The sequence below is a fragment of the Silurus aristotelis genome (genome assembly GCF_946808225.1).
Source record: "Silurus aristotelis genome assembly, chromosome: 13".
Classification (NCBI taxonomy): Eukaryota; Metazoa; Chordata; class Actinopteri; order Siluriformes; family Siluridae; genus Silurus; species Silurus aristotelis.
In genome coordinates, this window is record NC_139586.1 from 10,318,127 (window position 1) to 10,379,074 (window position 60,948).

Here is a 60,948-nt window from a genome sequence, read left to right on the forward strand (position 1 = left end):
GACATGTTTTGGGGTGGTGAGATGAAAACTAAAAAAGTCAGAGGTAACTCCATGAAACCAGAGATTAGTATCAAATATGAATATTTGAGTCAGCAGTATGCCGGCTACATTTCCATGTCGTTTTATATATAAGGTGACTGTTGTATGTGTGTAAGTATAGAGTGGATGTAGAAGTGTAGGATGTAACACGTGAAAATAAAATACTGTACCCTTCTGTACCATGTACGTAAATGCATGCAAAATAATCCCTGTAAAATTGCATTTTTAATTTTTGGTTTTAAGCTCTGATTGTGTACAGTAGATGTTCTCTACATTTAATGTAAGTATTCTGAGGAGTTGGGCAACACTGTGTGAGGGCCAGAAATCTCCAGACAGCACTGGCTTTCAATGTTTACTCACTTTAATGATATTCAATTTTGATTCAATGACAAAAAAAAAAAAAACATCTTAAGGGCTTTAATATATCCTGACATTTCTCCTATGGCTCCTGAGACTGTTTGAGCCTTGACTCTTAGAGGAAAAGGGTGTAATTACTGCGGGCACGCAGTTTGATATGCTCTCAGGAAGTCTGGCGATCAAGTGTTCCCGTCTTATTGTTCTAAAGCCTGAGGAAGCTTGCCCCTCCCAGGCTTTCATTTTTGCTCCCAGAAACCACGCAGGAATAAGCCATAGGGTTAAGAAGCTTCACAACACTGTATGTCATATTTATTTGTCTACCATGCATTTACCCAACACAACAGCTCTATTACACTTTCAATATATTTCTCCCCCATGAGTCAATTTTCCTTTCTTTTAATCTCATATATTTAAAAAATATATATATTCCCAGACTATACCATCTTGTCAAACTCCCCTTCAGACTTAATATAATAAAATCATTGTACAGTGTTGAGATTTGCCGCATATATAAACTAAAATTGAACAGGCCTTTTGGGATGCACCTTTACACACTTTGTTACATCTATAATATCTCTGTTTTATATTTCTTTTGCTTGAACTTTGAGATTTTCATCTTTTTTGCTTTATTTGAACTGAGAGTGATTCTGCTATCGAGTGCAAACACCACACACTGTAAAAGATGTTATGATTGTAGAACGTATAATGTGACATCCAAAAATGTTTACAGTTATTCTTACCTTTCATAAAATCATGTAGATATATGTCAAGAGCTTCAGATAATATTAACATCAAATTTCAGAGAAGGAGGAAAAATCTGATCTTAATCATTTTGACAGTTATTAGTTCTAGATGGTTATTATTAGTTATTAAACTAGTTGTTTTGTTATTTCAGAAACTGCTGATCTCTTTGGATTTTCCACCAGGGTTGGGATCAGTCTATATAATTTAGTCAGGATTCCAAAAAAAATTATCCAGTGATCAACAGTTCCACAAGCATAAAAATCTGTTGAATGTAAACAGAGAATAGCCAGAAGCTGGTAGGAAGGCTACAGTAACAGTAACTTGCAGCCATGGTGAGCAGAAAATCATCTCAGATTTCAGAGCACATGAACCTTGGTGACAACAGCCCATGACAGGCATCAGGACAGGAATCATAAACAACAGAAAGCACAGGTTGAACCACACTAGAAAGCAAGATGAAAATAGTGCAAATGTATACATATTTAACTTAACTGATTTTTATGAATTTAAAATGCATTTCACATTTGTGTAACTGATAAATAAATACTGTATTTATAAATATAATAATATATTAATGTAACTTTAAAATAAATAGGCTGCATTCAATAAACTATTCACACCATGCACTTTCTATGCAAAGTTAATGACGTAAAATGGCATCATGGCGTGTCTTTATCAAGCTTCACATGAGTGGTTGGCCTTCTCCTGCTCCTTGTCCTTTATATCTCCAAACACACATTTCTTCCAGAATTATGGATCAAACATGTCCCTGCATTTAGAAATACTATCACTTATTGCTCTAACATTTACACAATGTTGATTGACACATCCAGCAATTGAAATCTTTTGCTTGGCACCAGCCTGGGCCATTTTCACGAACAATCAAACATCAGCACCATGTAGATATGGTGTACCAGATTTAAGAGTTAATCAAAATAAATATATCCACAGCATTCTGAATTAACATGGTAACCCATATCACAACAGTTCACTTGTAAAACATTTAGCTTTCTAAAATATTAAGTAGTTTACATAAGTAGTGTGGTAGTAGTAGTAGTAGTAGTAGTAGTAGTAGTAGTAGTAATAATAATAATAGTGATGGTGGTATTTGAGTAGTAGTAATATTTGTAGTGGTGGTGTTTTTTTTGTAGTAGTAATAGTAGTAGTAGTGGTAATGGAGGTGGTGTTATATGAAGTAGTAGCAGTAGTAGTAGTAGCAGTAGTAGTAGTAGTAGTAGCTGTGCAAGTAGTAGTAGTAGTAGCTGTGCTAGTAGTAATAGTAATAGTAGTAGCTGTGCTATAGTAGTAGTAGTAGTAGTAGTAGTAGTAGCTGTGCTAGTAGTGGTAGTAGTAGCTGTGCTAGAAGTAGTAGTAGCTTTGCTAGTAGTAGTAGTATTAGTAGAGGTAGTAGTGATGGTGGTATAAGTAGTAGTTGTAGTAGTAGTAATAGTAGTTGTTGTTGTAATAGTGGAAGTAGTAGTAGTAATATTAGTAGTAGTAGTAGTAGTAGTAATAGTAGAAGTAGTAATAGTTGTAGCACTAGTAGTGGTAGTAGTGGTAGTGGCTGTCTTTGTAGCAGTAGTAGTAGTAATAATAGTAGTAGTAGTATTAGTAAGAGTAGTAGTAGTGTGTGTGTGGGGGGGGGGGGGCGCCACAGACACAACATTTGCTTTGAGAATGTTGATGGAGAAGTATAGAGAAGGTCAGAAGGAGTTGCATTCTGTGAAGAAGAGTTGTGGTATTGTATGAGAAAGTCATATTTCTGTAAAAGCTGTATGAATTTATAAATTTTTTTTTCCCTAATGCAATGATAGTCACAAAAGTGTTAAGAGGTGTTTTTGTATTTTATTTTACTTCTGTGATTTGCTACTTGATACCTACTTCATGATTTCTACATTTTATTTTTCTCCAGCCCAAATGTCATGTCATGTCTCCATTCCTCACCTTTGTTCCTCCAGTGTTCTTTGACCTAAATCGTAGTTTACAATTGTTCCATGACCTGTCCCACTCATACCCTCACTTCCTGCAAATGTCCTAGATGTAGTCTCTCTCCCTTCACTTGTCTTTGTCCTATACGCTCTTTTTTCATCTATTTCAGTCATAGTACAGTCTTTCTAAAGTTATCTTTGTCTTAGACTATTCTTCTGAACTTGCAGTCCATGTTCCTTCACAAGTCTCAGTCATAGCCTCCATTACATAACCTGTTCCAGCTTCTGTCTCTCTCTTAATTTACCTGCCCTTGCTCTACCCCCATCCCCCTGTGTCCATGCTCTAGACTTTCTTTACAAGTTGTAGATTGTCTTTACTTCACTTGCCCCAATCACAGTCTTGTTTCCATCACCCGCCAACACCTGTTTAATTTATAACCACACTTTCTACACCTGTCCCATCTTAGCCCCTCATCATTTACATGCATTTGATCTAGCCTATTTTAATGTAATAGTTTAACGTTCTCCTTTCTCCCTTTAACTGTCCAAGTTTTAGCCTGTCTACATTCACCTGTTCAATTTGTATCTGTTCTCTTTACCTGTTTCAGTCCTAGCCACTCTTTCCTTAGCTGTCCAAATCATATCCTCTCTTCTTTCACCTGCCCACATCATAGTCACAGTCACTGTGATGCTAGCCCATCCTTATTGTCAGTTTCAGCTGTCTATCACATGTGAGACACCCGCCCTGTTTTTTTCCTGCTCTGGCCCAAGTTTAGCTCCTGCCCATGAATCTGGCCCTGACCTTGGTTTTGTACTACGCTGCATTCTAGATGCTTGAATCAGACCTCAATCTCAGCAGTGCTAGTTTACATAATAACTTGTGAGTATTAAACATGAGTTTGGACCCACTTCTTGTTTAACTTGGACCCACCTCTAAATTGTCTTCTGTTTGTGCACATTGTTTGTGTTCTGTTTTACTTTTGGTCTGTCTTTGACTTCCTGTCTTCCTGCTGCACCAGCTCCACCCTGACCATTACTAGCAAATGTCTTTTTTGTTATTTATCTCGATAGTCTTGTTTCTGTGTAAATCGTCTTTTGGTTTTAAATATCTTGAAAGTCTTGCGAAAGTAACAAACTTAGGATTTTAAGTTGCTTTATTGTAGTTTTCCTGGTTCATGGTTTTTCTTGTCTCCTCATTCTATTTCCAGGTTGTATATTTGTTTTTTGGTTGTAAACAATACCTGAATGCCCACAGATGCATGACGGACTGACAATTAAATTCCCAGTTAAATGTTAGGGCATTAGAGGAGTAATGCTGGATCTGACTGAGGTTTAGGACAGGAAGGGTCAGGTTTGGAGAAACAGGAAACTGATGAAAGGAAACGATGCACGTCACACAAGTACACAGCGTCGTTGGTAAAAAGTGAAGCAGTCTTAACACGCAAATGGAGTTCTTCCTCAACTTACGGATAAAACTCTTACTTTTACCAGGTAGGATGTCCTCTACTAAAAACTGCTGTATATGAGTTTATGTTGAACTCTCATTGAATATTTCCACAAATATTTTTCAATCCAATTTTGTCTGTTTGGGTTTTTATTTTCCTTTTCTTAAAAAAGCCTGGCTTTCAATTTTGCTGGGTCCATGCGCTTTTTCAAAAACTTGCCAGCAGTGTCATTGGAACGCAGCTTGCAATAATGTGACTGGCCATTGTTTGTGCAACCGAGGTTTTTATGGAGATGGAATCAAACAGTGCATTGGTGAGTGATTACGTTTGTGTATTGTGTGATTGTATTATTTTTTACCTTTTCCTTGGGGTAAATGAAAATTTCAATATAATTGTAATAAATTTTCTTTGCAAATAATCTCACCTATGATAACCTTATATGAATTCTTAATTGAAATAAATTATATTTGAAAGAAAGTATAATTTAGGGAAATTGTACTAAGGGAAAATGCTGCTCTAAGCTGGTTTGAGCTGGTAGAATAATGGAGTTGGCAGTCTTACAATGAAGTCTTTTTGTTCCTGGAAACTACGTTTCTGAATTCACAATGACAAATGATTTGTCACTGTGAATAATAAATTAATTGTCAGGCTTGTCAGTGTCAGGATTTTTGCATGTAGCAATTCTATGTTGCTTGTACTGTATTTGCTTTTGATATTTTTACATGGTTTATTATTAATGTCTAATTGGTTGTTTGCTTCATTTGTATTTTATATTCTATAACACATTCTTTAACAAAAGGTGAAAAAAACTATTAAATAATTCAACCTCAAAGGTTTACCAAATCCAAATTTTTAATATAAAATGCGTTATATTAATACAAGCTTTTTTGACTTGATGGTAAAATAAACTACGCAGCAGATTTTTCCCTACATATTACAACCAGCATAATAAATGTAGAGTTTTAAAGACATATTTCCAAAGTCACTCATAACCCTGATATGAGTTATGCAGCACAGCTAAGAGTAACCTTCTAGCTCAAAGAGCAGTGAAAAATAGAGAGAGTGACAGCAATGTATCAGGTGTCCCAATACTTTTTTGTACAGTATATATACATTTTATACTTTTGTATCCTCCATGTAGATGATGATGAGTGTAAAAATGTCACTCATCACTCGATCTGTGGCGATAATGCCAACTGCACGAACACAAACGGAAGCTATGAATGTACCTGCTTTCATGGATATGTGTCAACAGGAAGTAAAAAATTTCAAACTAATGATGGACTGACACACTGTAAAGGTAAGACATCTCATTAATGCAGTTGAAAATTGTATTATATATTCTAGATAAAAACGGATAATGAGTGCAGTATGTATTTTGAATTACAAGTTTGTTTGTACACTTATAATGCTAGTTCTACAGCAAACTGTTCAAACTGGGCTCTATTCAGAGTTGGAGACAAATGAATCTGTCTTGAAGCTATGTTGTTGCAAGAAAAGTTCCTTATATTCAGAGTTCATTTCCTGAGCAATTCTTTAGGATTAGTAAAATAGCCTTCCTCAGGCTGGTAGACCATCCGAGACAGGGTTCCTCAAATTGTGTCAACAAGCATGTGCATTCTAATAATTAGGGATATTAAAATGTAAAATGCAAATTACATTTTTAACTGTTATCAAGTGTAAAATGACAACAATATATATCATAATATAAAGAAACAATAAAAAAAAAGATATAGAAGAAGAATAACATAATGATACTGATGATGATGGCATGTACCTATTAAAAAATGTACTTTGAGTCTATTATATTGGCAATTTATTGTACAAAATACTGTCCCTTATGTCCCTTTTTTAATAAATTGTAAATTGTATTTACCGCCCTAAGCATATATTTTAGCATGGCATATATTGCTTCCATCAAACTGTCAGCGAATGCTGTTGAATTTAATACACTCATGTTCCTTACACTGGCTAATATTGGGCTAAAAAAATGGGCTCAGCTCCAAGATCCAAATTGTGCATAACTTGAGACACACCTCTGTTTTACTCAAACACTACCCTGGCATGTGCAATCCCTGTGCAACTCTCTGAGTAGTGCTTAAGTCTCCGCATCTGCCCGAGGTCTGAATAGCAATGTGTGAAATCTGGTAATGTAACCTATCAGTATTCAGTCTTCACTACAACTCAACTCTGAATACGGCCCATGAGGCGAAGCGCACGTGTTCGATCACATATTTGCTCCTGTGTGTTGTAGATGATGATGAGTGCGAGAACGCTACGATTTGTGGACCATTCTCCAAATGTTACAACACAATTGGCTCTTTTTACTGCTCATGCCAAAGAGATTATATAAGTTCTTCAGAAAGAATCTGGTCTCAGCCAGAGAGTGGGATTGTGTGCAAAGGTGACTTCAGCAAGTATGATACCTATTTAATGAATGTCACTTGCCATTCCAAAAACTTACAAAAGTGTGTTTGATTTTTCAGAGGACCCAAATAAGGACTGCCATCAGGATGCAGGATGTATAACGATGGCTGTTAAGACCGTCATACAAAGTGTAAGTAAAACCATGATACGTAAGTGATTTGTTTAACATCCCACCATAATGTACCATGAAAACAAACAGTAGAACAAGCTGTAGAGTGAACTCAAACAATATTCAAAAATATAAAAATGAGTCTGAGATGCATATCCTGAGTATATAACAATATGAATAAGTATACAGAATTTGCAGAACAAAAAAATGACAAATAAACGTTTGGAAAAAAAAAAATGTGCAGGAAATGCAAAAAACAAAGAAATAAAAATACAAAATTGAAGAATTATATATATATTTTTTTTTAATAAAGAAAATATATTTCTGAATAAATACTGAGAATATAAAAGAGAAAAGAAGCATGAATAAAAATGTCAATATTTTCAAAGTGAAGGGTGCAGAACCTTTTTAAATGCAAAACAAATACTGTTTATTAGTGATATTAAAAGATTTATTAAACTAAAAATGTTTAAATGTTGTCAATAAAACATTTTAAAATGCAAAATATATGTATGTATATATTTATAAAAAAAAAAAATCAACTCATCATTGTTTCTATTTGTTTGGTTATTTGTTTGTTTGCTTGTTTGTTTAAGACAAAACTTACTCTCTTCAAAACAGTAAAAACATTTAGTTCTTTATCATGTGTTATTGTTTGTTAGTGTATTAGTGTTTGGTCACTGCCCTTGTAATTAATACTAAGCATACAAATGTTTAACGAATAACGAATGGACATAATATAGACATAGAGCGCGTTCTATAAAGAGCATTATTTTTCTAAAATGTAGACAATAATTAGATTTAGTTTGTCATGGGATTAGAAGAATGCAGGTGATCCGAAGCAACAGATTGCTGACTGTGGCCTTTCTTTGTCGCATTTTCCTCAGACCTTGGTGGTCACGTTGATTTCAGGAAACAGCTGTTTATGAAAGAGTTAAGCTGCTACTGGAAACAGAGCTTGTTTTTCTGGGCAGGAGTGAAGCTGTGAGGGTTTACTTATAAGCAGCTGTATGATCGTGAAACCAGTGCAACACTCTCGGGATGGCTTAATGTCTGTGTATAAGGGAGAATAGTGCCCTCTTGTGGCACAACTCAGACAATACCAGCAGAGTAGCACAGTAAAATCTGGGTTAAATCGAATTAAATTAGCTTTTTTTTTCCTCCCACTATTTCCCCTGCACTCAATCGTTCCAGTTTTACAGTGACAATACAAAAAGTTCTTCATCACAGCCTACATTTGTCCTTGTGGTAAGGAACCGAGGAGGAGAGGGGGGGGGGGGGGACGACATTATTTTATATGCTGATCCGAAGATATTTTATCTGAAAATAATATCCATACAATTACTGCAGTCTGCATCCTACAGAGTTTAGGTAATTCTATTTATTTTTGCTTAAACGTTTCATTGAGTTAGAGTGTCAATGAAAAATTGACAGCGATATAATGGTGCATTTTAATATCAGCGTTTTTTACTTTGATCATAGTTCCTACTTACAATTTCATATCCTCAAGTGGGAAGACAATGAAATGATGTATAACTCTGCAGTGGCAGTAAATGTAGGAAAGTATTTGGTTGGGGCAGAGTAACTTTTGTTAGATGAATTCTTCCAACCTGAATTACGTAGCTTGGGACTATATTATTTTTGGTGTTTTTATGATTAGAATTTGTTTATTATTATTAGAAATCTATTAACATACATCAATATACATAAGGGGTTAAAATGGTAGCACAAAGGTAGCAATGCCCTAAATCTTATTTCCAATGCCTGAATATTTGTTGTTAAATTGTTCAATTGAATGAGTGGGTGAATGTGGGGATTTATTATGGCCTTGTAGATAGATAGATAGATAGATAGATAGATAGATAGATAGATAGATAGATAGATAGATAGATAGATAGACAGACAGACAGACAGACAGGCAGACAGGCAGACAGACAGACAGACAGACAGACAGACAGACAGACAAGATATTTTACAATCTACTGATGTCCATGTCAACTTAAACGCATTATAGCAAAAGTAGACTTATCAAATACTAAGCAATTCTGTAATTCCGGTAAACATTTCTCAGATTATTGGTGATAATATAAAATTAAAAAATAATAATGTGTTAAAAAAAAATCATAATTTGTAAAAAAACAATGAGGCATAGACTCAGTTTAAAAGTGGAGATTTATTTTCTTTATCTTTAACTGTCAAGTTTGCCCATGACAGTCTTAAACCCTTGTTTGTGACTGACAAGAGTTAAACTTGGTGTGATCTGATTTTGGAGCTTGTGCAACTTAAGGTTGGATGTTTGTTCATGCTGACAAGCTTTTCTGCTCACTCTGGTTGAAAAATGTGGTTATGTAAATTACTATGTTCTTTTTGGCAGCTTAATCTGACCTTTTCTTAACATTAATGCATTTCCATTTAAGAAATGTTACTTTTTTTGTTGTTTTTTTTAGCAACGTTTTGTGTGAACATCACAGGAGATCAGCTTTTTCTGAAATACTCAAAACAGCCTTTTGGGTACCAACAACCATGACGTTGTAGAAGTCACTGAGATCACACGATTTGATGTGACCTATTTGTGACATTTAATATATTCTCATAGAACAAATTTATTGGTATTACCATCAAGGGTTATTCCCCTTATATTGATATACTGTTATCCCAACTAGTTACTAGAGTGTCTGGACCCACAGACATGTTCTGGGAATAAAAAAATTAAAAAATAAATATTAAGAAATTTTCAGCACACTGCTGCTAAATTACACAATGAAAGCATGCTTTTGTAAACATACATACACAGAAATCAGAATTCACGTCATCCCCTCCTGCACTACCCCAGTTTTTTTGGGCTTTCAGAAGTAAATAAAAAAAAAATCAGCAATTTCAGGTGGTCCTGCTACAATGTAATAATGAAATCCAACATTTGCCCTTGCTCTTACTGCATATTACTTTAAGCGTGATTAGACATTGGAGGCAGTCATTGAAGCAAAAATGTGCAGGAGTTAATCACACTATGAAATGGTGTTTAAAGCCTCTTAATCTCTCTTTTTTGTAGATCATTAACCTGCCAGATTCACAGCAGCAAATGGAGAAGATAAAAAATCAAACATTAGGTGACCTTGCTCCAGTCACAATAATCTCTTACATCGATGCAATAGAGGCCTCAGTGTTACGATTTGCAAACAAGACTCAGAAAGACAGTGCCATAAATGACACAATAAAGGTAATTTTTTCATATTCTTTCCCTGAACAGTAAAAATATACTTCAGGAAATACGAAATGTTCAATTATGCCCATACTAACACTTATAAACCAGTTGAATTACCAAGCAGTGTGCATGTCTGTATGTATTTATGCTTTTGAGCCTTAAATATGACCATATGTAATCTGTGATAGAATTTGGTTCAAAGTGTGAACAATCTGGTGGAAAAGGAGGAAAAGGTGGCTTGGAATAGAATGAAAGAGGATACTAAGGACCAGTACATAACAAAGTTACTACACACAGCAGAGCAAGGAGCAGTGTTACTTTCTAAATCCTATAAACATTCAGCTGAGGTGGACATCAAAACATCTGACGTAGGTAAGGCAAGCAGCATGAAGTATTTGCCGTTCACATGGCTCAAATTTAGGAAAGTATGCTTTTTATTACCTACAGCCCAAATGCACTTACTCAGAAATATGCCTAAACACCTATATTCACATGTATTATTTTTTATTTTTCTTCCAAATTCCAATGAGTAAAAGTTGAATATCTACTTGCACCTGGGTAAAACTGCTTTGGCTAGGAATGAATGATCAAATTGCAATTGCATGAAGCACACATCTATGTATTTTAATCAACATTTGCAAAGGTCAGCTAGCTACTTAAACACCTACTTGGGATAGTGTTCTTAGCCAAGAAATTTACTTAGCAATTTGGCACAGAGATTGTGGCCCAACCTTAGCTTACTAACTTCATGTTTCAGCTATTTGTGTTATTTACTATCCAAGTTTATAATCTGATTATAGTATATAATGAAAACTAAGCACTAGCAAATTAGACTATTATGCTACAAGGTGTAAAACGCAGTGGTCAAGTTTGCAGCTAACTATTAGTATGCTAACTGACAAAATAGAGAGACCAGGTTACAAGGTGGAAAGTAGCCAAAAAAAACCTAAATAAGGTGTAAAGATGCAGAAAAATTTATATTTATTACTGGATGGCTATTCATTTGACTGTTTGCTTCAAATTTCATTTCATTTCACAGAACTGAAACTCTACAAATTTGACCCTAAGAAAAAACAGAACTCCAATGTCTCAGCATCAATAGGTGGAGATTCAATTTCACTTACGCTTAAGTATATGAAAGAGGAAAATACAAACAGTATTCAAAACAGTAAGTATTAAAATGTGCATCTTTTTGTCTGTTACTCCAATTTTGCTAACACATGCCAGCAAATGGTGTGATTTGTGTTTGTTTGTATGTCTTAGGCAGCGTCTCTGTTATATTCCTGCACTATGACAGCATTGGGCCTTTAATGAAACCCAGTTCTGACCCCGGGGTGAACGACTACAGCCGATACGCCGAAGCAGGAGAGATTACAGTAAATTCCCCTGTGATAGCTGCAGCCATAAGTTCACCAGATGTTTTCCCTTTGGATCATGTGACCTTCAATCTTAAACACCATGAGGTACTGGCCTCATATATTCAGTGTGACACCTACTGTACATGTGATAATATTGCCTCCTGTAGTTTAATCTACTCTATGGTACTTACTACATGGAAATTACTTCTATACAGTATCTATACATCTACTCTATGTGTATTTTTACAATATGAAGTACTAAACTGATATTTAATATGACGCATAGCTCTAGGGCAGAAGGGACTTTATATATTCTCTATAGTCTTAACCTCCAGGATATCATACATAGTACATACTATACTGCCCTTTAATTTAAATGAATCATTTTCATTTTCTCATTAAGCCTATAGACCCTGAAATTGACGAGACAAAATGTGCTTTCTGGGACTATTCGCTGAGCAGCATGAAAGGTCACTGGTCCATCGAGGGTTGTGAGCGAACTCGTGTCAACAAGACCCATACCACCTGCTCCTGTAATCATCTAACACACTTTGCTATCCTCATGTCCTCTGGCCGTGCCAATGTAAGTTTGTCAACAGCTGTAAAACAAATAAAGTAAAGCCGGTGTATGATGTAATCCATTTAATATATGATGCATCTTTGTAAATAAAAAATTTATAAATGTTTAGAGACAGCTTTCATCCAATTGATATTACCAAAGTTTCTTTTGTCACAGTGTATTTTGGGGAAAAGTGACACTATTAGCTAAACATTTTTTAAGTTACATATTTTCAAGAATCGCATTTTGACAGTTCAGCCATAGGTAAAGGTGAAGCAGAACATTAATATACAGTGTACTGCATATCAGCTATCGCTCAACTAAACAAACTCACAATAACAACTCATTTATATCTCTATACCTTTTTCTACACATAAATTCCATTTTATTGCTTTTTGTAAAAGTGTAAAAAAATCACATATATTACATTATATTATAGTATTCTATTGTATTTGTTTTATTTACCTGCATTTATAGATTACTGTTATATTTATGTAGTTTGGTTGCATTATTAATAGTTAAACTAGTGGTCAAAATACTTACAGATCCACTAGGGCAGGAATCACTCTGCCCCAATTTGTTTATTAGAAAGAAAGTAGCTGAAAAGTATCAAACACGACAGAATTACACCACCTGTATTAAACATGATACAAACTTAAATAATTGAGAATAAGTTCATAATTAATTTTTTTTTTAAGTGCATAGTTTTACTTTTACTCCTTTCTCTGATTATAAAAGATATGATTAGCATATTTAATCTGCAGTAATCATGCTAACTACTTCACACCCCCACGGATAGTCCTCGCTTAGACACCTCTGTCCACAACCGTTCTTTGTTTGCATGTATTAATGTTAATGAACAGATAAATAAAAAGGGCTATAAGTATTTATGACAAACTATATATAATTTTAAAGGTCTATGCCTCAAGCATCGATGTTAGATCACTGTTTTTCAATGGAAAGCTATCTATAGGTTGTGGTTTATATATATTTATTTATATGTGTACAACACTAAACTTTGATGTTAAAAAGACTTGACCCTCAAATGCCTTTTAGAGAGTTATTCTAAAAAAAAAAAGTCTCTAGAGAGTAGCCCATAGAGTCAAGTGTATCTGGTTTTCAACTTTAATCTATACCCTAACTAATATAATTCTGCCACACAAAAATCTGTGGTTATTAGCTTGCATGTATAGCTTGCATGTATAGCATGTATTGCATGCTTGCATGTATAGCTTGCAGTGAATAACACTGAGAATTGAAAAAATTTAACTAATTGTCACTGATTGTAGTTTGAGTGTAAAAATATTCTCGACCCACTAACTAATGGCTGACTGCTTTCACAAGCAGAATACAGAACACAGAGTTTCTCTGCCTTCACAATAACTGCTTTGTCTCCTCAGCTAGCTGCACACTTCAACGTGCTGAGTCGCATCACTCAGCTGGGAATGGTGATCTCCTTGATCTGCTTGTTCATGTGCATCTTCACCTTCTGGTTCTTCAGTGAGATTCAGAGCACTAGAACAACTATCCACAAAAACCTATGTTGCAGCCTTTTCATGGCTGAGTTCATCTTTCTGATCGGGATCAATATGTATGCACACAAGGTGAGCTCAATGAGTGTTGTAGCTGCATGTAAGTTTATAACAATTAGGTTTCTTTTAGAAAATAAAAAAAGTTCAGATTTCTTATATTCCCCTTTTTGTAAAATATTCCCTTAGGACCTGGTGTATATGTTTTACTTAAAACGTCAGCAACTATGTGATTCTATATTTTTAAATAGGATTAAATGCTACATTATGCCTCCAAAACACTGCATTTACTTATAAGCAAATGAAAAATACAATATATAAAACGTTTTTGGACACCTGACAATGAGATCTGTATATCCTTTTTTGAACATCAAATGCCTTATTTAGTCCCCATTTGCTGTTATAATAACCTCCACTCTTCTGGAAAAATGCTCCACTAGATTTTAGAGAGCGGTTGTGATCATTCAGCCAGATACTGATAGAGGGTGATGAGGCCTGGGGGTGCAGTCAGCATTCCAGTTAATCCCTAAGGTGTTTAAATGGGTTGAAGCCAGAGCTCTAAAACAGGCCCCTCAATATCTTCTACTCCAACCCATGTAACCCATATAATTAAAAAAAACTGGCTTTATGCACAGGGGCATTGTCATGCTGGAACAGGTTTGAGTCTAATAGTTTAACTGTAGGGGACATTTAATGCTCTCAAATCCAAAGACATCATATACATCTGTGTGTGCATAAATTAAATCAAAATAATTCAAATTCAATATAGACTATTCATTAAATGATCTTTCCTAGTACACTTATGTAACGTACATATTATGCGATAATTCTTTTCATTATGAGATCATTAAAAGTACAAAAATATTGTGTTTGTGGACCTTATAGCAATTACCCATTAATAGTTTTTAATAGCGATTTTGATCGCCTTTTCCATGTTTCAGTTGTTTTGTTCGGTTGTTGCTGGGTTGCTACATTATTTCTTTCTGGCGGCTTTCGCATGGATGTGTATTGAGGGCATACACCTGTACCTGATTGTGGTTGGCGTCATCTACAACAAAGGCTTCCTTCATCGCAATTTTTACATTTTTGGTTATGGCAGTCCAGCAGTAGTTGTCATCATCTCTGTAACTCTTGGCTACAAATACTACGGTACAGATTCTGCGTAAGTACAGTGAAACAAAACATAAGTCTCGAAAGCACACAATGTATTCCATTAATGAGAATGTCATAGAGTGTCACAAAACTGTAGTAATAATTTAGTTAGAAAAGTCATCAAATAAAGTTCTGCTTTTGTTTTTCAAAAGATGCTGGCTAAGTACAGAACGAAATTTCATTTGGAGTTTCATTGGACCTGCATGTTTGATTATTCTGGTGAGTCTTTCTTATCATATTGAAGATCATTTAAAACATTTAATGAGCCAAAATTGGGCTGTACTGTTTGAGTGGGAGGGATGGCATACACTCTGTGCTTTATTAATCACTGTGGCTCTAGCCAACCATAGTCATCTATGAACTCATGTATGTGAAAAAGGGCAGATAGCACTTTCCTGTGTTTGTTATGTTGGAAAAGATGTCGTTGGCCTAAAGTATGCTGTATCAGAAGCTGTGTTAAGATTGGGGACAGCTGGCTGAGAATTAAATGGTGACCAAAATGAAGTAAATAAAAACAGTAATTCCCAGTTTATCCCGGTGGTTACTTTCCAAAACCGAAAACTGCGATACGCCACCCCAAAAATGCTTTTTTAATTGTTAAGCCGTAAATCATCCTCCCACACAATTTGAACACACACAGAAAACATTTGGAAGAATATAGTGCGATGAATTTTGTGTACATTTGTAGAAATACAGTACACTGTATCACATTTATAGAGTACATGCACTGCACGAGATATACAGTTCTGTAGTAGCGTAGCCTATGCATAGTTTCTCTGCTTGTTTATTGGTTGGAGTGTCCTATGACGTCAAAAAACAGTTAAAGATACACGTAACCGCATTCTTTACATTCTGTACTGTACTGTATTAAAATTTTACTTAATTTTATAATTAATAATTATAATTTTATTTATTTTATTTAATTTCCTATACGTTTTTTGGTCTATCGTGCTATCTGCGCCAGACCGGGAAAATCAGCCAAACTAATTAGTTATGTGGCAATTCTACGATAAACCGGGGGCACGAGATTCGAACCACGGTAAAGCGGGGGATTACTGTATATCAATTATCAATCCATCAAGTTATCAATCAATTAATCTGTGGTTGTTTGAATGTGTGGCACTTTGATCTAAATTTTAAGATAAATAAGTCTAAATATTTATTTTCTCAATCCATTGATTTTATTCTAAATCATATCCAGGTGAATTTGTTGGCGTTCATTGTAATCATCTGTAAAGTCTATCGTCATACAGCTGTAAAGAAACCTGAGATCAGTCACTATGAAAATATCAGGTGAATATATACTTATGCCAACATTTGTGAGCAATTGTAACTTAAACATTGTTGCAAACATGATATGCATTTCCATTATATTAATTTCTTCAAACCAGGTCTTGTGCACGAGGGGCACTTGCTCTCTTATTTGTACTTGGAGCTACCTGGACATTTGGTGTGGTGCACATCCTTAATGAGACCACTCTCACAGCTTATCTCTTCACGTTCGCAAATGCATTCCAGGGGATGTTTATCTTTATCTTCCTCTGCGTTTTGTCTCGGAAGGTAACGTTTATATATTTTTGCTCCTCATAATTTGCTATTTTTGTTTGTTCGTTTTAATGCTTGAAATCTTCTCTTTTTAATAGGTCCAAGAAGAGTACTACCGAATGTTCAAGAACGTGCCGTGTTGTTTTGAATGCCTGAGATAAGGAAATCAAATAGTTTGGACAAGCACCATTGTGGAAGCTGAAATAAAATATTTTAGTACTCATAAGTATTTGAGGTTGCAAAAAAAAAAATGTTTAGTCTTTTTTTTTTTCGACTACAAAATTTCTATCGTTTTATGTAGCAAATGTGATAATCAGGACCATCTCTTACAGTAAAATTGAATGTAAAGCATAGATATAATGTTATAGTAAATAGTAGTTTAATTGTTGCTTGTGTGGCAGCCCAGGAAAACTTTTCTCTCTCTCTCTCTCTCTCTCTCTCTCTCTCTCTCTCTCTCTCTCTCTCTCTATCTATCTATCTATCTATCTATCTATCTATCTATCTATCTATCTATCTATCTATCTATCTATCTATCTATCTATCTATCTTCTTATTGGCTGCATAGTTCTAATCAGTTTAAACACCAATCTATGTAAATGCACTGCCATATGAACAAATGTAACCATAATAACATACCATCACAGAAACATACAAAGTGAGGCAGCTATTGTGAACACTTCCTAATGACCTTACTGCACTAACTAGGTGTTTTGCATGCCATTACCTTTTATTTGAATATAGTGATTTTTATCAGTGGCCAATGAAACAAGATAAATTTGATAAACTGGAGAATAAAGAAATCATGAAATCGGGAAAAATGGCACAAGGAACCAACAGCTTCATTATTAGTAGAGATGCAACACAGACACATGTAATTCACCCAAACACAACCCCTCCCCTTCCTTCTCTCTCTCTCTCTCTCTCTCTCTCTCTCTCTCTCTCTCTCTCTCTCTCTCTCTCTAATAACTATTTATTGGAAGCCATTCAAATACATGTAACCTTATTGCACTACTTTTTCTCTGTATATGATTTGGAGTGGGCAGAATTCGAGACCTGTATTTAAAATAACTAATAGATGCACTGCAAACAAATCTCTAAGAGTTTTAGTTTTTCAGTGGTGGAAATTGATAAGTGGCATAATCCATGACTAGGAGTAATCCCTGACTTGTCTGACTCTCTTGGAAGCAACATCCTTCCCACTTTGTGCACGTGTTAACATCAAACACCACACACCTAGCCATGCATTATTTCTGACACATAGTTGAAAATTTGATCATATGAAAGGTTTCCCAAGCTGCCACATAGTATGTGTGATTCACTGTGTGCAGTTCCAACAGATGTATTTGAAAAAAAGCCTAAAAATATTTTCTATTCTCCAATAACAGTAAAAGTACTACACTTATACAAAAAACATATTATATACAGTAACTAGCTCATCTGATCAGTTATTTACTACAGAGACTTGTTTACAATGTATTTAAAGTTGCTTAACTTAATGTTGTGTTTCTGCCTGTAAAACAGTTGTATTCTGTATGTCTTGTATAAATCATTCATGAGTTAATAAGTTCTTTTGTGAAGCTTGGATATATTTTTTGTTTTGTCACTAACCATGTTTTATTGGGAATCTGATGACTTGCCTGATGACTTTTTTTTAAAGCAAATCTAATCATAATGTACAGAATGATGTCAAGGTGAATTTACACTACAAGCCAAACGTTTTTGTCACAATGTGAAAGTACCCTTACATGCAAAGCAGGTCCGTAAACTTTAAATCTTTAATAACTCAAGGCAAAAAAAAATGCATGACCTGCCTTATTAAATAAACTATAAAACATTTAGGATGCTATAGCAATAATGAAAAGCTCCTGTTTTTTTTTAACACTTGTTTACCCAGAACACTTTCTGGGATTTTCATGAAGTTTTTTCTTAATGATGGCTGACAACTACATGACTGAAAAACCACTGTGGTCATTAAACAGTCCAACAGGTTCTGTGCCTATGACTGAAAGATTGAGTTTAAATCTCAGGATGGACAGAAAGTCAGTGATGGGTTCTTGAGCAATGTTTGTGTAATAGTGTAAAAGCTTTATGCTTTGTAATTGGTTTGACCTGTAAATTACTACAATTATTAAAAGCATTAAAGCCTCTGCTAACCAGACATTTGATCTCAACTGGTCTCTTTATTCATCCAATGCATATATATATATATATATATATATATATATATATATATATATATATATATATATATATATATATATATATATATATATATATACAGTGAGGAAAATAAGTATTTGAACACCCTGCTATTTTGCAAGTTCTCCCACTTAGAAATCATGGAGGGGTCTGAAATTGTCATCGTAGGTGCATGTCCACTGTAAGAGACATATTCTACAAAAAAAAATCCAGAAATCCCAATATATTATTTTTAAACTATTTATTTGTATGATACAGCTGCAAATAAGTATTTGAACACATTAGCTAGAATTCTGACCCTCAAAGACCTGTTAGTCTGCCTTTAAAATGTCCACCTCCACTATATTTATTATCCTAAATTAGATGCACCTGTTTAAGGTGGTTAGCTGCATAAAGACACCTGTCCACCCCATACAATCAGTAAGAATACAACTACTAACATGGCCAAGACCAAAGAGCTGTCCAAAGACACTAGAGACAAAATTGTACACCTCCACAAGGCTGGAAAGGGCTACGGGGAAATTGCCAAGCAGCTTGGTGAAAAAAGGTCCACTGTTGGAGCAATCATTAGAAAATGGAAGAAGATAAACATGACTGTCAATCTCCCTCAGACTGGGGCTCCATGCAGGATCTCACCTCGTGGGGTCTCAATGATCCTAAGGAAGGTGAGAAATCAGCCCAGATCTACATGGGAGGAGCTGGTCAATGACCTGAAAAGAGCTGGGACCACCGTTTCCAAGGTTACTGTTGGTAATACACTAAGACGTCATGGTTTGAAATCATGCATGGCACGGAAGGTTCCCCTGCTTAAACCAGCACATGTCCAGGCACGTCTTAAGTTTGCCAATGACCATTTGGATGATCCAGAGGAGTCATGGGAGAAAGTCATGTGGTCAGATGAGACCAAAATAGAACTTTTGGGTCATAATTCCACTAAACGTGTTTGGAGGAAGAAGAATGATGAGTACCATCCCAAGAACACCATCCCTACTGTGAAGCATGGGTGTGGTAGCATCATGCTTTGGGTGTGTTTTTCTGCACATGGGACAGGGCGACTGCACTGTATTAAGGAGAGGATGACCGGGGCCATGTATTACGAGATTTTGGGGAACAACCTCCTTCCCTCAGTTAGAGCATTGAAGATGGGTCGAAGCTGGGTCTTCCAACATAACAATGACCCGAAGCACACAGCCAGGATAACCAAGGAGTGGCTCTGTAAGAAGAATATCACGGTTCTGGCTTGGCCTAGCCAGTCTCCAGACCTAAACCCAATAGAGAATCTTTGGAGGGAGCTCAAACTCCGTGTTTCTCAGCGACAGGCCAGAAACCTGACTGATCTAGAGAAGATCTGTGTGGAGGAGTGGGCCAAAATCCCTCCTGCAGTGTGTGCAAACCTGGTGAAAAACTACAGGAAACATTTGACCTCTGTAATTGCAAACAAAGGCTACGGTACCAAATATTAGCATTGACTTTCTCAGGTGTTCAAATACTTATTTGCAGCTGTATCATACAAATAAATAGTTAAAAAATCATACATTGTTATTTATATATATTAAAGAGATAAATATGAAATGAATTACTACCATATATATTTATTTGCCATTTACTTATATATTAATAGAGATCAATATTCATACTATACAGTATTTGGTTTGCAAAATTTTTGCATCCTACAAACTATTACTGTGTTAGAACACATATAGAGAGATAGTGATAGAGAGACAGAGAGAGTTAGCACTCAGGACTGCAAATCTTAGTTAAAGTCGAAGGTCCACAGCATTATTTTTCCACTGTATTTGCAGGACTTAGTGACATTGTCAGCGGTCAGTTTGGACTCTCACTCTTTGTGGAAATTTGGTGTGTAGCCATTTATTCAACTCCCAATAGCAAGCTACATTATGTTCATCACACTTCTCAAACCATGTCATGGCTTTAAAATTATTTTAAAAACCAGTTCTCAAATTTCAGCCTGCACATTTGAACACCTTAGCTGGGTAAGATCGAGCAGAATTTTAGCAGGTCATTCCTTAAGTCAAGTAGATAAGAAAGGGAGGAGAGGGAGGATTGTCAGCCATATATATAAGGTTATGCCTGATCAGGTGATTTCACTCCTGGCTTTCACAATGCGGTGGCTTCTCTTCTGTCTCTTTGTGGCATTGGCTGGTAAGTTTCTCATAAGCGTATATGGTATATGTAATTTTTTTTAGAAATAGCTGTTTATTGATACATGGTTACATATTTGCACAAGAATATTAAATGAAAAATATAGCTGAGAGCACTATCAAAGCCATGCATGTCCATGGTTCGTGTTTTTGGTAAATATTTAAACATAAATATCCAGTTTTTTTTATATTTTATATATCCAGTATTTTATAAATATCCAGTATTTAAAAAATCTAAAAAATTGCAATTTTATTTTCCAGCATGCGAGAGCCCAAATTATGGTATGTCTCAATATTTAACATTATTTTATAATAATTTTGTGTATATTTTTATAGTGTATATAAGCAAGGGCTTTCAATTACCAATATTTGAAATTAAAGATTAATAATTATTAAAAAATTAATTAATAAAAAATTAATTGGTGGTGGTGGGAATTTTAATACAATGTACAACATGAAGATATACAGACACTCTCTCTCTCTCAGACACATACACAAACAAACACACACACATACACTGCTGTTATTCAATTTTCTTCATGTATGTATGTAATTGGTACAATTAATGATACATGATGAGAGGCAAATTTTGACCCATTTTGTGTCGCCCATTTCTACAGAACTGAACGATTCACAAGACCAGTTTGTCTAGCCACTTTTACAGCACTAGTTTAGCAACACACACACACACACACACACACACACACACACACACACACACACACACACACACACACATAGAGTGTTGTGCTCTGTTTGGCCAGCGATTAAATTAATATCTCCTAATATAAGCATACACTGCACGATGGGAAGTTCATATTATATAGCTTTAGAAGTACATTTTTACTTTTGTTTATTGTTTTAAAAAAAGGACAAAATACTACATTTGCTTGCTACATGTGCATACAATTTCAATCTTTACAGAAGTGTACACACTAGCATACTTCCTTGGTAGGGGAATAAATGTCACCCAAGTTTTCATTCCTACCCACAGAAAAAAGATCTAGATGTCATCAATGAACATGATAACAGAGAACTATAGAACTTTCTTCTAATTTAGTCAAAACAGAGGGAAATTAAGCTAGCCCATATTAGCATGACCTGTTGTAATAAATGTAATCTTTCTTTTATCCCCCTGTCTGATGCAAATAAGATTATATACATTTCCTAAATACAACTAGCTTTTGCTTCAATTACCTGTTCCAAGGCTGAAGGAACAATACAAAGAGGATACCTATACATAGCAGTGACAAAACTCAGACTTCAGTAATTCATGCAAGGATGAAGGCCATACTCATATACTTTTCCAGAAAAAAAGTGCTCAAGTGCCCCATTTAATGTAATCTTCCATGGCTTTGGTTTTCAGTATTGCAGGACTATATTCTTGGTTTACCCCCTTCCCCACTCACACAGTCCCAAGATTATTAAAGTAGGACTTCCACAGTTTAGCTTTTACTAAAGTGCTAGACTACAATAGAGATTCAGGAATTTTTTACTTCTCTTTTCACATCCAACCTCTCAGCTAGAACACAGATACAGTGGGGCAAAAAAATATTTAGTCAGCCACCAATTGTGCAAGTTCTCCCACTTAAAATTATGAGAGAGGCCTGTAATTTTCATCATAGGTACACCAACTATGAGAGACAAAATGAGAAAAAAAATCCAGTCTGATTTTTTAAGAATTTATTTGCAAATTATGGTGGAAAATAAGTATTTGGTCACCTACAAAAAAAAGCAAGATTTCTGGCTCTCACAGACCTGTAACTTCTTCTTTAAGAGGCTCCTCTGTCCTCCACTTGTTACCTGTATTAATGGCACCTGTTTGAACTTGTTATCAGTATAAAAGACAACCTCAAACAGTCAGACTCCAAACTCCACTATGGCCAAGACCAAAGAGCTGTCAAAGGACGCCAGAAACTAAATTGTAGACCTGCACCAGGCTAGGAAGACTGAATCTGCAATAGGTAAGCAGCTTGGTGTGAAAAAAATCAACTGTGGGAGCTATTATTAGAAAATGGAAGACATACAAGACCACTGATAACCTCCCTCGATCTGGGGCTCCATGCAAGATCTCACCCCGTGGGGTCAAAATGATCACAAGAACGGTGAGCAAAAATCCAAGAACAAAGGCTACCATCAGTAACACACTCACATCCTGCAGTGCCAGACGTGTCCCCCTGCTTAAACCAGTACATGTCCAGGCCCGTCTAAAGTTTGCTAGAGAGCATTTGGATGATCCAGAAGAGGATTGGGAGAATGTCATATGGTCAGATGAAACCAAAATTAAACTTTTTGGTAACATCATACCTACTGTGAAGCTTGGGGGTGGAAACATCATGCTTTGGGGCTGTTTTTCTGCAAAGGTACCAGGACATTTACATTTACATTTGGTAAAGGAAAGAATGAATGGGGCCATGTATCATGAGATTTTGAGTGAAAGTCTCCTTCCATCATCAAGGGCATTGAAGATGAAACGTGGCTGGGTCTTTCAGCATGACAATCCCAAACACACTGCCCGGGCAACGAAGGAGTGGCTTTGTAAGAAGCATTTTAAGGCCTAGCCAGTCTCCAGATCTCAACCACATAGTAAATCTTTGAAGGGAGTTGAAAATCTGTGTTGCCCAGCGGCAGCCCCAAATCATCACTGCTCTAGAGAAGATCTGCATGGAGGAATGGGCCAAACTACCAGCAACAGTGTGTAAAAACCTTGTGGAGACTTACAGAAAACGTTTGATCTCTGTCATCGTAAACAAAGGGTATATAACAAAGTATTGAGATGAACTTTTGGTATTGACAAAATACTTATTTTCCACTATAATTTGCAAATAAATTCTTAAAAAATCAGACAATGTGATTTTCTGGATTTTTTTTTTCTCATTTTGTCTCTCATATTTAAAGTGTACCTATGATTAAAAAAAATACAGGCCTCTCTCATCTTTTTAAGTGGGAGAACTTGCACAATTGGTGGCTGACTAAATACTTTTTTTGCCCCACTGTACAATTCTTGAATCAAAAAAGTCTCCAGATGGTGTGCTTTACTTGAAACAGGGTGATTGGAATCTTCAGTATTGTTAAGAGGTTTTGGTTTAGCATGGATTGGTAAAAAATTTTGTTTGCACAGATGAGTACCTTTCCTGTAAGCAAGTTGAGTACTTTTACGTTCTCTGAAAGAGCTGTCATATTTGTTGAACAGTTTAAGACACAGAAATAAGTGATTTACTGCCAGGTTAACTTGAGCTACTCAAGCTAGAGCTTTGATGTAAAGGTAAAGGTGTTCAGGTTCCCCTCTACATGTCTTCGTGAGTTATTAAATTACAGATTTGATTGTGGTGCAGGATTACCCATCGGTTGGCCTTGAGATGTGATTGCTGAAAGGAGGTCTGTTACCTCAGTACACAGATACCTCATTTGCAAGAGATTTATATAATTAATATCCACAATTCTGAAGACATGTAACAGCGGCAATCAAGAGTCATACATAGAATACGCACAATATAACATAATCCAGATTCTCGATCATTAGTAAATGCAAATGTTGATAAACTGAACATCCAGAATAGGATACACAGAAATCAAGAATAAGTAATGGAATCACACACAAAGATTAAGCAATATACTGTAATTGCTCAAATGTACTCAGATGAATGCAATAGGCAATGATACACGCCTTGAACAAATGTCCTAGGGCTTTACATTTATGACAGGGAATAAATATATCCAATGAATAGTGTTTAAAGTTTAGGAATTTAGGGCAGATTTAAAGTTTAGGAATTTAGGGCAGATTGCCCTCTAGTGGTGTGGTGGTGTTGATAGGAGATGTGAGTTTCTTTGAGGCTCCCTTTGAGACCATTTATGGTCTTTGCCCTTAGGTTCCCTGGTGGTCTAGTGGTTAGGATGCGGTGCTCTCACTGCTGCGGCACGGGTTCGATCTCCGGTCAGGGAACCAACCCCAGGCATAAGGGTTGCACAAGCCTTAGTGCCTGTCCCAAACCCGGATAAATGGAGAGGGTTGCGTTAGGAAGGGCATCCAGCGTATATAAAAAATAATAAAAATAAAAACGTGCCAAATCAAACATGCGGATGGTCCGCTGTGGCAACCCCCAATGGGAGAAGCCGAAAGAAAGTTTTATGGTCTTTGACCTTAGAATACACCCAGAGCTAAAAATCTGTGGTACACTGACAAATTAACACTGTCGTAAATCTACTTGAATAATTTCAGAGCCCACCTTGAACGCCCAAAAGACATATGAATATAAATATGAAGGAGTGGTGAATATTGGCCATGATACAGCAAACCTGGCTGAGTCTGGAGTAAAACTACAATGCAATTTTAAAATCACTGGAGTATCAGTGCAAACGTTTCTGTTTCAGGTATGCTTAATGTCATTAATACCATACTCTAATGTATAAATTACAATAATTGTAAATGTTGTATCTACCTGTAATAAGGTATATTTGAATTTAAATATAAACAAATAAGTACAGATCTGTATATATATATATATATATATATATATATATAATTAGCATAATTATAATTGCCTAGTTGCCTAATTAGTAATGGTTTAATTTAATAATTCGATTTGAATTATTCTATTCGATTTGAATAATTACTATAAGTAATCTTTCAGAAAAAGATTTTTTGTTACCCTTGCTTATCAGGTAATTTCAACAATAAGTTATTGTTGATTTATTTTGTATTTTGTGGTCAATGAGTCTTATCGCTTCTGCAACAATATAGATCTCCAATGTCAAATTTGAAGAGTTTAATGGGGTCCCAGGAGAAGACTCCTTCAAAGAGTCACCTAATCTCACGAAACTTTTGGCAGCTGTGCTCACCAAACCTTTCACTTTTGAATACACAAAAGGACAAGTAATCGTCATTAAAACAGCACCTGACGTCTCCAACACTGCCGTGAATATAGTGCGAGGTATTCTAAAGTTCCTGCACGTTACTGTTAAAACCACCCAGCGGATTTACGAGCTTGATGAGGTATAAAACTTTCCGCTGCATAAGTTCTACTATATTTGACATGTTATTCTATAATTGTACAATATTTCATCATGATTTCTTCTCAGCTGGGAATTCACGGTATCTGCCACAGTGCTTATGTTATTGAAGAGAATGAAGCAGATAAAGAATTACATGTGACCCAAAATGTTGACATTAAAAACTGCCATCAAAAAGCAGAAGTATATCAAGGAATGTCTCTGTCTCAAGAAAGCAAATTCAGCAGAGAGGTGCGTACGTTTTGTCACGTTCAAATAGAAGAAATAGATTCCAGGAAGTACGTCTGTAGCATTAAATGCTGTTTTATATATTTAAATAGGGTTAAACATATGTTGCATTTCAGAGAGGTGAAAATGTGATTACTACCGTGAAATATGCATATACAATCAAGTCCACGGGAGATGGTGGTCTGATTACAAAGGCCTCAGCGCATGAAAGGCACTATTTCTCTCCTTTAAATGTAAAGGGTAGCAATTCAAAAGTGAAAGCCATGTAAGTTATATAATGTACACTTTCATTGCTTGGTTAGTAAAACCAACATTGTTGTTGGAGAGTTTGCATGAATGACAATATGCTCATTTGCTTGTATCATAAATTATATTATGACACATTTTGTAACATTATTGATATTACAGTCATACTACTCAGCTTTATAATCTGTTTTAGAAGTGTACAAATAACAATGTTATCTGAATACTCTCTGTTTCACTTTACAGCTGGAACATTGAGTTACTAAGACAGGCCGACATTGTTGGCAAACCCATAACAGGTCAGGTAAAAAGCAGAGGAAATCTGATGTACCAGGCAGAGAAAGATCTTGGGCCAATGCCAATTTTGATGACTAGTCTAAATAGCCCAGCGCTTAAAGTGAGTTCTGCTTAATACTTCATAGTTTAAGTGGAGAAAATCAGCACTTTTGACTAATTATTTCAACAGGTTGCAGACCTTTTAAAACGTTTGGCTCAGGCTCACATCTACCAAGTGAATTCTACAGCAAGCGCTGATGTTCTTGAGCTCATTCAATTGCTTCGTGCAACTAGTTATGAAGATCTGGAGCTCTTATGGAAGCAGCTATCAGGACATGATGAGCATAGGTATGCATCTCCTTCTCCTTATATTTTTTATAACATATAAGTGGATTCAGATGGGATTGTACCCTATTTAGAAAACTCTTTGGGACACCTGAATTTTGCAGAACTATGTGGATTTTCCCCAAACTTTTCCCACAAATTTGGAGGTACACAATTTTTTAGGCTGTCTTTGGATTTGGTATTATTAAATTTAATTCAATTCATTTTTATTTGTATAGCGCATTTAACAATGAACATTGTCTCAAAGCAGCTTTACACAGATAATGTGGTGATTCAAAGTGAATATGTTCTTTATAAGTAAGTTTGTCCCTGATGAGCAAGCCGGTGGCGACTGTGGCAAGGAAAAACTCCCCGAGATGGCATAAGGAAGAAAACTTAAGAGAAACCAGACTCAAGAGAGAACCCATACTCATCTGGGTTGCACCGAATGTCCATTTATAGAAGATATACGATGTTATGGGGTACAGTGAAGATGATCAGAAGCGAAAAAAGTCCTGAGTCAATGTAGCAGACTGTTGACATTAACTACAGTCCAATCCATCCTCAAAGCGCCCGTTCTTACTCCGGAATTTCATGGAACCACTCAAGGCGTTGATGAGAAACCGTCCCAAGCTGCACAGAGAGGCCTCCAATCGAAGAGAACACTATCCAGAGGCAGGCCTGGATGAAGTGGGAAGATCCATGAAGGGGGGAGGGTCAGGAACAGTGGTCACTGGAACCTCAGGAGCATGTTTAACTCGACCGTGTGAGAGAGAGAGAGAGAGAGAGAGAGAGAGAGAGAGAGAGAGAGAGAGAGAGAGAGAGAGAGGAGAGAAAGAGAGAGAGAGAAAGAGAAAGAGAAAGTGAGAAAGAGAAGAGGGGTGACAGGAGGAGAAGGATATGGATTATTATGTGTCTTTATTGTTTTTTGAAAGTGCAGTTTGGACTCCAGCAAGACTCGCTATGGCAGCATAGCTAAAAGGGAGAACCAGAAGGTAACACCGACATGAGGGATCTCTGGGATAAGAGACAACCCACCACACCACCGTCAACAAACCTAAGTGAACGTGTGAAAGTGAGGGGATGACAGCATACAAATATCCCAGTTCACCAAACACTCTATATCCATATTTTCCTCCAGATTGGCGATAGAAAAAAATCTACTGATAAAAGGCGTGACTAAATAAATGTAATAAATATTCCCCTCACGTAAAAAAGAAGGAGACCTGTTTCAGCATGACAATACACCTTTGCACAAGCCAGCACCAGGAAGATATGGTTTACAATGGTTAATTTTGTTTGGAAGCCTCCTCTGTTTTCCTGATATTCTCATTACTGTAATCATTAGGAGGTGGTTCCTAGATATGGTTGTCGAGGTGGCAGATGGGAGGGTACTCAAATTCCTGAAGAACAGATTTAAAGTTGGAGACATTTCTGCGAGTGAAGCTGGACAGGCAATTCTTGTGGCGTTCAACCATCTATCTGCTGAAACTGAATTAGTAGAAATGGCAAAGGTAATGACTAGAAACATTTTGGTCATATAATACATATAATACCAAAACATAATTTTTGACCTCCCTAATGTGCACCATTCACCTATAGGAGTTCTTGACAATCCCATTTTGTAAGTCCCATTTGATGCTGTGGAACATCGTAATCCTTTCATACAGTTCTCTTGTATACAGAGTCTGTGATCGGGTAAATCCCTGCCCAGTCCTCACAGTACAGGTATAAACTACTCTATAAATAGAAATCCATTTCTGATCAGATTTGTCTGCCGTGCACTAATAATGTTTGCCGTCATTCTCGCTTTGCAGCCCCTACTTGATATGGCCACTAATGGATTGACTAAAGGCATTGATGAAGACATGGTGATTGCTCTGAAGGCCTTGGGAAATGCTGGACATCCATTGAGTCTTAAAACCATAATGAAGTTTCTTCCTGGATTCTCTGTCAAAGCTGATAGCCTCCCTACTAGGGTTCAGAGTGTGGCTGTGCAATCCCTCCGACACCTTGCCATCAGAGATCCACATAATGTAAGAATTACCATGCTTTCCAATGCTTTTTTTGATGCCCAATTGCTCTGGAAGTAACAGCACTGAAATTTTACTTGAAAGCACTGATAGAAGTGTCCTGATGGCTTAATCTTACATCCTGCAATATGTAGAGCTTTTCATTAGAAAAGCTGGATGTGTGTTGCTGCGTTACAGCTCCAGGAATTGATTCTGATCTCAGGTTACCTATACAGTATGTGGAGTTTTGCAAATTTACCCCACTTGGGCTTATTCAGCACTCTCTGGTGTTTATCCATTCCCAAAAGCTATCTGGTTTGGCTGCTCTCAATTATGTCCATGAAAAGTATAATAGACTGCTATCCAGGAGAAGCTCTGGACAACAACAATTGACATTCTGGAATGAGATTTTATTAACACACCCTACTGCATATTGTTGTATGTTAAGGATGGTAATATTATCAAAGCATTAAATCAACATTTATCTGTGTCTTTTTACCAATCAATTGTATACAAATCATGTTAATTTCGATCATGATTAACCCTCATGTAGATCATCTCAGAAACATCTCATTGTCATGTCTGTGTGAACATATTCTCATATTCAGGTCCAGGACATTGCTCTGGCAATATTTGCACAAAAGACAGCTCCTACTGAAATCCGAATTCAAGCTTCTTTGATCCTCCTGGAAACAAAGCCATCTTTAGCACTGATCTCCACATTGACCGAGCTTCTGCTTCAGGAAACAGACCTTCATGTCTCAAGCTTCATTTACTCACAACTCAGAGCTATCGCTAGGTCACGAATTCCTGATGATCGTTACTTGTAAGAACTTTGTACTTTAACATTTTATTAATAATAATGTCAATATATTTGGATTCTGAGGAAAAATATAATATTGAAAAATTTTTGTGACCATTACCCACATAGGTCAACCGTTTGTAACATCGCAGTGAAAATACTTTCACAGAAGTTTGGTCGACTAAGTTATCGATTTAGCAAGGCACTACGTTTCGACTGGTTTAGAGGTAACTTGGATTGAAAGCATTTTTTTTCTCAGCATTTACAATGGCTAATCAGCATGATTATGACTATAGATCTTATTATACCACAGCACTGTTAAATTCTCAGATCTGCATTGTAGTTATGGGACTTATTAAGGTTTATAAAGGACATTCGCATGTATTGTATGTTATACTGACAAATAAATCATGAAACAAGATTTTCAGTCATGTCTGACATAACACAATTGGGCCAAATGGAGAGAGCTTACATTTCATGTAAAGCGATGGCAGCTAATAGACAAAACGTCAGTGAAACTAACATTTGGGTTGTTTTTAACTTTATTTTAATATTTTTATTACTACAGTTTTATACATGATAAAGATGCCATTATCCAGAAATCAACGAAATGATCAGCCAGAAGTCTTGCCTTAAATGTAAAACCATTAAAAAGTATGACATGTTGCTCATTAATAAATAATAATAGTAAATAACTGGGAAATGAAAAAACAGCCACACTTTATATTCCATATTCACATCACACCACCCTGGTACTTGATTATTTTCCTATAGCCACATCTCCATCAAGTTTTATCCATATTTAACATCTAGCGATATTTTGAATCTTGCATTAGACAGCAATTCTTAATGTGCTTTCCTTCTTAGATGACCTCTTAACAGGCACATCCAGAACGCTGTATTTGCTGAAAAGTGGTACAAGTGCCTTCCCCACAGAAATCCAATCTAACGGAAAGCTTTACTTCATTGGAAGAGTATTTCAACTTCTTGATGTAATTAAATCACACGTTCCTGTGTTAGTTAACAATACAGTAAGTTATACTACTTCATGTGTTGTGACAGTTTTTATATCCACAATTCCACAGCTTGGGGTTCGTGCAGAGGGTCTCAAAGAGTTATTAGAAGACAGACCTGGCATTTCCAAGGATTTTGGTGTAACTGATTTTCCAGCAGTCATGAAAATTGTAAGTAAATTGTGAAATTGTTTTTTTTTTTTGACCTTCTCAAAGATATTTCAGATTAAACTGAAACATTTCTCTATTACCATGTAAAGCTCTCCGGCTGGCAGTCCCTGCCTAAAAATAAACCTCTCTTATCAGTATTTGTGAGATTCTTTGGTCAAGAGGTCTCGTTTTTCGATTTTAATCACGATGTTGTTCAAAAAATCTTAAAGGTAACAACCAACATTTTTCATCTTACTGTCTTCATAATGATTAATACAAAGCAACATTTATTATTTATGTAAGATTGTTGGTGTTGTTGTAAAGAATTAAACTGAAATTATTTCTTCCCAAGTCGATGAGCCTTATGGCAAATAAAGACAATACACTGTGGGATCTCATTCAACAACTACAAAAAGGAATATCATGGCACTGGACTAAATCATTCCTTATGTTTGAAACCCGATTTGTTCAGCCGACCTGTCTTGGCCTTCCAGTCGAAATCAGCAAATATTATTCGACATTAGCAGCTGTTACTATAAATGGTAAAATAAATGTTCTGATTTAACGTTCTACAATAAAACAATCAACTGATACACATATTAAATTGATTTTATATTTTTATATATTTAATTTTATATATATATTGATTTTCAGCGAAAGCTAACATTGACCCAGCTCCAAAAGAAAACTTATACGAACTGAGAAATGCAGATATTTTTGTGGAAACAGATGGATTTGCTGGGTAATTTTCTCTTATTTTCAAACCTCTGTAATTCTTTAGACAGATATTTTTGATGTTCGTCTTATTTCACAAAAACATAAAAACCCCTCATCACGTTTCAGAGTGGCAATGGATTATTTTCTTTTCCACGGGATCAACACTGATCTCTTTCAAGCTGGTGTCCAGCTGAATGGCAAGACAACTGCGTCTCTGCCTTGGAAAGCTGGCTTAAAAAAGAATGTAAAAGAGAGGAATTACGAGATCACATTTCCTCCGTGCAATAAAACCACAGAGTTCTTCCAACTCAAGTAGGTTCTCTGAGATCGCTTACTCTACTAGAACAGTGGCTCTCTTGCAGTGTTGAAATTGAAATCTTTAACCTTGTAGATCATGTTGCAATTCCCTAAGAGATACAGCTCTTTTTTAAACAGATACAACGTATACGTGGTGTCAAGAAATATCGACAGTCTATCGTTGGCTAAAATGACTCCTCTGTTACCAGAGCACAGAGAGCAACAAAGTTTCATCAAGAAAGATACAGATAGTTCCAGAGAGTATCAGGTACCAAGGTGTTTAATAAAAAAAAAAAATGCAAAAAATTCCGGGAAAAAATAAAGTGAATTTTTTACATTCTGTGAGCCAGGTAGAACCAGTGAAGATACGCCAAACAAAATTGAAGTACTGTGCAGAATTAAGCTCTTATGGAGCCTTACTCTGCACTGAATTGGAAACCAAACGGGTCCAAAACATTAAAGACTATCCTCTTAACTACTTCTTGGGATACACTCATCTTGCATGTCAACTTGAGCCAGGTATGTCACATTACATATTGTTTTTTTTTTTTTTTTACGTGAAGCTATTTGTGTGGTTATAGTTAATGCAGTTTCCTCTCTCATCCAATTCATGTTTTAAAAGTCAGGTCTGCTAGACCAGTAGAAAAGATTAAATTCCAGATCAGTGCTGGGCCTCGTAAACACATTTCACACCAAAGTCAAATGATGAGTGTCAGCTGGGAAAATGTCAAGGTACTGCAACAATTGTTTTGCTTTTATTTTTGAATTACTCATCTATTATGAGACACTGTTTCTTTGATGCGTTTAGGAAACAAAAAACTATAGCTTTATTCATGGAATAAGAAAACCTAAGGTAAGTTTCAAAATCTATTCAAATACACCAATTGCTTGTCAAAACAATAATTAATTATTATAATAATAGTAATAATAATAATAATAGAAATGTTATTAATAATATTATTAATAACAATAAGACAACATTCATTCTTTCATTTCAGATTTTAATACATGTTTATAATGTAGGGCGCTGAGGTCACTCCCGATCCTGCAATCATCGTGAAAGCACTGGCTCTCTGTCCTAATGTAAAGCCACAGGGTTATGAGGCCGCTGTGTATTACACACCAGGTTCACAAAAGGATGACGTTGAAATCATTATATCCGAGGCTGCTGAAGAGAAGAACTGGAAAATATGTGTTGATGCCAATATTGACAAGATTCAAACAGGAGCAAAGGTGATATAATCAGACCAGTTTTTTGTTTTATATGTAGAAAAAGATGTCAGAAATGAGCTTCTTTAAAGTAATTGCTTATAATCCATTCAAATGTTATTGGTCACATACACATAAATACAGAGTATGACATGTAGTAAAATGTTTTTTTACGATATACAGTATATATTTATATATAATATATATATATATATATATATATATATATATATATATATATATATATATATATATATATATATATATATATATATATGGGTGTAACTAGAGTTATCGCAGTGTCACTGTTTCTACTCGCGCCACTATCAATAGCGCAATGGATTCCAAATTCAAGTTGGGTTTTTTTTTGTCACAAACATAGTTATATACAGGGTACAACTTGCAGATAAATAAAAAGTAAAAAATAAATAAATAAATCTTGAATCTATTGTGCTAGCATTAGCCGCTAGAAACTTTGTGGTTAGTGACTAAAGCTAGCGCTATCGATTCTTTAGCTTCTTATGTCCAACTTTTAGAATTTCTCTTAAAAGAAAAAAAACGCTGGCAATTCCACATATCGAGGGAGTAAATGCATGAAGGATATAAGTAATAAATACATTTATTAAAGTATGCTAAAATTAGTAGAACAGTTAAGTAGATCATATCTTTAGAAAATCACATTTTAAATGTAAATCACAATTAAATTGTGCCAATTTAATTGATTACCAAAGTTAATCAATATATTAAAAAAGTGTAATGCATTTTTTATTTATTCTATTTAATTTTTTTTATAAAATATTTGATATATTTATAATTATAGTTATATTAATATATAGTAAATAATAAAAAACTGTGTTAAAAAAAACCCAGCAAATTTATGTGTATATATATATATATATATATATATATATATATATATATATATATATATATATATATATATATATATATATATATATTACCTTATATATATGCAATATAGAAAGATCAGCATTTTAAATAACTTACAGACAATAAAATACCCTTTGAAATGTTAAATAACTCTTTGCAAAACAAAAATAATGGTGAATGCTTTAATAGTACACCAAAGCAACAGCAGTTCACTCTGCAAATTCTTGTGTATGTTTCAGACCCATTTTAAATGGGGTGCTGAGTGTCAGTCATATGAAATCGCATTGAAAATTTCTGCAAAAGGAGAATCAAAGCCCACAATGATTGCAGAATTGACCTGGGGAGATGTTCCTGCGTTAATAAGGACATTCGGCCAAAGGTATCATTATCACTGTAATTATACAGATTGTTTGCCCTGTACAATTCTTTACTACTACAAATGCAGAACATTTGATGTTAAAGCAACTACATAGTCATTACGAGACTTTGATTGTCAATAAACTTTTTGTATATATTCCATGTTTTCTCTTTATAGAGTTCAGGAGTACTTCCCAGGTGCATCCTACGCCTGGGGGTTCAGTCAGAAACATGAACAAAATACCGAACGTGAAGTTTCAGCTACACTTCTGGTTCCTGCTCAAGGAGGATTTGATCTTGAAGTCAAAATTCCAGAGGTAAAGACATAGGTGAACTTCACAAATGGTTTGACTGTTTTGTTAAGCAAATTCTTCCTGCGATACTATAACAATTGTGTCTGTTAAATTTACACTCCTGGGTCAATATCACAAGTTTTAAGGTTTTAGTGATACAGTAATCCTCCGCTTTACCGCAGTTCGAATCTTGCATCCCCGGTTTATCACAAAATTGCATTTGCCACATAACCAGTTTATTTAGCTGGTTTTCCCGGTCTCTCGCAGTAGCACTATAGACCAACAAACCTATAGGGAATGTTTTTTATGGAGTTTAATGTTGAAATAATGAAATGTATTAATAAAAATATAATTATTAATTATAAAATGAAGTAAAATGTTTATACGGTACAGTACTGTATACATAAAATAGCATTTTTTCGTGGGCGGTTTTCCAACGTAACCACCAAGATAAATGGGGGATTACTGTATTGAGAACAGATCATTGGTCAAGAAATTATCACAAATTAAACAAAGAGTGTAGATGTCTTTTTTGTTCTATTAATCCTGGTTCTGTTTTATCAGATTAGCATCAGGCTTTTGATAAGCTACTTCATCTGTGGCAGATAATGAATATTTCTTTATAAAACAATTCATGTTGTTTACAATTGTATTGTCTAAGAGGATACAATACAGGATACAAGGTCTATTAAATCAATATCTTAATACTTCCACAACTAAAAGCGAATCTTTCTCTCCAACAGCTAACTGTGTATCGCCAGGGAATCTCCTATCCATTTGATGATACAGCGATGTGTCTTGTATAACCATCCTTAGACATTTTTACTGTATATTGCATGTCGCTGATTACAAGTCAGACGTTCCCATGCCAAGATCTCTAACATCTGTTACAGCTAAATCATCTATAAAAATAATAATAATTTTATTCTGAATATTCCAAATCATGTTGATGTCATTAGGTGTTTAATTTTATGTAATATAATGGTCACTTCAAATATGGTAAGTTTTTCCATCAAGGTAATATTAACAGATTGATCGATTACTTTTTTTGGGTGTATAATAATAATTAAAAGTACAAATACATTTAGGTTACAGCTGAAATCCGCAATACTGCCAATTGTTCATGTACGAAAACATTTCCTAACCATCATTTACATCATTTACAGGCTTCTTTGTTATCTTCAATCATTATATCACTAGGATGCACCTGTTTGCTCAGTGCAAATTATTTAATGCTAAAAATAAATCAGTGTGAACTAATCACCTGGAGTCGTTTCTTCTTACTGAAGCTTTCATTTACTGCTATATAGCCCAAATATCTGTCATTCCCCAATGACATATTGTTTTCACGGTAACTGTCTCACACACACACACACACACACACACACACACACACACACACAGTATTCCATGTTTCACCTGTAGGTATTGCTGTCACTTAGTTCTAAAGCATCATGGACTCTAAACAATCCATTTATAGCAAGCAAATTAATTGTTTGCAATATTACGCATCACATCACTGCATGTACAATTTAAAGGTGGAGCTAATCAGGATTTTGGGTCTGAAGCCTCCTTAGAAAACACCTAAAATTGTTAACACACAGCACAAATGATTGTATGCTTGTCACATATACGTCATATACAAGGCAAAGGCAAAAGCTTGACAACAAAACATACACAAGCCGAAACTTAAACAGGGGTACAAATTAGTGACAAAACAGAATATGTGTAAGTGGTCAGTGATTTATGGCAGGGGGCTAATCGGTAAATTAGTCAATGTACCAGTTTCAGCATAATCATTACAGTTAAAGCTTCCATAAAGCAGAACAATACTAAACCACACAGGATCATGCTATTAGTCTTCTAGCTACATCAAATGTAAAAATAAATATTAAACAAACATACTGACTTGACGCTTTAAATGGAGTACAATAGCAACTCCATCGTTTTCAAACTAATTTCCATACGAACTATAAAGTTTACAAACCGCATAGCACCATGACAGAAAACCAATATAAGGAACTGGTATTGCTTTCTGAGTCAGCTCTGTCAGACATCGAGGTGAAGGTGAGGCTGAAAGTAACACATTGGAGGTTATGCTGCTGGAGAAGGAAGAGAACGGTAGATCTGGTTGTAATAAGTTTGGTTTTAATACTAGTCTGTGTTCCTCAGATCGTTAGTAAATCAAGGAATCCTAAAATGTACATATATACATTACATATGTTTGATTTTATTAATACTCTGCATCTAGCATTAATTTCACACTGAAATCTCTTGCTTGTAGATGTAACACTGATCATATTTATATCAACTGCTTTTCGAAAATTGTGCACATACAAAAATAAACTTTCTTTTCGGCTTCTCCCGTTAGGGGTCGCCACAGCGGATCCTCCGCACGTTTGATTTGGCACATGTTTTACGCTGGATGCCCTTCCTAACGCAACCCTCCCCAATTTATCCGGGCTTGGGACCGGCACTAAGAGTGGCTGGGGATGGTTCCCTGACCGGGAATCGAACCCGGGTCGCAGCGGTGGGAGCGCTGCATCTTAACCACTAGACCACCAGGGGACCTGTGCACATACAAAAATAAAGAGAGATATTCAAACTGTTTACATGCTGTTTTTGCACATCCTTTTGACTGCTGCTATTGCTGTTTTTGCACAAACCTTTTTGTTTATATTTAGTTTACTTATAAGTACACTCCTGTACTCAGTTCTCTCTGCACACTGTGCTGTATAATATACAGTAGGTTTACTCGCGACACTATTTTGTGTTTTGTGTATTTGTCCTACACTGTCTTATGTTGTTTTTTCACTGTCTGCCTTGCAATGTTTGCACCAGGTTGCACACGATGCACTTTATATGGTGAAGACACTTACTAGTGCTTAGCTCTGTGTTTCCTGTTATGTCACTTTATGTTTTATGTAGCACCAGGGTTCTGGAGGAATATTGTCTCATTTCGCTGTGTATTGCGTCAGCTATATATGGTTGAAATGACAATAAAAGCTTCTTGACTTGACTTGACATGACCATAGGCTGAATGTGCTTATCCATAGGCTTTGCCACTAGATGGTGACAGGGCTTGACCATTAAAATGTACTGAGCTTAGAGCATAGATGAAATAGGGTCTACTTTTTTTAATAATGGTCCCTCCCATACAGATTAAGAGAGCTGAAGCTGTTGTGACAATGAGTAGTTGACAAACACCTTCTCCGAAATAATTTGCGGGATTCCTCTATATTTTGTTAGGTATTTATGTGAATATATACTTCATACCTGAAAATCTAAAATGAAACCTGAGAATTTTACAATCAAGTTTTTCAGGTGTTGCTTGGCAGAACATTCGAAGACTGGTAAAAAAGAAAAAAAAAAAAAAAGATGCTTGACCTTCTCCAGTTTTCCACTGTCCAGTTTCTGTGAGTGTGTACCTACTATTGACTCAGATTCCTGTTCTTAGCTGTCACAAGTTGAGTCTAATGCGCTCTTCTGTTGTTGTAGCCCATCCCCTTTACCCTTCAAATGGTTTTCTGCTCACCAGAGTTATATAAAGTGGTTATCTAAGTTATTGCAGCCCTCCTGTGAGCTCAGATCAGTTTTTACATTCCTCTCTGATTTCTCTCTTTAACAAAACATTTTGTTCCACAGACCTGTTGTTCACTGAACTGTTGCTCAACTCTTCTGCATCCTTGTAGTCATAATACAGATCAGTCGTCTATTAATCCTTAAACATGCCCATCTTGCACCAACAACCATTTAGTCAAAGTAAATTCGATCACATTTTTGTCTCCATTCTTATATCTAATGTGAAGTAAAAATCAACTGGAGATCTTAACCAGAATCTGAACTGAAAAACACTGCAATTACTTTTTAGATTTACTGTAAAAAAAAATACTGTATATATCATTTCAAGATAAACGAAATTCTTGAAAAAAATCTGCCTTGATTCAAAATGAAACATTTTCAATAGTAAATGGTTCTTATTTCCATAATCGCACAACGATGCAGAAAGCTTTTCAATCCAAAATTCCAAATTAATCATAAAGAATGTGATGTATAGTGTCTTTTACCATAATGTTGTTGATGTTGTCATTCTCATCAAGCTTCGTGTCACTACAGATTTTATCAGAGGGAGGAGTTTCAAAGCACAACGTTCAACCAAAGCCCTGTGTGTTTATCATACGACAAAGTCGAGGTAACTTCTGAATGCCACCAGACATGAAGATGAACTGGTTTTTAATCTATATCACAGTGGTGCAGCAGCTTGGAAATCGCAATGGAATGTGGAGTCAAGTCAAGAAGCTTTTATTGTCATTTCAACCATATATAGCTGATGCAGTACACAGTGAGATGAAACAACGTTCCTCCAGAACACTGATGCTACATAAAACAACATAAAACAACAATCACAGAAACAGAAAACACAGGGCTAAGGACTAGTAAGTGTCCTTGCCACATAAGGTGCATGTGTGCAACCTGGTGCAAACAGTGCAAAAAAAGACAACACAAGACAGTGCAAGACAACACAGGACAGTGCAAGACAAAACACAAAAACACAAAATAGCTCTGCCAGTAAACCTGTTGTAACAAGATAAAGTGAACAGTAGCAAAAACGTAAACAGAATATTGTGCAAAAGAGCAAATAGCAGCAATCCCGGAAGATGTGCAAAGACGGCATGTATACTATTTATGGTAATGATTTAGTGTGAGTGGTATTGAATCATGGGTGCGCGAAGTGTGTATGAGTGTGTGTTGAGTCCGGCTTGTACAGATCAGTCACACAGTTGCTGTTGGCCTTGCGGATGCAGCATGTGGTGTAAATGTCCATGATAGAGGGGAGAGAGACTCAGACGATCTTCTCAGCTGTCCTCATTATCCTCTGTAGAGTCTTGCGATCCGAAACAGTGCAGTTTCCAAACCTGGCAGTGATGCAGCTGCTCAAGATGCTCTCAATGGTCCCTCTGTAGAACGTGGTCATGATGGGGGGAGGAAAATGGGCTTTCCTCGGCCTTCTTATGAAGTAGAGACGTTGCTGGTTTTTTTTAGTGATGGAGCTGGTGAACACCAAGGAATTTGGTGCTCTTGACGATCTCCACTGAGGATCCATCGATGATCAGAGAATGGTCACTCTGTGTTCTCCTGAAGTCAACAACCATCTCTTTAGTTTTGTCAACGTTCAGAGACAGGTTGTTGGCTCTACATCAGGCTGTTAACCATTGCACCTCCTCTCTGTATGCTGACTCATCGTTCTTGCTGATGAGACCCACCACGGTCGTGTCATCGGCAAACTTGATAATGTGTTTCGAGCTGTGCATTGCTACACAGTCGTAAGTCAGCAAAGTAAACAACAGTGGACTGAGCACACAGCCCTGAGGGGCTCCAGTGCTCAGTGTGGTGGTCCGGACTGCCTGAGGTCTCCCAGTCAGGAAATCCAGGATCCAGTTACAGAGGGAGGTGTTCAGGCCCAGTAGGCTCAGCTTTTTAATCAGGTGCTGAGAGATGATCGTGTTGAATGAGTTGTGAAGTGAGTTGTAAAGTACTACATATTTCTCAATGTGAATATTTTAGCTTTTTAGTGTACTTACTAGTTTTATAAAAATCTACTGTAATAATCTACTAAATAATCTAGATTTAGTAAGTCATGTTAATTTTTTTTTAATTAATTAATGAAATGGACATGTTTTTATTAATAACTACTCCATAGGCATCATATCTTATCTTATACTGTCATATACTATAACAAGTATATAAGTACAACTGTCTGCTCCTTGGTCCTTTCAAAAACTGAAAACAAGCAGCTTCTAATTTGACAGAAGCAGGTAATGTCTTTTAAATCATTCAGAACTTGGAGCATATGCACCTCAGCTGTAAATTCTAACCCGTACAAAGATTTAAACAGACAGTCTGTAAATAAACAAATCTGTTGTATAGCCTAAAATCTTAATATCAATGCTAAATCTGGTTCAGCAAACATTGTACAAACTTTTACATAATTACCATTGCTCATATACACATGGCTTTCAGGTAATTACGTCAATAAAGAAATCTATACAAATTTCTGCATGTTTTTCAGCAAATTCTCAGCATGCTATTCTTGCTGTGTTTGCTGGATAAAAGGTTCTGAGACAGTGTATGAAGCTAAATGCCACCAGGCCTGATCCATCTGCCCTTCCTGTTGGGGTTAATGTATACTATGAAAGCCTCTGTCCTGGTTGTAGAACCTTCCTGAGCGGTTAACTCTTCCCTACCTGGATAATGCTCAGAGATATCATGAGGGTGAACCTAGTGCCCTATTGCAATGCAAAGGTATATTATAATACATAATCATCTTGAAATAAAATGATACAATAAAATAAAGCTTTATTGTTTTATCTAACTGCTGTTTTTGAGGTTTTATTTTATTTAAGATATGTCAGGGAATCCAGAAAATTGCTAGAGTGTTTTTTTGGGGGGAAAAAAAACTTTAAAACGTAAAAGAAAAAAATAAATACTTAAATGTTTTTGTGCCAAAAAAATACTTTAAAGACTTATATTGGTTATATTAGTACTTGATTTGTATTAAAATGATGGAAAAATTAGAAAAGGCTTTTATTTTCATTGAGAGTGGGATGTACAGGTTTAGAAATAAGTTTATTTGAGGGGCCCTAACCCTAACCCTAACCCTAACCCTAACCCTAACCCTACCCGCAGGTAGGACGTTTTGGAGACAATATGAGAGAGAGAGTTGGTTTGAAAGAGGCAGATGTGGATGAGTGATATGGAGACCAGATGATCTGGTGTGGTGACTCCTAAAAGGAGCATTTAAAAGAAGAACAAGAAAATGTTTATTCTTTAAATTAAAATTTTAAATTGGAAATGTTTTTCTGTATAACTATAAAAAAAAAAGAAATTTAACAGTTTCACTATACACAGACTGGCTTGGGCATATTCTCATCACAGCTTCTTGCTGTGAAACACCACAGGCTCCTGCAAACACAACTTCATGATGCAAGATTCATTTCTGGTGTTTTACACCATAGTCAAAAACCTTCCATTTGTTTACAAACATCCAGATCACAGATGGTCCCATTTATATTCATATGATTCTTTTGTAGCCTTTTGTGAATATAGCAGTTTTCTGGGGTCAAGCTTAAGGTCCAGACACATAATTATAAAATTCCTAAATTGTTTTGCTGTGCTAAAGTGTTAATTTGTGAACATGTGAAGCTTGAGACCATCAAAAAGCTGAACAGTGATGGAACCGTGGTCTGTTCAGGCACAGTTCCCTTAACATAGCCTGTTACATCATCCACAGCGGTGGCGGTAACAACCTAATAAGTATTCATCTTTAAATATGGCACATGTACACCTGTCAGAAATCCCAGAGCTCGAATCCCTGAGCCAAACAATTCTCACTATAAGAATGTTGTTATGCTTACTTTTTTCATGTTGAGACTTCTTGTTGTTTTGCTTTTCCTTTACCCTCAGGTTGTACTGCATGCTCCTCCAGCCTTGCTGGAAAGCATTTGTGATTACAGTTTCTCTCTTCGAAAAAAAAAAAAAAAAAAACATGAGCTCAGCCAATGCATTATGATGCTAACACATATCTTTTGATATGGCTGCAGTACAAATGTCAAGTTTTCACTACTGGTGTTGCATACATGAGCGTCCCTGCCTTTGAAGAAAGTGTGCATATGAGTAATGTGCGCAAATCCATGGTTCCAAATAATTTGGGACCCTATATATGCATCAATACACACGCCATTAATGGCACATATATAAGGATAATTTATTAATCATTCATGAATCCACTTTCTCAACTCCTCACTAAGACCAGAATAGAAAATAGAAGGTTGTTTTAAATGTCATGGTCATTTGGCAAGAAAAAGAACATGCAGTTCACTTGTTCTAAAGGAAACTGCTTTGGAGGCTTGGCATGTAAGACCATGGGGAAAAAAATCTAATATGTACATACACTGGCATGTAGAGCTCTTTAAAATCTAAATGATTGTACTACTCTCTCTAACTTGTCAATCACAGTGACACTAATCAGCCAGCATCTGTGTATTCAAAATAGGGTAGATATTGCTTTCTGTTGAGTATGTTACACTGCTATGTGATACAGCATGGGCAGCAGATTGAAAAAATGTACAGTAGTTGGCTGGTTGCATGTGTCTTGGAGGACAGCTTTTAGCCTTTGCCCTCCATGCCTAGTAGCCCATTGTAGTAAACGGGAGACTTAGCTATTGGCTGAGAATTGGCAGATGTAAATAAAATAGAATGTGAATAAAGTAGAAGGTGAAAGGGTCAGCACGTTATCATTTAATATCTTAAACTGTTACATAGACCCCTTTACATAAAACCTAATAATTCCACTGCAAGTATTTTGTCTCTTAATTCCTTTTTTGTTATATTTGTTTTCTTTAAGGAACTTCCTGAACCGAATTTTTTTGCCGGCACAGAAAGCTGGAATGTGAAGCTAACAGGATTGAGGTCAGACAACAATACAAAAGATTTTAAATACAGAGCAATTACTCTTCATTAAGACCTTAATACTAGAATTATTTTGTTTTTCCAGCCCTGCCTTATGAATGTCATATGCCATTCTGCGCTTCCAATTATTTATTGCATGGAGTCTGCATCGGATGTAATAAGTGCAGCCCAGCCTGTGAGTCTTGTCATCTGTAATTCATTACACATAATAACAGCTAAAAAATGTTGCATCGACCTAAACGCTTGTTTTCTCCAGTGTCTTCAATGTATGCCCCGTCTGTGGAATCGTCAAGTGTATAATCATGTGTAAGTGGAAGTCTTGGACAGCGTCTCATACATGTGAATGCCCTGAAGACATTCAATGGGGTAGGTGATATAACAAGTTATAACAAGATATAACAAGACAGTTATTAATATTACAGATGCCATAAGCACATCACAATTCATAAATCGCACCCTTTATACATTGATTATGCAGCTTATATGATCTGCAGTATATTTAAAGCAACATGTAATGACCAAGTCAAACAAATTTTTTTATTTTTTTTTATTTTAGGTATACACTGATGACTCGAAGGTAAGGCAATTGGAACCAATGGTGGACAAAGGACACAAAGCTTGTACTTGAGAAGTAGAGATAGAGTAGAGTACAGGTAGAGTTGCTAAGTAAAATATTACTCTAGTAAAGTGCTCCCTTTACTTGGGTAAATGTACAAATGTATTTGACTTATTTGGAGTCACTGGACAGGAGAGTCCACATCCTCGATGAATTAAACCTTTGCTTGCTACACTATTGAATTGAACACTGTTCAATTAATAGTAATAATAACATTTTTATCCACTCAAAAATAAAAAAGAATGACTAATTTCACAAAATGTAGTAAAGAGTATGATATTTGACTTTGAAATGTGAAGTGAAGTTAAAGGAAAAGTGTCCACAAACAGAAATACTTGAATAAAGCACAGATAACTTTTTTTCGGCTTCTCACATTAGGGGTCGCCACAGAGGATCATCCGTATTCATGATCCGCATGTTCGATTTGGCACATGTTTTGCGCTGGATGCCCTTCCTAACGCAACCCTCCCCATTTATCCGGGCTTGGGACCGGCACTAAGAGTGCACTGGCTTGTGCAACCCTAATAACTGGGGTTGGTTCCCTGACTGGGAATCGAACCCGGGCCGCAGCGATGAGAGCGCCGCAGCCTAACCAATAGACCACACACAGATAAAATTCGAAAAAAGTTGGGACCCTGTGTAAAATGTAAATAAAAACAGAATGCAATGATTGCAAAACTCATAAACCCATGTTTTATTCACATTAGAACATAGAAAACATATCAAATGTTTAAACTAAGGAAATATGATGAATTTGATAGCTGCAACACTTCTCCTAAAAAGTTAGGATAGGCCAAGAAAAGTCTGGAAAAAGTAATTGTTATTAGCAGTTGGGAAATCATTTTGTGACTAATTACATTCATTGACAACAGGTCAATAAGATGACTGGGTATAAATAGTGTATTCAAGAGACATATTCTCCATGGACACCATGTCCTCCAGACTAAAGAGGAGAGGGACCACCTGGCTTGTTATCGGTGCTCAGTAAAAAAAAAAAAAAAAAGCCACATCTCTGATGGTATGGGAGTGCATTAGTGCCTGTGGAATAAACACTTTTCACATTGGAAAGGCTCCATCAATGCTGAATGCTGTTTACAGGTTTTTAGAGCAACAAATGCTTCCAGAAAACTTATTTTTCAGTGAAGGCCATGAATATTGGAGCAAGACAATGCAAAATGCATCTATTACAAAAGCATGACTTCATACTAGAAGAGTCCGGGTGTTAAACTAGCCTGCTTACCGTCTAGACCTTTCAACAATTGAAATCATTTTGCATATCAGGAAACAAAAAAATACAACAAAGGAGACCAAGAACTGTTGAGCAGCTAGAATCCTGTATCAGACCCATGGGACAACAATCCTTTCTCAAAACTTCAGCAAATGGTATCCTCATTTCCCAGATGTATATGGACAGAAGATGTGATGCTACAGACCCTGTCCCAACATGTGTTGTCGCTATTTTTTCCTTAACATTTTTATATTTTCTCAGTTGAAACATTTAACGTGTTTTCTATGTTTTATTGTGAATAAAATATAGGTTTATGAGATTTGCTAATTATTGCATTCTGTTTTTATTTACATTTTACACAGTGTCCCAATTTTTTGGGGATTCGGGGTTGTAGAATCTCAGCAACAATATAAACCAAAATTAAAATAGTGTACTCATTTTTTAATTTTATTTATATTTTTAAAGGGAATCAAGCCATCTGCCTGCACTGGAGAGCTCATTAAACAACATCAACGCTTGTGCTACAGATTTTTTTTAATGTGTAGATGTGTTATGTGCTTTTTAATTTATTTACTTCATATTAAAGCCATTAGTCTTAAACAAGTCTCCCAGTTAATTTCTGTTGCATCACAATATTTCACTGAAGACATGCAGGAGCATACAGTTAATGCAACTGATATACACATTAGCACATGACATTCAAGAGGACTGACCTCGCAGTTTGAAGGCAGAAATTGCATTATAAAATCAAATGTATTTAGCTTACTGTAATTAAAGTAGAGGGTCATTACAATAATAAGGGAAAAAAACAATAAACAGTGTCGTTATGCCTTTATGACTTTAGGACCTTTCCTGTGTTCAGTTACACAAACGTTTAAAAGGCAAAAGATCTGTTTAAATTTTTCTCAAAAATCTAAAGTCTAAAGATGTTATTTAAGCAAATAAGATTTAAATTATGATCCAAATTTAGAGAATTAAATTAAACAATCAAATTACACAACTGAACTCAGTCCCAGCAATGACAGCAGAGTGGTGCTGGGATTTGAACTCAAATGTGAGTCAGAAGTCCAATGTCTAAACCACTGAGTTACTACTTCTAGATGGTTACTTCAATTATTGCCTATGTACACAAACTTCCTGACCCTACTATATACAGTAGTAACTTGACTAGAGTTATCAGTAGCAGTTGTATTATTTTGCAGCTTTATATGCCATTTGACTGTGTGCAAAGTTGGGTTAAAATTCTATTCATATTTGCGAGATTGGTATTTATTTATAATATATAGCTAGGCCATTCAAGTGCATACAACCATACATGGCTCAAACTTAATGAAAATGTAAAACTGCAATACATTACATTAACATTTAATTCACAACATTATATAATGACGATGATTTAAAACACAGCTATTTAGAAACTATAGAGGAAGTGCAGACACATGCTGGAAATATTTCAGCACAGTGTATTATGCATGCAAAGTCAATCATTGACAACTTATTTATCAAGTGATTAAAGTCAAATTTCTGGCCTTTTATAGTATAAAATTATTCGTTGGCATTTCTTAGCATAAAGCAGGTTGTCAATACATTGTTGTGCTGTAACAATAAAACAATAGACACAGTCAAGTTAAATTACTTTATGTTAAAACAGACTGTTACATATTGACCTATGCAATGAACCAGATGTGTCCAGAGCTGCCCAGATCACTGGCTGTACTTTTTTCCATGACGGATGATGTGACGTATTACATTCTTTGGGTATAAGCGCTTGCTGGGAGCAAATAAAATGAAACGAGTTTTTGTTAACCATTTCTCATGAAAAACGTATTCATTAATCAGAATCCATCATAGGATTTGCTGACAGATATGTGTAGCACAACCTTTGCCTGCCTGTACTGTATATACTGTATTGTGTCACACTGAGAATGGGACAAATAATTTCACAAAAAAATTGTTACTGCATCTGTCATCAATAACAACAAGACGACAGACTGTAGAATCCCAAATGTTCATACTCAATGCTAGACTAATATATCATTATATTCCTGTAATACACTCTACACACTCGAATATCTAGTTATTAAACATTTGATGTCAAACAAAGTAATGTACCAAATGGAATTTAATGTATATCAAATACTAAGAAAACTGTAGCTTTAAGTGATTCTTATTCAGTAACCACTTTAACCTTGGTCAGGGTCGGGCTGAATATGGAGCATATCCTGTTTTAAATTTTCCATGCGTAATTAAGATGTACAAAATGATGCAAGCCAACAGGTTAATAAACACCACAGAGCTCTGCTCAAGTTAGTCTTAACTGTCAAGGAGAGTAGCTGTTTCAATTATTGACCATCAATCAGATGCACCCAAGAGTCTTGTGATGTCTTGCAGAAAGGCTGTTGAACGTGTGATCTAACTGTGTAAGCCTACTTTACGATATCTGATATAATTTATGGACATTTCTGGAAATGCAAAACACCACATTCATACATGGACAACTACAGAATATGGTTCCTGAACATTCCATTCGAAACATGGAACTGGTCCCCTTTTTGCTGTTCTCCATTTATAATTGAAAGTTGCCACTAGATTTTATTTTTGGGGATTAGTACTCATTCAGAGAGGTCAGGCCCTGATGTCAGATGAGAACATATGAATGCAGGGTGCGTTCTTCAACACGACCCTGTCAAAACATGTCTTTATGGCTCTCAAAAGAAAATTCCAAATTAGAGATAATTAATTACTTAGACAATTGTGTATTTCCTAATTTGGGGCAAAAGTGTTGGGGTAGACCTACTTCTGAAAATTATGGACAGGTGTCCACATACTTTTGGCCATACACAAATGCATACAAGCAAAGAGGAGAAAAATTGTCTATATGTGTAATAGAAATGGTACAAAAGGTCAAAATAAATGGATAATTTAAGGGGAAAATAATAACTAGCATTTTAGACGACATGAAAAGAGAGGCAGGAAAGTGTTTTTAGTGTAGAAAACATTTTTGTACCATATTTAACCTCGAATCTGGACCCTACAATCACTCTAGCAAACAACAAGCAGGCATTCATTTTCCATGCTCATGCAAGACACAAAGCTGGAATTTAAGAGACAGCATTAGTGGCTTGAATTTGATTGCGCTGTTCTTTAAAATGCGAAATGCATATTCAAATATTTGGCTCAATCTCATCTAATCCCATGGTACATATGGTTAACATTGTAAAACTGCTTAATTTTCCAACTCGTTACTTAGATCATATCTGAAAATAGCTCCTGATCTCATTAATCCTGTCATATAATAACCATTATATCATTAAATATGTAGAGAGACATTATAAATCAAGATTGAAATCTAATACAGATTTTTTTCTTTTGCTAATATTAGAAAGCATAGTGTGTAACATTAGTAAAATTTAATTAATAGCATTTATTGGTGCATTGTCTAATTTAGTGTAAAATTTAGCAAAACAAACTGGAGTTTCAAAGGCAAGGTGGGGTGGAGTGGGGCAAAGCAAAGGGAAAGCATTGTAGGTAGAGTGGGGCGGAGTGAGCAAAGCAGAGGGAGGGCAGTGTGGGGTGGAGTGGGGCAAAAAAAGAGGGAGAGCATAGTGGGGCAGTGTGGGGAAAAACAGGGTGGGGTAAAGTGCGGCAGGGGCAGAGTGGGGTTGTTCTGCAATAAGTGTCTAAAGATTTTGTTTACAGCATAATACTGTAATAAGAGGACATGTGTGTGACTCTAATTTCCTGCCACTCTCTTGTTGCATTTAAAAAAGAACACAGTGATCCATATCAACTTCTCTACAGATGGAATTTTGAGCTGATGATCAGTTCGTTTGCACCTGTGTTGTTCAAGAATCCAAGAAGTCAAATATATCAAAGTAAAAAAATGGCAAGAAACTTCAAATGCGATGTATTTTTATATATTTAAAATTTTAAGCATAAAAATACAATTATGTAATTTGTTTTTCAATTTTAAAAGAATTTGATTGTTTGTTCGTTTGTTTATACCATACTATACCATACCATACCATACCATCAGTGGTGGGCGGTCAGGGCCAGCAAAGCCTTCTCTGCTGGCCTAAACACTATCAGAAGCACTAACCTACATTTACAACCTAAATTCTAATATTTGTTCTATAAAATTGTATTTATTTATTCCCAAAAGTTTATTCTCTTCATTTTGTAGCATTTCTCTTGGCTGCACTGCCTACAGAATGTGTATGTGGATGTTAGATTTTTTTGTCCAATCAAATTTTAGCCTCTATGTGCTGCCATGTCAATCTAATCTGCCCAGGGCCTTCAAAGTCAGTACTGCTGGCCTCTTTACTATCAGATTTCACATTCGCCTCTCTACATCTGAGTTAGACTTTTTAATGCCTACGGAGGAAGAGAAATTGATTTGGTCTCGGAAAAAGAAAAGGTAGACATCCTGAGAAGAGGTCAACCAACCCCGAAGCTAGCTAGAGCTTGTCTCAGCCCGGGAAAGGGTTTGTTCTCCACTTCCAGACCAGTGAATACGAGCGGTACCACTGGATTACAGCCTCTGAGGAGCGGTGCAAATTATAAGTCGGCATCTCTGGTGAGTAGGTTGTATTTTATTAAAATGTTTATGTTTTTGTCATGTTATTAGACAAATATTGGTTCTGAACTGCTCTGGATGATGTAGGTGCACAGTTGTGGTTGTAGTGTAGAGGTTTGGAGTTAACTGGGTTTCTTGCTTTACTAAATATGGTATTAACTCTCAATATGTAAAATGCTTTTCTCTCTCTCTCTCTCTTTGTAATGCCACGTTATATTGCGTGTTTGTATTGTATTGATGGTTTCTATGATTGAGACGTGATAGTGGTGGCATTAGGAGGTGGATTAAGTCGGGTAAGTCCCCACTGAAGGCCCAGGTACCAGATGCATGGCCTGCCACTGTACACTCCACTCCACTCCACTCCACTCTACACACGTTTGCCTTCGTTTACTTTCATAGAAACCTTTCTAGGACGTTTATTTTGAAATCCATTTTACTAAAAAAGAGGCGGGTCGGAGAGATACATTTAACAAAACCTCGTTTGTGGCGCGTTTATTATAATAAAATGGTTCTTTACATGTTGCTTTTATTTTGAAATCCTGATCAAAGAATACGGAAGACTACCGGTTCCTGTTAGTGTTACGAGCCGTTCATGAACACATGTCAGGTTACCGGATCTGTTTGTTTCTACAGAGTTTCTACAGAGTTTCTACAGAGTTCCTGTTGTGTTTTGTGGTTTATGTTATTTAAACAGGTGGATTTGTTGTAGGGGTTTTGTTTTATTATTGTAAATGATTCTAAATTCCCCGGACACAAAAGGTGAGTCCTGATGGCTCAGACTAAGAGCCTGCTTGTGCGGATCTCTTTCTACTGGAAGCCGCTGTTTTCAGGGAGATTTCTGATCGTGACTAATGTAGTGAGCAGTGGAGGGATGCTCGCTCTGGGGGACTGCATTCAGCAGACCAGGGAGAAGAGACAGGACCCTGAGAAGATCCGAGACTGGAAGCGTACAGGTCTCACCTTCCACTCAACCACTTTACTTTACTGCGGCGAGGACACAACACCTGGCTGTTGTACACATATGTTCATATATTTTGATATTTTAATACTCAGCTTTATTTACATCTCTGTGTTGAGAAATCTTTTTGAAGAAAAGTCGCCGGGGTAAATGTCGCCTTCGGAGGAGGGGCAGGGCAATGATGACGTCACGAAAAATTGTACATGTAAATTCATGCGCTGTGCATATTTGCATATCAAAATACAAGTAATCCCCCGCTTTACTGCGGTTCGAGTCACGCGCCACATAACTAAGTTGTTTCTCTAATTTTCCCGATCTCTCTTCCGGATAGCACGATAGACCAAAAAACTTATAGGGAATTGTTTTTATTGAGTTACAATAATGACATGAAAGTAGGACAATATTTCATACAATGATTAATTAAAAAATGAAGTAAAATGTTAATACAGTACAGTACTGTATACATAAAATAGCATTTTTGGTGTTGTGTCCGTTTATTTCGTTTTTTCGTTTATCGCGGTTTTTCGTTAATCGCAGGCGGTTTTTTCAACATAACCACCGCGATAAACGGGGGATTACTGTAAAATTTGTCTGAAAAGCAGTATAAAATACACCAGATTAATTAGAACTAGGGCTGTTGCCCTAGTAACTTAAATATGAGGCGTCAGGTTTTTTCTTTTTTTATAACTGTTTTCTGTTATTAAAAAAAAAAGTTTTAGTGTTTTCAATTTTCAATAGTGTTTTCAATTTTCACATGTATTTGTAATTGAATGAAATTTCTGGTCCTTCTCTCCTTTTAGGGCGCATGTTTGCAGTCGGATGTACCATGGGCCCTTTTTTGCACTACTGGTATCAGTGGTTGGACAGGACTTATCCTGGAAAAGTTGTAAAGACTGTTGCCAAGAAAGTTCTGATCGATCAGATTGTTGCCTCCCCACTTTTTGGAGTGTGGTACTTCATGGGTATGGACCAGTTTTTTTTGTTAATCCTGCAATTATGCATGCTACTTATGTAAATATATTTAACATAACCATGTTTATTTAGTCAATGAAATAAGAGTTTTACTTAGCATTAATAGGGATACACTGATACTGATTCTGCTATCGAGTAATGTTAAAATTCTTCCTCACCAAAATTCAACACCATGTGTTAGTATGAATGATAAGGAGCATACTTTATGATCATTGAGAGTAGAAGTTATAGAGGTAAGAGTGGAATTTACTGATTGCTAGGTTGGATCGTACTTGCCGATAACCGATTTTTTTAATCGATAGTTTTTTAAATGGATACTGGATAAAATAAATAAATAACATTTAATGTAAAATAGTACTGAACATTATTACAGTACTGAATCATGAAAACATGCTAAATGGAATATGAATGTATTAATTATATTAATAAATATAGTGGAAAATAAAAGACATGCATTCGAACTGAAACAAGTAGTAACACACCAAATAAATAACAGTTTCATACAAAATGTATAATAAAAACGCTTCAAATAAACAGCATGTTTCATCAGTGATTTGCCTCTAGAGCAAACCTGTATAACGCAACCAAGAAAAACTATCCAAAAATGGTTTTTGCCAATAGTTCCTGCGATCAACTATTGGTGGCAAGTAATCGCCCACCTCTAATTGATAGTAATCAAAGCAAAACCTGTATGCGCTGTGAGTGTCCTCTGTGAAAAAATATCAAGGTATAAAATCTTGAGCAGTTTAGGTTTGCGAGCACTGAGACACGCACAGGTCCTTTTTCCAGACTTTTCACTCACCTTGTCAGGTATATACCAAAACCTTATTCTCTTTTTCAACTACCTTCACTAATTCACTAATATGGTTTCTTTTAAATATCATTACATTGTTAATACGCTGCCTGCCTGAAAAAAGTTACAAACTCGAAGCCTTTTGCGTATTTGCCATGGCATCGTTTTGATAATCTTATTCAATGTCGCAGCATTTATTTCCAGAGTTGTATTAATTTCTTGCAAGGAACTTGAATGTTTTGATGATGAAAGAGTCAAACAATTGTCTAAAGTTTTATTCAGCACATCACAAAGATGCAGAGTAGGAGGTTAAATCTGGTCTCTGTCCAATTAAGGGCTCTTACCTATTTGAATTTTTTAATCATTTTTTTTGGCCAGGCACTAAATAAAACCCAGCACTTAATGTAACAAGGGCGAAATAAAAAATTTTGCCATGCCCCCGACTAAACTTTCTTTCGGCTTCTCCCGTTAGGGGTCCCCACCCCTAACGGGTTGTTTGATTTGGCACGTGTTTTTACGCTGGATGCCCTTCCTAACGCAACCCTCCCCATTTATTCAGGCTTGGGACCGGCACTAAGAGTGGCTGGGGTTGGTTCCCTGAACGGGGATTGAACCCGGGCCGCAGCGGTGAGAGCGCCGCATCCTAACCACTAGACCACCAGGGGACCTTTGCCATGCCCCCAACTGCTTAACATAATTTAGCTATCACTATCCATCAGCATTAAAGAGCATCATACAAAATACATATTGCCATATTCGGTCTGAAAAGTGCACCCCTACAATCTATATTAATTTTGGTTTACATTATATATTTATAAGAAAAGCTGAGATATAGTCATAAATGTAAAAAGAATGAATTATAATAATTTTGTGTGTGTTAAGGTATGGGTGTAATGGAGGGTCAGGGTGTGTTAAAAGGCTGCACAGAGTTTAAAGAGAAATTCTGGGAGTTCTATAAGGTAAGATTTACAAATGAACATCTGCATTCATTTTGGATGTTACACATTCTATTCTTCTAGAGATTGTAGAAAACATTGCATTAACAACAATGTAATTGAGTGCAAGTGAATTCTTAATAATGTCGACTTTTTTGGTATACCAAAAGAGAGAAGCAGGCATTTTTTTTTAAATAAATTTCATCGTTCCTTCCCATCAGGCGGACTGGTGTGTGTGGCCGACCGCACAGATGTTCAACTTCTACTTCTTGCCAGCTAAGTTCCGTGTGTTGTACGTGAATACAATCACACTGGGCTGGGACACCTACCTGTCATATCTCAAGCACAGGGTGAGCTTTCATAAGGCCAAATATGATCGACAAGTTTTGTTTTAATCTTTATACATGTGCTTCAATGCTTTTTGTGTTGGACATTTCAGCAACATCGCCGATATTCATTCATCGCAGTGTTGCTTTTATACTACAGTTCAGTATAAATAAGAAATTTATTCTTGAAAATCTTGAAATTACAGACAGATCATTGTGAATGATCTTTTTATGTCTCCACTAAGGAATTAGATCCCTAAGAAACACACTTTGTAGCATTAAATAGCTGGCTAGTTCGCTCATACTATCTTGTAAATTCTTGTTAAAGGAGGAGGTTCTTCCTTTTCATCTTTTGATCTAACAGCCTTTCATATAAGACTCAAGTTACACAAATAAAAAGTATTTATTTACCATGAACACTGGTGATGCTGCTGTAGTAATGGTTTGGAAATAGCATTCAAAAAATATATGTTGTTTGATGTAATTATACAACAGGAGCTGTAGTATAAAAAGACATTATAAATGTCCAGAAGCTTCAAAAGAAATATACAGTATAATATTTTATATATATATATATATATATATATATATATATATATATATATATATATATATATATATATATATATATATATATATATATATATATTGTGGGGGAAATAATTATTTGATCCCCTGTGTAAATCTACCCCTTACAATGAACAGTCTAGAATTTTTATGGTAGGTTTATTTTAAGAGAGAGAGACAGAATAAAAATTAAAAATCATAAAACAAACATTTTATAGAAAGGTATAAATTAATTGTATTTGATCGAGTAAAATACGTATATGATTCTGTACCAAATTAGCAAGAATTCTGATTCCCACAGACCCAAATTATTCCTGTCCCTTTAGGAAAGTACTCCTAATATCAACTCATGGGTAAAAGACACCAGTCACAAAATCAACCTCATCTATTTAAACCTCTCCTATATATATATATATATATATATATATATATATATATATATATATATATATATATATATATATATATATATATATATATATGAAATAAAAAAAATATATATTATTTGTTACTCCCTATAAAAAGTTCTTTTTTAAAAATATGCAACATACTAGGTAGATAACAGTATGAAGATTTACTTTGCCTCTTTGTTAAACTTGCCAAATGTGTTCTTTGCTAGTTGGGTGTTGGTTTTTTTTTTGAGACCTTTGCAGTCTGCTAACATCACCTTTCCTGTTCTCTATCTTACATAAGTTCTTTATCAGAGCCAAACATGCAAAATTTGACAATTTGAATATTCCTGGTTACTTCAGTGTCATAATTTGTCAAAAATAATAGAAAAAAGATTTCAGTATAAACTGTATAAAACTCTGTATAAACATTTGAATGGTAGTGTACATGTATACTTTTTTGTCTTTTTAGCTATTCCATCCAGCAACATTTTCCCAATCAAGCTGGCAAAAAACGAATGTAACACACTAATTATTCACATTTTTTTTTTTTTGTTTGGTCCCCTGATTGGTACGGATGACATAATAAGTTAGTTGCACCTGTTGGAAATAATATTTTCCAGCTGTTTTCTAAAAAGTGAATGTTTTTCCTTTGGATTTATTTTACCTTTCAGGGCTTTCATGATCTTTTTTTCACCTTCAATACTATCTGAATTTTTGGCCTCTATAATTTGGTATTTTTATTATTTTCTTTTTAACAGGTAGACCATCCGATCGATGAATTGGTGCCAGAGGACTCATCAATATCTCCTCCCTCAGCTAAATCACTGGATGCTTAACTATAGTCACATGTTATTTCACCTAAATTTTCTAATTTTAGATAGATAGACCTGTAACTTAATTACTCAAATCATTCACATTAAAGCATCAGCTTAACATTTGTTCCACACTAACTCACACTATACCTACACATGTTCACATTCTCACCAGTGAAGATCATTCCAGCTTTTTTCAATGTAATTTGGTGCAGTTTGCTAATAACACACTCACTGTCCACTTTATTAGAATCACCAATCTACTACTGGGCAAAATTCCCTTTGCTTGTAAACCCCTGTTCTTCATGGCATGGATTCCTCAAGTTGTTGGAAACATTCCTTTGAGGTTTGGTCAATGCTGACAACACTGTATTATTTGATTGGTGAAGGTTTTACAGATGCACATCTCGTTCGATCACGTCCCAGTTTGAGTTAACTTTGTGATATTCTCCTGCTGGAAGAAACCATTGAAATCTAACAATGACCATAAAGGTATGTACACAGTCAGCAATAATACGTGGGCACAGGGTGTTTCAAGTAAACATTTCCAACAACATGACACCATGCTGTTAACAAGGCAAATTGTGTCCAAGGATTTATGCTGCTGATGTCAAATCATAACCTTACCATCTGCAGCAGAAGCTATGCTTGGTCAAAATAGATAAAGCATTTCAATGTTTTGACTGTCCAGTTTGTTACAGCTTGAAATTCATGTTGTGGACAAACAGGGGTGGAATTAAATGTGGTTCCAAAAATTTTGTCTAAATGACAGTTTTGCCTACTTATTTACCAAGGATTTAGAGCAATAATTCTTTGATATTTACAGTATATGTGAAGTAAAGACCTGGTGTTTGGTATTCCTGGGTTCTGTTGGGATATGACTGAGGTGTCTTTAGTTGTTCGTCAGCTAGCAAAATTAAATGAAAGTAAAATGATCGTCAATTAGGAATGATCTTACTTCAAAGCTTGTTAGATATTATTGTGCCAAAGTAAATCAGCAGTACTGTGTTCCAGACTCACTGTATACTTCACAGAATGTCTAAACTGAAACTGTATTAAGGAATTTTACTCAGCTTCCTGAACACTCCACCACTTGCAACTTTTCATGCAAATCTTTGCTACGTTTCTAATAGTTATGCATTAATTACTAATGACAAAAATAGTTTTTTTAATTGTTAGTGTTAACTATTTTTGAAGACTTGTGCAAAATCATTTATCTTAATTTCTTGCTGGCCTACTCTTTCACAAACGACTTCAGTACGGTTAAAATGTTTGTAAGAGGAGATACTCTTTACTGTTATGTTATGTTTTATTAAGAACACATTCATGCAAGTGCCTATGAGCCAATCATGTGGCAGCAGCACAAAGTCCTGCAGATACAGGTCATGAGCTTCAGGTAATATTTACATCAAACTTCAGAATGGGGCAAAATGTGACCAGTGTTTTGTTTAGTTGTGTGTACTGAGATGATTTCCTGCTCTCCTTGGGTGTATAGACTGGTTGGTTGAGGAACTGTAGCCTTCCTGTTAACTTTCTTGCTGGATCACCATTCTGACTCAACTCTTAAAATGTTAAAAGTCACCAGAGACTAATAATCAGAGACGTGACTATTTTTTATTTTAATTGACTTGATGTGAACGTTCCCCAAAGCTTCTGCCTTAAATCTGCACGATTTTATACACTGCACTGCAGTCACGTGATTGTCTGAGTGGATTTCAGAAATGAGTAGAAGTCCGGCTGTTCAGAATAAAGTGTAAATTATATGGTTTTTTTTGTTTTGTTTTGTTTTTGTAAGGTTTTTAAGTGATTTGTTCAATTACCTGTTTCTAGTCAGTGGAATAACTGTTTTCCCTCATCTCTTTGTCATATATGTTTAAAATATGTTTGTTATAATACCAGTTATGATGGAACATGCTATGTATGTACAATGTATATAAAGCTAATTCTGCAGACAAATAAGTCATTTATTGACCTCAAATTCCTTGTTGGTTTTTATTTTTTTTTGGATGTGGATCAGCTGCTTTATAAAATTAGTCTGTATTTTTTTTTTTTTTTTTAATAATGGTGAAAGCTGAGCTTTCCCAGAGATTTGAAAAAATGTTTATTAGAAATGTATTTGAACAAATAAGTAATATAAATGTCATTAAATAATTTTTACTCTTGAATTATATGAACTTTAATGTTGTGTGAAATGCCATTTGTCATCACTACACACACTGCACACAATATATATGTTATATATGCATATGTTAACTAGTTTTGTAATTAACATAATTATTTGGGGGGGGGGGGATTAATTCCTGTTATCTGAAGCACAATACTGGTTTTTATTTTTTGTAAATTGATGTTTTTTTTTATTTAATCCTAATAGTCGTTTTGTTAACGTTATGTTGAACATTTCAAATATATGGTTCTACTGGCCTTTGAACCCAGGACCTTCTTTGTCTAAAGCATACATGATGACCACTACACTATGGAACCAGGTAGGGGACCCTATTGGTCCAGCTAGCAGGATATGGTTACTTTATATATATAGGAGAATGCTGAGAATGGTGATACCAGGAAGGAGGAAAAGAGGAAGGCCAAGGAGGAGGTTCATGGATATGGTGAGGGAAGACATGCAGGTAGTTGGTGTGTGAGTGAGATCTATCGCTCGGTGGTCATGAGCCCATTGTGTGTGGTCTTCTGAAGAAGTGGCATTTTACTCAGTAATGTCAGCAACAGTAATAAACTTGTATGCATTGCTAAAACTATTATTGGGCAAAACCTGGAGCCATTTAAGTCAGTGGAGTTTGTAAGTTTAATTTATATCTTTCCTCTTGAGATTTTCAGAGAGATGTTTCTATTTATGCACATTAGACATGAATTTTCTCAGCACCAGGTTCCATACTGTAGCGGTCATCACAGCTGGTTTACATTTAGATGGTCCTGGGTTTGACCCCCAGTAGAGCCATTCCCTGGAGCTTTTAGTTCTGTAATGCTTTTTGTCCATTGCTTCAAGCACAATGCAGAAACATACCAACATGTTTATTTATTTGCAGAATTGAGTAAAAGATTTTGGCAATATCTTAGCTTTCTTAACATAACTGGTGACAAACATTTCCCACTGGGGTTAAACCCAGGACCTTCTGCATGTAAAGCATATGTGATGACTACTACCTTATGGAACCACATGGTCATCTAAACAGCATAAATAGGCAGAAATAACAATTCACATAATATGTTTCCAGATTGGAACTATACAGTTTTGAGAAAATTGTTCCCCATTAAGCTTCCCAGCAACAGGTTCCATAGTGTAGCGATCATCACATCTTCTTTGGTTCCGACCCTCAGTGGAATTAAATTTTGGAATGCTTTTTTGTCCGTTGCTGTTACAGGGCCCATGCACGCGATGCACATCAGGTGAGGGTCCCTGTCCGAGATGGTTGCTCCATATGATGAAGGACACGAGTGGGATGCAACCTTCCTGAACTCATTTAAAACTGGATGTGCTGAGAGAGCTTGATGTAGTCAGTCATGGGAAGAAAGCGTGAAACATATTGTAAGTGGGGGACAGACCGGTCGACCTGTCAAGACAGATGTGCTGTCATAGGAGCTTCCGTAGTTGGTCATGCCCAAAGTGATTCCTGTAATGAATCACAAAGCGAAGTTAGGAAAAGAAACTCATTTGAATTGTTGGGCAAAATCTGGGGACATTTGAGTCAGTGAGTCTTCTGAAATAAATTATCATTGTTCCGCTGAGATTTTGAGAGATGTTCCTATTTATGCACATTGGACATCAGCTTTCTGACTAACAGGTTCTGTAGTATAGCAGTTATCAAGTCTGTTTTACACGCAGGATGTCTTGGGTTTTGACGCCCAGGGCAACTATCCTCTTGAACCTTTTATTTTCATTTGCTGCTACCAGGATATGGTTACTTTATATTTACTTAAGTTTTCATTTTTTTAAGAAAAATCGTAAAAAAAAAAAAAGTTACCATTATGCACATTAGTTGCCTTGTCAGCAGCAGGTTAAATAGTGAGGCAGTCATTCCATCAGCTTTACATGCAGAAATGTCCTGGGTTTGACCTCCAGTGGAGCCATGCTCTTCTGTAATGCTTTTTGTCCATTGCTGCTTTAAGCACAATGCAGAAACATACCAACCTGTTTATTTATTTGCAGAATTGGGTAAAAATCTGTGGGAAAATCTTAGCTTTCTTACCATAACTGGTGACAAAAACATAAAACTCATTCAGGTTTGCCAGCTTCATGGTTCCACTGGGGTTTGAACCCAGGACCTTCTGCATGTAAAGCAGATGTGATGACCACTACACTATGGAACCACATGGGTGCCCAAAAAGTATAAATGAGCATAAATATCGATTCAGGCAACCTTTTTCCAGATTGCATCTATACAGTTTTGGGAAACTTGTTCTCAATGTACCCTCAGCTTTCTGAAAGTTCTTTTCAAATATTGTAGTGTATGATTCTGAAAATTAATCCTCATCATTGATCCTCATAGAGGAGCTACTCTAAAAAGATGTAAAATCAGTTTTCAGCCAATGACCCTGCTTCAGTGTAGAAAGGCCTAAGAGAAATGGTTCAGTCATTAAAACCTGGAGCTTAACACGCTCAAAACAGTGGAGATAAGTGTGATAATAATGTTTCTATTTATGCACATTGGACATCAATGCTCTCAACAGCAGGTTCCATAGTGTAGCGGTCATCACGTCTGCTTTACACGCAGAAGGTCCTGGGTTCGACCCCCAGTGGAGCCATGCATTTAAACCACTAATTTTACTTTTGTAATGCTTTTTGTCCATTGCTGTTACAAGCACAATGCAGAAACAAGCCAACCTGTTTATTTATTTGCAGAATTGAGTAAACAATTGTGGGAATATCTTAGCTTTCTTAACATAACTGGTGACAAAAATATAAATCTCATTCATGTTTGTCAGCCGCATGGTTCCACTAAGGGTTGAAGCCAGAAGCTTCTGCATGTAAAGCAGACGCGATGACCGCTACCTTCTGGAACCACATGGTCATCTAAACAGCATAAATGGGAAGAAATAACAATTCAGGTAAAATGTTTCCAAATTGCAACTTTACAGTTTTGAGAAAATTGTTCCCCATCAAGCTTCCACGCAACAGGCTCCATAGTGTAGTGGTCATAACGTCTACTTTACACGCAGAAGGTCCTGGGTTCGACCCCCAGTGGAGCCCTGATCTTAACCTACTAATTCGACTTTTGTAATGCTTTTTGTCCATTGCTATTACAAGCACAATGCAGAAACATGCAAATTGTTTTTTGAATTTAATTCCAGGATTGACTAACAATTTGTGACAAATATATAGACCTCATTCATGTTTGCCAGGTGCATGGTTACTATGGAGCCAGACGGTTTCCACCACAGCATAAATTAACAGAAATAACGATTTGGGCAACATTTTTCCAGATTGCAACTATACTGTTTTGGAAAACTTGTTCCCAACGTACCCTCAGCTTTCCGTTCTCGGTTGACAGGAATTGAAGTGCTTTTCAAATAATGTAGTACATGATTCATTCATTAATATAAGGAAGATTAATCTTTATCATTGATCCTCATAGAGTGGCTAAGAGGAGCTACTCTTTAAAGCTGGAAAATCAGTTTTCAGCCAATGACCCTGCTGCACTGTAGAAAGGCCTGAAAAACATGGTGCAGTCATAAAAACCTGGAGCTTAACATGCTCAAAACAGTGGAGATGAG

At 35.9% G+C, this 60,948-nt stretch overlaps 3 protein-coding genes and 1 long non-coding RNA gene across 4 annotated transcripts; 3 read left to right on the plus strand and 1 right to left on the minus strand.

The window, feature by feature from the left end:
- The first annotated feature begins 3,899 nt into the window (after window positions 1-3,899).
- On the plus strand, window positions 3,900-18,552 carry adgrl4 (adhesion G protein-coupled receptor L4). The gene is made up of 17 exons (XM_083557891.1): window positions 3,900-3,948; window positions 4,277-4,559; window positions 4,686-4,826; window positions 5,655-5,813; window positions 6,768-6,917; window positions 7,000-7,070; window positions 10,099-10,266; window positions 10,440-10,623; window positions 11,291-11,419; window positions 11,515-11,714; window positions 12,013-12,192; window positions 13,569-13,772; window positions 14,639-14,859; window positions 15,002-15,068; window positions 16,051-16,142; window positions 16,241-16,409; window positions 16,493-18,552. Exons 2-17 carry the CDS (start codon window positions 4,514-4,516, stop codon window positions 16,553-16,555), a joined length of 2,244 nt encoding a protein of 747 aa, XP_083414017.1. The 5' UTR covers window positions 3,900-3,948; window positions 4,277-4,513; the 3' UTR covers window positions 16,556-18,552.
- A 2,164-nt stretch (window positions 18,553-20,716) lies between these two features.
- vtg3 (vitellogenin 3, phosvitinless) lies at window positions 20,717-35,812 on the plus strand (the record flags this gene model as incomplete). The annotated part of the gene is made up of 27 exons (XM_083557865.1): window positions 20,717-20,756; window positions 21,017-21,037; window positions 24,975-25,126; window positions 25,497-25,748; window positions 25,835-25,996; window positions 26,110-26,258; window positions 26,483-26,633; window positions 26,703-26,860; window positions 28,185-28,350; window positions 28,439-28,564; window positions 28,654-28,872; window positions 29,457-29,674; window positions 29,780-29,877; window positions 30,518-30,642; window positions 30,736-30,834; window positions 30,924-31,043; window positions 31,166-31,355; window positions 31,468-31,555; window positions 31,657-31,842; window positions 31,966-32,095; window positions 32,178-32,346; window positions 32,450-32,559; window positions 32,636-32,680; window positions 32,851-33,060; window positions 34,167-34,306; window positions 34,463-34,601; window positions 35,321-35,812. 27 exons carry the CDS (start codon window positions 20,717-20,719, stop codon window positions 35,381-35,383), a joined length of 3,726 nt encoding a protein of 1,241 aa, XP_083413991.1. The 3' UTR covers window positions 35,384-35,812.
- Window positions 35,813-49,851: 14,039 nt separating this feature from the next.
- On the plus strand, window positions 49,852-57,386 carry mpv17l2 (MPV17 mitochondrial inner membrane protein like 2). Its single transcript, XM_083558645.1, has 5 exons — window positions 49,852-50,419; window positions 51,225-51,386; window positions 53,072-53,148; window positions 53,346-53,474; window positions 55,168-57,386. The coding sequence occupies exons 1-5, from the start codon at window positions 50,236-50,238 to the stop codon at window positions 55,243-55,245; spliced, it is 630 nt and encodes a 209-aa protein (XP_083414771.1). The 5' UTR covers window positions 49,852-50,235; the 3' UTR covers window positions 55,246-57,386.
- LOC310735689 lies at window positions 51,911-52,992 on the minus strand. Its single transcript, XR_014536362.1, has 2 exons — window positions 52,883-52,992; window positions 51,911-52,641 (listed from the first exon to the last, which is right to left on the minus strand). It is a non-coding gene; the product is annotated as an uncharacterized lncRNA (long non-coding RNA).
- Window positions 57,387-60,948: the final 3,562 nt, after the last annotated feature.

Coding starts and splice junctions, on each gene's coding strand:
- adgrl4 (XM_083557891.1), top strand. CDS start 4,514: ATGGAGTTCTTCCTCAACTTACGGATAAAACTCTTACTTTTACCAG. Junction 12,193..13,568: donor TGTCCTCTGGCCGTGCCAAT/GTAAGTTTGTCA, acceptor TTGTCTCCTCAG/CTAGCTGCACACTTCAACGT. Junction 13,773..14,638: donor TCAATATGTATGCACACAAG/GTGAGCTCAATG, acceptor TCCATGTTTCAG/TTGTTTTGTTCGGTTGTTGC.
- mpv17l2 (XM_083558645.1), top strand. CDS start 50,236: ATGGCTCAGACTAAGAGCCTGCTTGTGCGGATCTCTTTCTACTGGAAG. Junction 51,387..53,071: donor TGGAGTGTGGTACTTCATGG/GTATGGACCAGT, acceptor GTGTGTGTTAAG/GTATGGGTGTAATGGAGGGT. Junction 53,475..55,167: donor TGTCATATCTCAAGCACAGG/GTGAGCTTTCAT, acceptor TCTTTTTAACAG/GTAGACCATCCGATCGATGA.